This window comes from Hyperolius riggenbachi, chromosome 9 (assembly GCF_040937935.1).
Source record: "Hyperolius riggenbachi isolate aHypRig1 chromosome 9, aHypRig1.pri, whole genome shotgun sequence".
Taxonomy (NCBI): domain Eukaryota; kingdom Metazoa; phylum Chordata; class Amphibia; order Anura; family Hyperoliidae; genus Hyperolius; species Hyperolius riggenbachi.
Window position 1 is genome coordinate 79,652,118 of NC_090654.1, and position 72,089 is coordinate 79,724,206.

The following is a 72,089-nucleotide window of genomic DNA, read 5'->3' on the forward strand; positions in this document are numbered from 1 at the left end:
GTGTCCCTTCATATTAGGTAGCCAGAGGTACCCTCAGTATTAGGTAGCTAGAGGTTCCCCCAAGTATTGGGTAACTAGAGGAATCACAGTATTAAGTAGCTAGAGGTTCCCCTGACTGAAAGGAGATCTCGTCAGTGGAATGCAGAGAGCTGGGTGAGTAACCTATCATTTACACTCTCATCAGGACTCTGCATAGGGAAGGAGGGAGGGAGGCACCGGGAGAGGAAGGTGAGCCGCCTCTCTATCATCAGGCGCCTGTAGGCACTTGCCTACAGTGCCTTATGGTAAATCCAGCTCTATTCATGTGCTGTCCATACCTAACACTAACCTTATCTATTTTCCTACTGTTATCTTCCTCCAGTGGTCTTAAGAGGCCCATACACCTAATGATTTTCCCTCCGATATGCAGCAGATTCGATCAATGTGCACAAATCTGCTGTGAAATCGTTGTGCAAACGCTGACAGAACGATCGATTTCCGTCCAAAATCAATCGTCCCCGTCGATTCCCATCATTCCGTCCATGTGGAAGATTTTGCTCTATCGCCGGCGGGTCGGGAGTGCGTCGATAGCGGCGTTCGAATGCCCGACGACCGACGCAATACAGCAGCAATACATTACCTGCTCCGTTGGCGTGAGTCCCCGCTCTCTCCACTGTCCTCTTCTCCGCGCTGGGCTCGAGTCCAGCAGGCTTCACTGAACTTCCTGTCCCAGCAGGAAGTTTAAACAGTAGAGTGCCCTCTACTGTTTAAACTTCCCCCGGACAGGAAGTTCAGTGAAGCCTGCTGCACTCTGAGCCCAGCGCGGAGAAGAGGACAACGGAGAGAGCGGGACTCACGCCGGCCGGATCAGGTAATGTATGCGGGGGGGGGCGGCGGCAGCTTCACAGATTGTGATCGGTTTCATGCTGCAATCGATTCACAATCTGTTTGCAGTAAAGGCAGCCATACGATCCCTCTCTGATCAGATTCAATCAGAGAGGGATCTGTCTGTTGGTCGATCTGATGGCAAATCGACCAGTGTATGGCCACCTTTAAAGTGAACCCGAACCAAGTAAAATTATTTAAAATAAACACATGATGTACCTGCAAATGAATATTACATAAAGTGGACCAGGCCCGTTACTATAACGGGCTCTAGTCCCTAACAACCCCCCTCCCGCCCCTTTGACCTCTGCCACTTGTAAGCGCACATGCGCATGCAGCACGCGCGCACACCCCCGCCTGCATTCCCGCGTGCACACACACCCCTCCCCCGACCCCATCCTCCTCCTGTCCCAACGGCTACACATGCGCAGTAGCTAAAACACACAGGGACAGGGACAGGAGGATGACGCAGGGACAGAGGGGATTTATTATATAGGATACTTACCTTGCCATCAGTTCCTTTCAGAAGCTCACCAATTTCTTACAATGATTCAGTTGCTATCAGTTATATATCAGTTGTTGTTGAATTACAGGTAGTTCATGGTTAATGATATGGATATGGACTATAGGTTTGTTCTTAAGTTGAATTTTTATGTAAGTTAGAACACTGTGCCCCTCTGTGCCTCTAGCATCCACAGAGAAAGTCCAATGGACCAGGCGCCCACTAACCCCCCACAGCAAATTGAGCCCCCTGAGCAGACAGCCAGGCTGCCACCCCCTCTTCATCCTCGCAGTGATCCGGCACATGTTGTTGTGGAATGAAATGCGGCAGGTGATGGTGGAGAAGAGGCAGCCGGCAGGGATGAAGATGGGGAGCACAGGCAAAGAAGAGCAAAGGGACTGGAGAGTTGTAATGCTGTAACTAACCATGAAAAAGCAAATAGGGAAGACAAGTTTGGGGGGGGGGGGGGGTATTGCAGGGACCAGCAGTGTGGGGGGAGGGGTGGCAGCACTTTAGGGCCCAGAGGCAATTACCCTCTTTGCTTAATGGTAGTGCCGGCCCTGAGTGTCCCACACTGTCACCCTGTGCCTCTATTCTCCCATCCTGTGTCTCCTGTCCCCTGTGCTTCCACTGTGCCCCTCTGTACTGTTTATTCATCGCCAAAAATGTCCCACTCAGCTCCGACAAGCTCTCATTCCTCGTCTCCTTCAATGTAAAAGTGACATCATTGGGAAAGGTGTGCCATTTGTATTTGTGGGTTGTTTGTAGGTCGGGTCGTATGGGTTACTTGTACTTGCTTCGGTGGCTGCACATCAGAGAAGGATTAGGATGAAATGGGGTCATAGGCAAGATAGCAGTTTTTGCCCTCTGCTGAAGATCACCTAGCTTTTTTAAATAAGATTTGGTGGGGGTTAGCATCCACCAGGCCCTTTGTCTCTCTCCAGGCCCTAGGCAACTGAGGCAACCGGATAATCCGGTTCTGCTGCACATATAATATGAGTCACATGCAATGGCACAGTTACCTTTTCCTTTAGGACCCGTTTCCACTATAGCGAATCTGCATGCATTTGCATAGCCAATGATAGTAAATGGGCCTGTTTCCACTTGTCAGGAAATGTGTGCGGTTTGCTGTGCAGGAAAAATCTGCTCAGCAGAGCCATCAAAATTCGCTTACCTAAGGCGATTCGCATGCAATGTAATTAATAGGAAATTTGCATGCGTTTCCTATGCGTTCCATGCAAATTCGCATACGTTTTTGCATAAAATCAATGTAAAAGCACACAGTCACTGATATGGTTAAATTCGCAAACTTACAAAAATACACGAAAACGTACGCGAATTCGCATACAAATGCGTACGAATTCACATGCACATGCAAATTCGTTTTCGCGTTTTCCGCAACAAATTTGCACCGCACAAGTGGAAACGGGCCCTAAGTGTTCCTTTATATCAGTCTACAATACTTCTGTTTATCAGCATAAAGGAGCAGAGTTTAGACATCAGTTCTTCTGTGCTTATAGGTGCTCAATAAGTAAATATGGCTCTATCCAATACTGTGTATCCTTTTGAGGAACCATCCCTGTTTATGAAGCAAATCCCTGTGCTCTTCAGCGCTCCCTCTTTCAGGTGTTTTTTATATATCTGCATTAATAAATGTTTTATTCAACTAGTACAAGTGTTTATACTTCTTCATTGCCACTCTAAGTTATTGCATCGCCTATTCTGAAGTGTGTGTTTTGTAAGTGTAACTCCTCCGGGACTTGTAGTTCATGGGCTGTGCTGAAGAGGACGTGGATTGTAGAGACTTGTTCGCTTGTTACTGGGACTTTTGGGACTTGTATTTAATTCACAGCGAAGCAGAGGCTCGTTGTTCCGGATTTGTTGGAATCGGTTGTGACTAGTGTGTTGTGTAACCATTTGCTGACCAGTTCTATGTGCCCAATAAACGTCTGACAGGTTTAGCTATGTCTGCTGCTGTGTTCTTTCTCTCTGGATAGCCTGGAAAGGTCACCAGTAACATAGCTTCGTAGCTATGGGCCCCAGTGTAAGTTTCATATCAGGCCCTTAATTGGTCAATACAAAACAATTGATTTGGAGCACTAAAACCAGCAAAGAACAGACAAAGTTTTTGATTGGTGTAGGCTGGGGGAGGGGAACAATTTGTTAATGACTACCAGTATTCAAAGTACATTCAGTATAGAGGTGAGCTACTACAATGGTTTAAAGTGTACCTGAGATCAATTAACCACCTTGGTGATATCCCCGAGCTACAGTCAGGGCGGAAAACCGCAGCGGTACCCCCAATCTGCACTCGAGTAGCCACCTGAGGTTATATGCAGAGCAATGTGCGCAGTGGGCGTTTCAACTCACCTCCCGGGGGATAGAGATGGCCCGAACCTCCGATTTTCGGTTCGCGAACCGGATTCGCGAACCTCCCTCGAAAGTTTGGTTCGCGCAAACTTTTGCGAACCGCAATAGACTTCAATGGGGAGGCGTACTTGGAAAACTAGCAAAATTTATGCTGGCCACAAAAGTGATGGAAAAGATGTTTCAAGGGGTCTAACAGCTGAAGGGGGGCATGGCGGAGTGGGATACACGCTAAAAGTCCCAGGGAAAAATCTAGATTGGACGCAAAGCAGCATTTTAAGGGCAGAAATCACATTGATTGCTAAATTGCAGGCCTAAAGTGCTTTAAAACATCTTGCATATGTATACATCAATCAGGGAGTGTAATTAGAGTACTGCTTCCCACTGACACACCAAACTCACTGTGTAACGCACCGCAAACAGCTGTTTGCGTAGTGACGGCCATGCTGGACTGGTGCGCACCATGGCCAGAGTGTAGGCCGTGGCGGTTTTCAAGCCCATATGGTCGCCGGGCTGTGGTAGCTCAATGATAGAACTACAGTGACTGTCCAGCTGATCAAATTTGGTCTGTCCACAATGAAGCAACGACCATATTATCTTTGGTGTGCAGCCCCTCGAGACACTCATATAGCCGGCGGTCATTGCTTCATTGTGATACGCAAGCCCCTTCACCTCGTCAAGGTAATGATCACGAAGGGAAATAGGCACATGTACATGCCTTTAGTTTTGTTGTTGCAGCCGCAGTGCAGCCAGAAAAATTAGGCAGGCATGTAGACGCCCCAGAAAAATTATAGCGGCTGCAAAAATTCAGGAATCTGCCTGGAGTCCTGGACCCTGTTGGTGGTGGCAGAGAAGGCAGTCAACGGCCTGCGGGCAGAGGTGCTGTGTGGAGAGCGACTTAGTCATGGGGCAGGCAGTCACGTGGCGTGCAGGCAGAGATGCTGTGTGGGGGGACTGCCTCATTCATTTTGATAAAGGTAAGGCACTGAACACTTTTGTGACTTAGGCGACTTCTCTTCTCAGTGACAATTCCTCCAGCTGCACTGAAGGTCCTTTCTGACAGGACGCTTGAGGCAGGGCAAAACAGAAGTTGGATGGCAAATTGGGACAGCTCTGGCCAGCTCTGGCCACAGGTCAAGCCTGTGCACCCAGTAGTCCAAGGGTTCATCGCTGCTCACAGTGTCTACATCCACACTTAAGGTCAGGCAGTCGGCTACCTGCCGGTCCAGGCGTTAGTGGAGGGTGGATCCGGAAGCGCTAAGGCGAGGCGTTGAACTAAAGAATGTCCGCATGTCCGACATCACCATGAGATTGCTGGAGCGTCCTGTCCTTGCCTGCGTGGACATGGGAGGAGGATTACTGACAGTGGTACCTTTATTGCGTTGTGCTGTGACATCACCCTTAAACGCATTGTAAAGCATAGTTGCCAGCTTGTTCTGCATGTGCTGCATCCTTTCTGCCTTCTAGTGAGTTGGTAACAGGTCCGCCACTTTGTGCCTATACCAGGGGTCTAGTAGCGTGGCCACCCAGTACAGCTCATTCCCCTTGAGTTTTTTTTATACGGTGGTCCATCAACAGGCTGGACAGCATGAAAGACGCCATCTGCACAAAGTTGGATCCAGACGTACTCTCCATTTCCTCTTGCTCTTCCTCAGTGACGTCAGGTAAGTCCTCCTCCTCCCCCCAGCCAGGAACAATACCACGGGAACGTGGAGCAGCACAAGCCCCCTGCAACTCCTGCTGTGGTTTTTCTTCTGCCGCCGCCTCCTCCTCCTCAAAAGAAACACCTTCCTCATCATCTGAGTCTGACTCTTCTTCCCCACACGACTCTTCCTCCTCCTCCCCCCTCTGTGCTGCCGCAGGTGTTGAGGAAACATCTGATTCTGATGAAAATTGCTCCCACAACTGTTCCTGCCATAACTGTTCCTCTTCACGCTCCTCCACAGCTTGATACACCACTCTACGCCCGGCACGCTCCAGGAAGTAACCGTACGGGATCAAGTCACTGATGGTGCCTTCACTGCGACTCACCAGATTGGTCACCTCCTCAAACGCCCGCATGAGCCTGCATGCATTTCGCATCAGTGTCCAGTTCGGGGGCCAGAACATTCCCATCTCCCCAGATTGTGTCCTTCTACTGAAATTGTTGAGGTACTGGGTGACGGTTTTCTCCTGTTCTAGCAGGCGAGAGAACATGACCAGGGTCAAATTCCAATATCACATATCAAGCGTCTCACTGGCAACTTGTTTCTCTGCTGAATGTCCGCAAAGCGAGCCATGGCCATGTAAGAACGCCTGAATAGTTGCGTCACGCCAGCTGTCAGACGCTGGGCAAGGGGTTGACTGGCAGAAATTGGCTTCTTCCGCTCAAAGATTTCCTTCACGGACACCTGGCTGCTGTGGGCAAAGGAGCAGGGACCGCTCAAGGGCAGAGGCGGAGTGGAGGAAGGTGGCTGTGAAGGTGCAAGGGAGAAAGCGGCTGAAGATGCTGCACCTGAAGGAGGAAGAGAAGAAGGAGGGTGGCTTTTCTTTTGTGTGCTGCTTTTGCTCAGGTGCTCTTTCTATTGCAGTTTGTGCCTTTTCTCCATGTGCCTTCATAAGGGACTTGTCCCTACGTGAGTGTTGGTCTTTCCACGGCTCAATTTTTGGAGGCAAAGACAACAGATGGCATTGCTCCGATCTGAGGCAGACACATTAAAAAAAATTCCAAAACGCTGAGCCCCCCTGGGGTGATGGCACTATGGTGGCATCAGCAGCTGACGTTGAAGGTCATGTTGGCTGGCTTTCCATAGGTGGCGATACATGGCACAGGACATTGCCACCAGCTGTTTCTGATGACGAGCTCCCCCTGCTTCTTTCAGCAACTCGTCTCCTCCTACTCCTCTCTTACTCCCCCTCTGAACTGTCCCCCTGTTTATCTCCTCTATTGGGAACATACGTGGGATCCGTATCATCGTCATCATAATATTCATCCTGCCCAGCTTCGCTTGCTTCAGACACCTCCAAAACTGAACCAACAGCAGGTACTTCATGATCTTCACACGTTACGTCCATAGAGTCACCGCCTAACTCAGACATATGAGGTGGTGTAACTTGTTTAGCGCCTTCATCCGAAAGTTCATCTGGTTGTAACAATAATGGCTGTTAATCAGTTAATTTCCCACCAATTAACTCCTGCGAAGTGTCAAATGCAACGGATGTGGTGCTTGTAGTGGCGCTGGTGGCTGCGGAAGATGAGGTGTTCTGTGTTAAATAGTCAACCACGTCCTGACAATCTTGGGAGTTGATGGGACGTGCCTTCTTCTGAGCACTGTACTTTGGTCGAGGGCGGCACAAAATCACATCAACACGACCTCGCACAGATCTGCCGGGTGGCCTTCCTCTGGGTCTGCCTCTGCCTCTGCCTGTTTTGTCCGTTGTGTCCATATCGGGGGGTATGCACTGACTTGACTAATACAAGTTGTAGTTACACAGGTGCAGTTAACAGGTATGCACGGAGTGGCATATCACACTGCGTGTACTCACGTAGGTAGGTGGGTGCACTGAACACAACAGGTAGGTATATGCAGCGATGAGGTGGGTGCACTGAACACAACAGGTAGGTATATGCAGTGATGGGTATTACAATGTGCACCTGTCACACACAGACAGGTAGCGGACAGGCACAGTGACGCTGCGTGCGCTTAACTCACGTAGGTAGGTGGGTGGGTGCACTGTGAACAACAGGTAGGTAGGTATATGCAGTACTGGGTATTACAATGTGCACCTGTCACACACAGACAGGGAGCAGACAGGCACAGTGACACTGCATGTGCTCAACTCACTTAGGCAGGTGGGTGCGCTGTGAACAACAGGTAGGTAGGTATATGCAGTAATGGGTATTACAATGTGCACCTGTCACACACAGACAGGTAGCGGACAGGCACAGTGACACTGCGTGTGCTCATGTAGGTAGGTGGGTGCACTGTGAACAACAAGTAGGTATATGCAGTAATGGGTATTACAATGTGCACCTATCACACACACACAGACAGGTAGCGGACAGGCACAGTGACACTGCATGCGCTCACGTAGGTAGGTGGGTGCACTGTGAACAACAGGTAGGTAGGTATATGCAGTACTGGATATTACAATGTGTACCTGTCACACACAGACAGGTAGCGGTCAGGCACAGTGACACTGCGTGTGCTCAGCTCACGTAGGTAGGTAGGTGCACTGTGAACAACAGGTAGGTAGGTATATGCAGTAATGGGTATTACAATGTGCACCTATCACACACACAGGTAGTCACTGAATGTGCTGGGCCTGGCAGTGGCACATACACTGTATGGATTATCAAGGCTGTCTATGCAACACAAGTGTTAGTGGGACACACATACACAAAAAAAAAATAGATCACAAGAACAAGATTAGCTCTCAAAAGAGCTGTTGTAGGGTGCTATTTTAGCAATAAGAATCAGCAAGGAGCAAGCTTACAAGCCTACAAGAGCCTAACTAAGCTTTCCCTATGAGAGTCTGCAGCAGCTGTCCCTTCACCAATTACTGCAGGCACACGAGTCCACTACCTGACGCTGCCTGCCTTTTATAAGGGGGGGGAGGGCTCCAGGAGGGAGTGTAGCCTGATTGGCTACAATGTGCCTGCTGACTGTGACGTAGAGGGTCAAAGTTGACCCTAATGGTGCATTATGGGGGCGAACCAAACTTCTGGAAAAGTTTGTGGTTCTCCGCGATCGCGAACCACCGGAAGTTTGCCGGGAATTGTTCACCGGCGAACCGTTCGGGCCATCTCTACCGGGGGGATCCCGACGTCGGCCGCCATTTTTCTTCCGCTCCTCCGAGGCTCTGCTTCCCCCTGGTGAGATTGCCATCTGTCGTCATGACAACAGCCAAAAATCTAACTTTAGGGTTACAGCGCCACCCAGAGGACAGAGGAAAAACTGCAGCGCTGGAGCCCAGGGAGGTGAGTGAGTGCTGAGGCTGCTGCAGATCTCCCTGGCAGCATGATGGTTTCCTGGTTTTAGGCTCTCAAAGCATGCAAAAAATTGCATCGCTTTTAGACCCTAAAATCCGGAAAGAATCATACCGCCAAGGGGGTTAGGTAGCAGGCTCAGAACGTTGTGTAGGTGAAGAACGCTCCCAGCAACCCAAGCGCAAAGGGGGTGCACGTGTGTGGCCAAGCTGTGCATGTGTAGTGCAGTCCAACTGGACCCTACAACCAGGGAAGATTGCAGAAGAATGAAGCCACCCGGGGGATTGACTGAAAAGGAGTACTTGGGGTTGGAGGGATCATAAATTCTGTATAATAAGTATAAATTCTGCTAGTTAGTACATCTCAGGTTGCGTTTAATGAGGGCCCCTAGTGGGCCCCTCTTGTGCAGGGACCCCGATGCAGTTGTATCCTCTCCATACCTCTGTATCCTCAGGGGCCCTCCATCAACTGCTGTTTTTTGCCCTCCATTGGTTCTATGTAGGTAATGATCACCTTTATATGTGCTTTTAATAGTGGTAATAATAAAATATATAATAATAATATATAATAATAATTGTTAAATTCTTTCCCTCCTCTTGCTTACATCCTTATGCCACTGCGGCTGTTTTGGGTAGATTTTGAGATTTTTGAGAGGAGCCCAATGTTACATAGTGTGGTTGAAAAAAGACACCCGTCCATCAAGTTCAAACATAAAGAAAAATAAATAAATAAAAAACTCCATTCCTGAACCTGCACATATCCCAGTTGATCAAGGGGAAGGCGAAAAACCTTACAAGGCCTGGGCCAATTAGCCTTTAGAGGGAAAAATTCCTTCCTGACTCCAGATGGCAGTAAGATAATAGATAAATCCCTGGATCAACTCTCCTGGGAATTACTTAATAATTGTAGCTGTGGATGCCCTTCAGTACAAGGAAAGCATCCAAGCCCTCTTTAAATGCAGATTAGTTTGCCATAACTACTTGCTGAGGTAAGATATTCCAGACTTTAACCACTCTCACTGTGAAGGACCCCTTTCTAAATGGGTGGCAAAAACTTTTTTCCACCATACGCAGATCATGTCCCCTTGTCCGATGTACAACCGTTGGGACAAAAAGTTCATCTGCCAAGCTTTTGTATTGCCCTTTGATGTATTTATACATGTTGATCAGGTCATCTCTCAGCCACCTTTTTTCCAAGCTAAATACGCCTAGTTTGTCCAACCTTTCTTGGTAAGTGAGCTCTTCACATCCCTCTGATTAATTTAGTTGCCTGTTTTTGTGTCCGTTCTAGAAGGTCAATGTTCTTTCTGTAGTGTGGTGTCCAAAACTGTACCCTATACTCCAAATGTAGCCTCACAAGTGATTTATACAGAGGGAGTAGTATTTTATTTGCTTTAGCTACCCCTGTTTGGTATTGTATACGATTACCTAACTGGTTATCAACCAGTATTCCTACGTCTTTCTCCAAGTCTGATGTTCCCCACTGTATGCCATTTATATTATATGATGATTTACTGTTGGTACGTCCGAGGTGCATGACTTTACATCAACATTCAATTTCATCTGCCATGTGCCTGCCCATATGGCCATGTTGTCAAGATCTTGTTGTCATTATCCTTCTTAGTGTTGGTAATCCTGCATAATGTAAAACTTTCACTGGGATCCCTAGGTCCTTAACTCCTAGCTCCTTAGTTCCCTTGAATGGATGAATAGTTGTCTCCCAGCTAAATGTTCATACTCACATGATTGCAGGGCTATATCATGCCAAATCCCCAGGGGTCTGGCACAGTATATTTAAACTTTGGACCTTAATAATAACCAAACATTGTGCAATATGAAATATAAAAACCAACCTTTATTCAAAAACACACAAGTATTAGTAGATACAGTGGTTTGCAAAAGTATTTGGCCCCCTTAAAGTTTTCCACATTTTGTCACATTACTGCCTCAAACATGAATCAATTTTATTGGAATTCCACGTGAAAGACCAATACAAAGTGATGTAAACGTGAGAAGTGGAACGAAAATCCTACATCCTATTAGTCGTGCACTGAAAAAAGCTATACAACCAAATAAAGACCATTGAAAAAACCTTGTTTTGGAGGCACCTGTTAAAAAGGAGAGGTAGTCTTACCTCTTCTGAAGAATTGTCCAATCTTATTTTAAAAAAGGTTTTACACAAGCACTAAAAAGGACAATGCATTTCACAGGAACTTGCCCGCTTCTTCAGATCAATCTGATCACAGTGCCTGTCTGTGTGACATCCTGAAAGGAGTGCGACTGACTGGTTCCTGTACAGGAGACTTGGAAAACTGAGCGGGGATGGTTATCTCCCCACAGGCTCTGATGGTGGTTTGTGAGTATAATCTTAAACATCATGATCTAACATAAAATTCAAACATTCATCAATACTGCACAATTGGCCTCCTAGTCTCCTTCTTTAGATCATTCTGGTTTTCTGGTAAGTACAAGAATTATTGGAAAATATGGTGTGTGTTATCCCAAAGGATTCAACTGACTCCTTGGAAGACAGGAAAAAACACAGAGACACCGGGAGCCCCTTATTGTGTAGTATGTTAAGTGCTGATTACGTAGTCTTAAAGAGCAAAAGAATACTGTGAGTTGCACAACTAGTAGTAACCACAGTGTGAAGACAGGTGAGGAAATCCCATCCTCACTCGGACTTTTTAGTTATCAGAAATGTGGGTCGAGCTCCAGAAAGAAAGCAATAGTTCAGAAGTGAACACTAGACTAAACCCCCAAAGCAGCTGGGGGCTGTGACATAACAACTGGAAGGGAGAAGGCACTCATAAAATAGGTGGTAGGGGGGGATCGGTTGAAAAGGGCGCCCGAGCTGCCTGTATGAAAAGGGCGCCGCCATAGACATCAATGTTATTTCTGGAAATATGGGCTACAAGGTGTAGAAAAGGGCGCCCGAGTTTTGATATAGGCTACAAGTGGGCTCCCCTTTGTAGCCCATATTTTTCGGCTACAAGGTTTTCAGCTACAAGCGGGCTCCCCTTTGTAGCCCATATTTTTTTCGGCTACAGTAAGGTGCCCCTCTGTAGCCCATATTATTGACTTTTTTTTTGTAGCCGAAGTTTTTATATGGGCTACAAGCGCTGGAAGCCGAATTATTTCATTCCCCCACTATCCATGGCGGCCTGGAGGGGGAATAGTAATTAGCACATCCCGGAGTTTTTTTGTAGCCGAAGTTTTTATATGGGCTACACCAGGCGCCTTGTTTTTTTTGTAGCCGAAGTTTTTATATGGGCTACACCAAGCGTCTTTTTTGTAGCCGAAGTTTATATGGGCTACACCAGGCGCCTTTTTTGTAGCCGAAGTTGGTATATATATGGGCTCCACCAGGCGCCCTTTTTTACCGGCGCCCTTTTCATGTAGACCCGGTAGGGGATGACAGGTATATCTATTATGTGACTCAAATGAAAAAAATCAGACCTAAAACGATAACGCTCCACACTTACTATCTACAGTATCAAGGCACTGTTTTGTATTTGATCTGAGGAAGCGAACTGTGCTCCGCGAAACGAGTTATTGTTTCTGTCGTCTGATGAATAATAAATCTTTTGTTTGAAATTGGCATTGCACCTTCTTTTAGAGGTAAGCCATTTTGATTATTTATTATTTGTAGTCAGATAGTTTGGATATATCTGTCATACGCTACCACCTATTTTTGGGGCGCCTTCGCCCTCCCACTTGTTACCAAAATTATCATTGCTCAAATAAAAATTATTGGTCGGTATTTGGATTTTATTATTTTTTTTATCTTTCTATGCTGGAATGGTAGAATTTCCCGTTTTTAAAAAGCGTCCTCAACATAGCAGCATATACTGCAGTCACACCATAGCAGCATATAATGCAGTCAGGATATATCTTCCAATCTAGCATCTGCCCTCTTCCTCCTGACCTTAATACATTAGAGATGGATGCTACAAGAGCCTCGCTGCTGGGGTCCCCTGTCCAATCTGCCTCTTATTAAGAAGGCCCAAGCCCTGGTCGCATCACATCAAATTGATTTTCTTCAGCTGTCTGCAACACGTTGGTTTACATTCTACAGAGGCGGAACCGCATGAGGCACAGGCGCGGAAATGAACAAACCATCATCTGTTATCTTCAGAAAAAAATACATATAGAAAAAGAATTATCTAGTCAGGCCTACTTCAAAGGCTTGTGTTTGTCTTTGACACCATGGTACATTAAACTTTACCTTACGCTGGTTTGTATTATATAGGGATATTTGCTGTATTACCTCATGCTATGCTCTTGACATGGGCTCTGTTAGAGTTTCACACTCTGTTGATCATTAACATTTGAAGCACACAATTCTGAGTGTCAGTGTAGCATGACTTTTGGAACACAGATGTCAGCATATGATTGTGTTATTGCAGCAAGAGCCAAAGCACTTGAGGGGAATAGCTTTGAAGCTTCTAAGTGCCATTGTGTCATTTCTCAGTGTGACAATTTCTCAACACCCAGGAGGTTCCCCAACATTCTATCATTATTCTGGGATCCCCAAGTGTCCAGTGGCGTAGCTAAGGATCTTTAGGCCACAGTGCAAGTTTTACATTGGGCCCCCCAAAGCATTCTATACATAACAATTCATATGGCACAACAAAACCTGCCAAGGAAATCCACAGTATGAGAACTATAAGCAGACAAGAGTAACAGTTTCTTAAAGGATACCCAAAGTGAGATGTGACATGATGAGATGTGTATGTACAGTGCCTGGCACATGAATACCTATGCTGTGTTCCTTTTTTTATTTCTCTGCCTGAAAGAGTTAAATTTCAGGTATGTAAGTGGCTGACTCAGTCCTGACTCAGACAGGAAGTGACTAGTGTGACCCTCACTGATAATAAAATCCCCTTTTTATCTCTTTCTCGCTCTAAAAAGCCATTTTCTGGGCGATGTTCGGCGTGGAGCAAGGTGCGGTGGGCGGAGCCTGGTCGCACTGGTGCCGTCTGACGTCATGACGCGATTCGGCATTTAACCACGCCTTCCTCAGCTCTGGCCAAGCGCAGGAGAGGAGGGAGGACTTGCCGGCAGTCCCCTGATGCGCCTTTTAAACTGCTGCAACACTGTAAGTGCAATTGTAAGTGCTTTTATTGATATTAAACGAAGTTAATGCACAAGGAGGAGCACTCTTTTTGTCATTCACACAGGTAGTCACTGAATGTGCTGGGCCTGGCAGTGGCACACACACAGTATGAATTATCAAGGCTGTCTATGCAACACAAGTGTCAGTGGGACACACAGAAAAAAAAAAAGATCACAAGAACAGGATTAGCTCTCAAAAGAGCTGTTGTGGGGTGCTATTTTAGCAATAAGAATCAGCAAGGAGCAAGCTAACAAGCCTACAAGAGCCTAACTAATCTTTCCCTATGAAAGTCTGCAGCAGCAGCAGCTGTCCCTTCTCTATTTACTGCAGGAACACGAGTGAGTCCAAAGCCTGACGCTGCCTGCCTTTTATAAGGAGGGGGGGTGGCTCCAGGAGGGAGTGTAGTCTGATTGGCTACAATGTGCCTGCTGACTGTGATGTAGAGGGTCAAAGTTGATGCTAATGGTGCATTATGGGGGCGAACCGAACTTCCAGAAAAGTTTGCGGTTCTCCGCGAAACACGGAAGTTCGCCGGGAACCGTTCGCCGACGAACCGTTCGGGCCATCTCTATCCATTAATACTGAGTGTACCTCTGTCTACCTAATACTAAGTAGCTGGAGGTGCCCTGGCTGAAGGGAGATCTCATAAGTGGAATGCCGAGAGCTGGGTGAGTAACTTCTCATTTATGCTCCACTTGGGACTCTATAAAAGGAAGGGGGAAGCCACCTTTCCATCATCATGTGCCTGTAGGCACGAGCCTACAGTGCCTTATGGTAAATCCGGCCCCGGGTTTCCGAGTTATGTTGCCATGGCTAAAGTGACTCCAGGAACTACTGGGTTAAATGGCGGTGTGATGATATATTGGGGTGAGGATGATATGTACGGTAATATGCAGAATATCGCCACCGTATGGTATCACAGAGATGCGTATTTTTCATTTTTCTGGCTGTGTCTCATGGGTATGTCAGCCAGTCTGGCTTTGAAGGTATTGGCAGCTAGCTTCATGGACTGTTAATGTGATTGTGTGTGTGTGTCAATGGACCTCCATTTGCATTGAATTCCTCTGAAAGCAGGGAGCTTGGACATTAGCATACAGTTCCTCTGGACAGCCAGGAACAGGTAATTAGGTTCCCTTTTGTCTGGCATCCTGCAAATGTGGTGCATTGCTTTGATCTTTTGTATTAAGGTAAACAGCTGCCTGTTGGTCAAAACACTATCAGACTAAATGAGTCTGCTAAGTTCAAAGTGGACAGGAAAAGCCTTGAAATTCGCATGTCACAGCTAGCCCAGATGTGACAAGGGGCTCGGCAGACTGTGATGTCACAATCTGGGAAATTGCGTTAGATTGTGGGACTTGTACCCTCAGGCCCCAAATGGGCCTATAAGAACCTGCACAGGTCCTTTACAACTCGTAGCTCTCTGGAGGTCGCAACAACGCTAGGGCTTCCCCGACTACTGGTCGGAAAAACGGCGTTCTCCTGCCAACAATGCCCAGATCGATACGCTGGTAACGTTCTTTTTATCCTCTTTTATTTTATGCAACTGTCCTTGTGTGTAACTTTGTTTCTTAACTCTGTAATTTTTACTTTGTTTTTGTAATCTTTTGTATATATTATTTTCTGTACTGTTCCATTTTTTCTCTGGAATATTAAATCGTTATTTAATAACTTTGATTTCTACTGTACTAAACTAACACTCATAGCCTAGTAGAGGAGACTGAAGTATAACTGTGTATAAGTCCATGCCTAATTGTATGATTGAGCAACACTACCGTATAAGATTGTAATTGCATTGTGTGTATGGGGCACTTCTGCGCTCGACAGCAGAGTGGGAAGTTGCAGAGTGGCTAACAGTATCGTTCAGAATGACTGTTAGTGGTTTTGCTTCACTACAGTGTAAGATTGCGATTGTGCGTGTGTGTGTGGGGTGTTTGTAATACGTTGGCCTAAAGCGCGCAGCTGACCCAACGTACAACAACACCAGTGCGAGTAGCTCGACATCCGAGTGAGGATTGGGTCTAGCAGATTGCTAGTGGTGGCAGTGAGAAGTGTTCTGAGGGGTCACAGTCTTGTTTTAGCTTGAATAAGGCTGCTTCCCCTCTCGATCTGGTCAAACCCGCAGTCAGGAACCATATACGCAGGCGTGCCACGGGCCGGTTCCTGACAGACGGGGGGAAAGTATGTGCATGCACGCAAAAGTGCTGTCTCCGGCGCATCGGTTGTTGAGGAGGAGGAAAATTGGTATGGGCTTTTGAGCAGCTGGTGGGAAAGGCATGTGTGTATTTGTGTGTGTGTCCGGGCTCAGGCACATCATTTGTTGGGGAGGGAAGGTGGAGAATTGGAATTGGCTGCCAAAAAGCTTCCAGGACTGGGGCCCCCCTTCTCCTTGGCTATGGGCCCTATAGCAGCCACTTTGGTGTAACGAGCTGTGACCAGGGAGATGGGGTGGGTGGGTGTTATGCCACTGTCCTGTCTCTGTCACCTGATGAACGCCACTCACCTGGCGTCATGGGCAGACCGCCCCTGTCTGTGTCCTCCAAGAGTCAGTGTGTAATTTTTCTGGGGTCTCCAACCATCACTGTTATATGAAGGTAGAGGTTATCTTTTCAGTTTTTAAGTCTTCAACCGTTTGTTTTTTTTGGTTTCTTTTTGGGCTCTTTTAATATGCTGTTAAGTCTGAGCCTACAGAGACTGAGGCAAAATCCAATACTTTTATAAAAAAGACATCCATAAATTTATAGGTCACATTTAAAATGGCATTAAGTAAAAATAAATGAAATCTCCTCAATGCTAATTAGAGAAAAAAAGACAAGACCTGTCAATAAGGAGCAGCATTTGTAATGAAACCTACATGAGCCGTGGTAATATGCAGAGTCTGTATGCCGCCCTAACCCCCACAGGCTGAATTGTTTATTCTCTGCCTTCATGGATTTTTTTTCCTCTCTTGTAATAATTGAAAACTGTTGGATATAAATTGTTTTATATTACAGGCAGGAACAGAACTCACCAGTAATAATGCTTCGCTGCAGCGTTGGAGCCGAAGACTACAAAGTTTCCATCAAGTATTTTTCTTTAAAGGAAACCTGAAGTGCAGATGTAAAAAAAAAAAAGCTTCCCAGCTCCTTGTAGAGCCTACTGTTGCAGCCAGGGCCAGATTTACCATAAGGCACTGTAGGCACGTGCCCAGCGATGGGCAGCGCTCCTAGGCTGCAAATGAAATGAAACCTACAGAGATGTGCAGATCCCCCCTGGGGCTAAATACATACCTTGAATACTAATCAGATGCAAATTATGTACTAATCACTATTGTAAGAATTTGAATCCAAACTGAAGCCTAGTGGCGTAGCTATGGAGCTATGGGCCCCGGTGCAAATTTTACATTGGGCCCCCTGGCACTCTATACGCAACACTTGATGTGGCACAACAAAACCTGCCAAGGTCATCCACAGTATTAGAGGTGCAAGAAGGGGATGGGGACCAGTTTGTTAATGATTACTACTACTCAGAGCATCTATACTGTAGAAGTGATTATTACTAGCACAGGACCAATAACAGCTAATACTTTGGTTGAGGAAGAGCCCCATGGGGCCTCTCTGGCCCAAGGGCCCCGATGCGGTCGCTACCTCTGCAACCCCTATTGCTACGTCACTGCGGAAGCCCATGGATGCAGCTAGCCTAAAGTATACGTATGTTTTTTTGTACAGCAGAAGGTGATGGCGCTTCCAAACAGACGCTGCACCTGATTGACTTCCTGCACAAGTGTACATAGCTTGAATAACAGGCAGATTGCACATCTTGCATTCAAAATAGGTACAGTAAAAGGAGGGTTTTAGCATCAGCATAAATTGTGCACAAATTATTCCCTAATAGACTCTCCCACGACATCGCCGGGAGCTCTCTGCATCTGCGCAGTACTACTACGCGCAGGCGCAGAACTCTCCTGGCCACAGGAGAGAGACGGGGGAGCGTGCGCAGCTGCACTACGCATGCACCGACTGACCTCCGATGAGCAATCAGCTCGGAGGAGGCTGAAGGAAGCCCCAGGTATGTATTATTTTTTTTTTAATAATTCATCTCTGGTACACTTAAATGTTCAGTTGTTTACACAACTAAAAACAATAAAATAAAGTTGGTTGAATCAAATGATTTAAACCTCCAATAAATGAAAGGGCGGCAGCATTTAAAATGGTAGTTTTGGGTCTTTTGTTTTATTTGTAGATTGTAAATTACTGTATCTTTTATAATATAAGACGCTCCGGCATATAAGACGCACCTAGATTTAAAGGGCAAAAGTCAGGGGGAAAAAAATAAACTAAACCTAGGTGCGTCTATGGTGCATATCGAAATCCTGCTACACTACACTTCACTTAGCTCTGCTCCCCCCCCCCCCCTGACTACACTTCACTTCACTTACCTCTGTTACCACCACCAACTACACTACTGTACACTAAACTTCACTAACTTATCCATGCAGCCAACCCAAACTGCACTACACTTCACTAACTAACCCCTGCAGCATCTCACCTGATCCTGTCACCGCGATCCTCTCCTCCTCCCTCTGACTGCCGTCATCCGAGGGTCATCTAAGGGTCACAGCAGCCTTCATCCGAGGGTCCCAGCCATCCCTTCCAGCCGTCCCATCCAGGATCCCCACTCTTGAGTGTCCCATCTGCCGGCTCCTCTTCACGGCTCGTCTCGTATGCAGACTGCAGCCTTGCAGTATTCACGTGCTGCCAGCCCGCTGACATCTTCCATAGTTACGGCGTCCTCTTCTTAGTTACAGTGCCCCCTAAAGTGTGACCAGCAGAGCATGTGCGCCGGGGTCACGCATAATGTCAGGCGCACATACGCCACTCGTCACACACAGGGATGAGCAGAAACTACGCCAGTGCGAATTTACGCATCGTAGTTCGCATATACGCATCGTAGTTCATAGGAGAAGTTTCAAACCTACGCTTACGAATTTACGCGTAGCGAAGTACCGCTACGCGTAGATTACGCCCACTATGCATAGTTAACATGTTTACAAATTTACGCATTGGAAAGGGGAATGTACGCATAGAAGGGTTACCAGAGAAATTAATGCGTACAATTTTCTGCATACGGACATAAGTATCCGCATACACTACGCTTCGCACTACGCGTAATTGCGTACTTTAACGCGTATTCTACGAAATGCATACGAAGCGAATATTTGTTTTCGAAGCCGTAGTTTGGCGCAGCGTAGCGAAGTTGGCTGACTACGACCATCCCTGGTCACACAGTAGGGGGCACTGTAACTAAGAAAAGAACGCCGTAACTATGGAGAATGTCGGTGGGGCGGCAGCGCGTGATCACCGCAAGGCTGCAGTCTACATAAGAGACTGCAGTAAAGAGCGCCGGTGGCAGATCCTGCATGGGATGGCTGGGACACTCAGATGTCGGCTGCTGGGACCCTCGGATGACCCTCAGATGATGACAGTCAGATGAAGGAGAGGATTGCGTTGGCAGGATCCGGTAAGTGTGTTATGAGGCCAAAATACCGTACCTTTAGGCTTCTTGCACACCAAGACGTTGTGTTAGGTGCCACGTTAAGGTCGCATAACGTGCACCTAACACAACGTATGGTGCTGCAAAAGCCGACGGTAGAGTGAGCCGCGTTCGGCGGCTCGATTCCTATAATGTCTCCCAGAGTGGCGCTGATTGGCCAGCGGGACCACGTGATGCGGAGCGAGACACTCCGCATCACGTGGTCCCGCCGGCCAATCAGCTGCCGCCAGTGCAGTGAATATTAAGTAGCCATGTGCGCGGCTACTGTAGCTGGCTCTCCCCGCCTCCTCTCCGCCCCCCACTGCGCATGTGCAAACAGTCTAACGCGGCTATAGCCGCTCCAACGCCGTAGCATGCTGCACTTTGCACCGAACGTGCAGCATTACATGTAACGCAACGTGGGCTGTGTGAACAGCCCACTTGTGTTACATTGCTGTGCGTTGGGGGAGCGTTACAGGCGCACTAACGTGCGCCTGTAACGTCTTGGTGTGTAAGCAGCCTCAGAATATAAGACACACCTACTCCCCCCCAGTTTTGGGGAAGAAAAAGTGCGTCTTAGGGCCTGTACACACTGCTGCGCTTGCGTTGCGTTTTTAAAAACGCATGCGTTTTTAAAAACGCAAGGTCTTTTGAAAAAGAATGAAAATCGTGATGACTTGTACACACTGGTGCGATGCGTTTTTAAAAAAACGCAAACGCAGTGCCTGCTGCGCTTTTTTAAGCGCAGCGCATGAAAAACGCATTAAAAACGCATGCGCTTGCGTTTTTGCCTGCGTTTTTCAGAAGTCAGTATCCCAGAAGACTCTGCAATGTCCTGATTCCTGTTGAAATGTAAACTAGAAAAAAAACAAAGGATTCTTTAGCCAATCAGCAATTACAAGAAAAACGCAAACGCACAAAAAACGCAGGCAAAAGCGCATGCGTTTTTAAAACTACAGGCACTTTAAAAACGCATGCGCTTGCGTTTTTGCCTGCGTTTTTCAGTGTGTACAGGCCCTTATATTCCGAAAAATACGGTAAATATTAAGTTAGTTACAGATTGCCCTGCAAGCTCATAGTGAACCAGAACTCCCAGGAGTGTGTAAGGGGCTGAAAGGGATAAAAAAGCCTCCTTACTGAAATGCTATGAAAAACTTATTTTTTTGGGTATTCGTGATTATTCAGGTTGGACTCACTAACCAATCCAAAATGTTGTTGTACTGCATTTCCCATGACTATGATCTGATGTGACGGAGTGGCAGGTTGCATAGCCTGACCAGTTGCTAACACTCATTAAGTTCTGGTAAGCTGGATATCTATGGATATTCTCACCAGAAAATACTTGGAGATCTGTGAGTAAATCAGGTCCTGTGTATTCAACAGGAGCAGAAAAGGCTGTTTTTAGCTGTTATAAAGTGAACCTGAACTGTACAATTATTTAAAATGATGATGTACAGTAAATCAGAGGGACACCAAGAGCCCCAATAGTGTAATTCGTCTTGGGGACAACAAAATAAATGAGAAGTTAAAATTATACTTACAAACCAGGGTTACCAATAGGCAACCACTGTATAGGCAGGTGGGGAGAACAATCCTGACCCCACTCAGGAATAAAAAGTCGCTCTCTGTAGACAGGAAAATAGGGTAACAACCCTCCACCCAGGGTGTATTCAATGTAGTGTACAAGATACAGAGGCGCCAAAAGAATAAAAGGTAATTAAATGAACTTAAAAAACCAACTGGTTAAACAGAGGAGGCAGCGGTGGTCTTACCCCCTCCAAACAGACACAGGCAAAGACTGCGATTCAGACAGTCAACAATTTATTCGAAACTCCAAAAAACAATGCAACGCGTTTCACGGGCCATACATCCCGCTTCCTCAGGCAAAATACAGTAGGAGTCACAGCATCTGTATTATATACGCGAGCTCGGCGCCTCAGAGGCAGTCTTTGCCTGTGTCTGTTTGGAGGGGGTAAGACCACCGCTGCCTCCTCTGTTTAACCAGTTGGTTTTTTAAGTTCATTTAATTACCTTTTATTCCTTTGGCGCCTCTGTATCTTGTACACTACATGATGTACTGTACCTGCAAATAATTATTACATACTTACCTCGCTCTCAGAAGCTCCCCATTTTCTTCTAACAATTATCCCTTCCAGTTATGACAAGATTTTATCAGAACTGAAATATATCAGTAGCTGTCAGTTATACTGTATATCATTTGCTGTCAGTTATTACTGAATATACAACTGATGTGCAAGGTAAGGTCCATGTTTCCCCTATGGCTCATGTGGACGATATTGCCGTTTAACATTGTGCAGACCCGGAAGCTGTTACGGGGTCATCGCCATTTTATTTGATGAGTAGAATACGCTGGAGGTAAGTATGACAAGAGTATGTTTATTTTGGCTTTTCATTTTCAGTTTGGGTTTGCTTTTAAACTATTACGAGCTGGTAAAGAAGTAATATTGATCCTGTAATGGTTTTAAAGGGTAACCTAACTGGATGAAATGGCCCTTCTCAGTGTTTGCCTTTAGTTCATCGTTAAATATTCATGCTATCCACTAAACAACGAAGGCTGGAAGAAATACACGATGGTGTCACTTTAAGAGTGTCGCGGTCAGGTCATGAGGAGAGGCTCTAGGCTCGGGCCTGGTGAATGGATTCCTACGGCCGGCACCACAGATATACATCCAAGCAGAGTGGAATATTTCCTGAATGATTTATTAGCTGTAGTTGAACAGATTGAAGTTCTCCGTTAATGTAGAAATTCTCCCCCCCTTCTTGTCAGTTCCAGTCTCGTCAATTAAGTGTCTGATGCAAGTCTTCCTAGTTAATCCATTACTTGAGTCGTTTGAAAAACTATGAAAGCAAATTACGCACCTCGGCGTTCAGCGGGGACCGCGGATGGCTGTCAGTCTCAAATGGAAGCAGCAAAAACACGGAGCGGAGAATCATTAAACATTTAATGTTCAGAATCTGTCGGCGCGGTGATAGATGAGGACCTGTCAGCGCAGCCGTATGGAGTCGGTGAAGGTACAAAAAAAAGAGAGAGAGCGACGAATGCTCATTCATTTCTCCCTGTCAGTAAAGAAATCCAAAGGCAAGACAAAGTGCGATCCGCAGACTAAATATCATCATGTTCTTCCGAGGGCGGCGAGCGTCTGTGACGCTGTGTCAGACATGGCGACCGACGTGTAATTGGTTGATACGTTAATAAGACCTGTGACTTATCTCATCAGTGATACGGATTGTCTTGTGACGATGTGACATATTCCATTTGCTGTTTTATATTACACAGGATGCGGAGTTACAAGTGGCGCGTCCGCCGCTATCGCATCAGTCCCTCCGGCGGTGACATTTGTGACATGGCGGAGGAAGAGCGATACCAGGTCTTAAGCCCGGATTGATAACCGGAAAGGCCACAATGATATCGAGCATGGGAGGTCACCGCTGGCATCCAGAGATCAAATCCCGCTTGAATGCAGAATAATTCTTTTTCGATGGTGAGTTAAAGCGGACCTGAACTCAGAACTTCCTCTCTGCTCCAAAAGATAAGCAACAGCATCATAACCTTTAAAGAAAAACATTTCTTTGTTACAGCCGATACAAATCCTGCAATAAATCTGCACTGTTTCTACTTCCTGCCTTCATAGAAGCAGACATATTGTTAACATCGTGTGTTTTCAAATGAGCTTATCTGGCTTATCAGCCGTGGCAGTCAGGTGGCACAGCTGAGAGATCAAATTACAACTTGTGATAAATCACATATGAGGAGGGATTACACAGGCTAAACTCTCTTAATACATTCAGGGTGCACTTCTCAATGTTTTCCTTCTGTCCTGTGCAAGAGTTCAGGTCCACTTTAAAGGGAAATTTCACTCTTGGTGAGAAAAAAACAGTCTTTTACAAATATGTCAGCTTGCTTATTTTGTTTGTATAGGCCTATAAAACACTGCCATTCTGCAAGGTTTCTAATATTCGAGAAAATTTGCAGGCAGTGAATGGATTAGTGCAGAAGTTGAAAAGGAGTAACAATCACTTCTGCTCTATGGAAATAATTATTCCAGTAGCAAGGTCAATGTTTTTTGGCCAACCTGACCTAAGCAGGACAGCCCACTATGTATAAATTATATAAAGACAGAATCATCACAGAGAGGCAGTGCAGTATGCTTTTTCACCAATAGATGGTGCTCCAGACACTTGCCTCTGTGGCCTGTGCCCAAAAACTGCCTTGCTCCCAACAGAGTACTGATGTCATGTTTGCACAGAAATACAATCTAAGCGTATTGTCTATTATGGAAGAAAAGGAATGATCATTTTCATTAAATGCTTAAAATGATCAAGTTGGCATTAAATACCAAAAGGAATTGCTATAGCATGTATGAAAGTTTTGGAGCAGAAGTAGAATTTTTGTTGAAATGAATAATTTGGTTTTATTAAATTTAAGCAGAACTGCAAACAAGTATAGTAGAATGCAATAAATTATTCAAGATACCCACTTAAGGTTAACCCCTTCAGCAGGGGCATAGCTAGAAACTATGGGGCTCCATAGCAAACCTTTGGTTAGGGCCCCCCACAAACAATAATATGGCACCTTTGTGACCTATCCCTCCCACCATAAACACACACCAGTTTTAGGTAGTCAGGTGTGCCCTCAAGAATTAGACAATCCCCCAATATAGGTAGCTAGAGGTACCCCCAGTATTAGGTAGCCCCAGGTAGCTACCCAGTATAGGTAAGTAAAAGTACTCATCACTAAAGGTAGCCAGAGGTACCCCAAATTAGGTAGCCCCCCAGTATGGGTAGTCAGAGGGGGATCCAGTTATAGATAGCCCCACAGTATAGTAAGCCCCCAGTATACTGTAGATAACTATTCTCCTATGCTATGCTCACATTACTCTGCACCTCAGGGGCCCACTGCGGACCCCATTAACACCACTGGCCATTGGCACTGGGCCCCCCATGACTGTGGGCCACAAAGCAGCTGCTATGGCTGCTATGCCTACTGCACTGCACTTCAGCCTACAGCCTATTTTACCCTTAACGCCAAAAGCCATTTTCACCTGTCCGCACTCCACCCATTCATTTGGCCAATCCATAATTTCTTATCTTGTTTTTTTTTTTTTCGCCACAAATTAGGCTTTTTGTGGGCAATACTTGTTTTCAGTAATTACTTTATCTTCTATGCATTTTATAGGCAAGAACAAGGAAAAAAATGAAAAAATACACTATTTTTCCAATTCCATCCCCTATAGTTTTAAAATAAGCAATGCTACTATAAATAAAACCCACCTGTTCTATTTGGGCGATGGGCTGGGGGTTGTGTATGGTCAATTACAAGCCCTTATGTACTGAAATAACAGTAATATACCCTATACCCTCACATATACATATTAAAAAAGCTACATCTCTAAAGCAACTATTTATGGATTTATTTATTCTTTTACTGTTTTTTAACATGTGATTGTTTGGTAACTGGGGTGGGGGAAAGGGGCTTTGGAAGGAGTTAATTGTTTTACTTTTTCTAATAAAAATAAGTGCTGTGTAATACAACATGAAATAGCACTAGAAACATTACCCTATTTTTTAACTTTACTTCATGTCCCTTCACTCCAGGCACTGCAATTGGTTCGGGGAACCTTCCCCAATTGCCGATATGGAGATTCCACCAGGTAAGAGCGGCGGTCTTGCGGACATGCATGCGCACCCGCCGCTATAAGACTGGACACTTATACGGGGCCAGTTAGACTTCAGCTGTGTCTATCTGGACGACTATACTCATCCAGATAGACTGCAGTGGTTAAATATCCCGGTTTCAGCATCAGAAACAATTCCTGTAGCTATATATTGCTGTATATTGATATGTAGCCCCGCCCTCCCACTAAAGCTTAGCCTAGGCTTTTTATTATGTGGCATCTCCCCTCTAGAGAATCCTGGGAGACAGAGATCTTTTCTACTTACTTTAAAACTCTCAGTAAGTGAACATTCCGCAGAGATCACCTGCCAGTTCTAAAGATGTTGCTGCCTGTGATCAATTTCAGAAAGTAAATCAGGGAAAGAAAGGAAAGATTTTACAACGGGCTAACAATGACTAAAAAGTTTATAAATGAATATTGTAAAAAATATTTTGAATAAGGTTCCTCTTTAACCTGTTGAATACCAGAGGTTTAAGCTGAGTACACACGTACGATAACGATCGTTTGAAAACGAACGATAACGACAATCGGACCGATAATCGTGCGCTCCAAATTTTCCAACGATCGTTTTTTTGGACGATAACGACCGATATCGTTCAATCCGACCGATCCAACCCGGCGGATTTTTTCGAAAGATAATCGTTCAATCGTTGCAGTGTGTACAAAGATCGTTCGATAACGCATGTTCTTATTGCCTGTCATAACGTCACTTCCGTTTGCGCACGCATTTTTTAATCGTTCGTCGTTCAGTACTTTATACTTATATCGCTCACGTGTGTACACAATCGTTCATTACGAACGATCTTTTCAGTCTAATTTGAATATCGTGTAAACGTCACGAATCGTTCGTAACGAACGATCTTTATCGGACGTCTATACGAACCCTTACACTCCCCTGGTGATCAGGCTATTTTTTACAATTCAGCGCTTCACAACTTTAACAGTTTATTGCTCGGTCATACAACGTAGCACCCAAATGAATTTTACCCCCTTTTCTTCTCACAACTAAAGCTTTTCTTTGGTGCTATGTGATTGCTGCTGTTTTTTTTTTACTATTATTAATTAAAAAATAAAAAAAACTAACAAACAATTTCTTGTTTAATTCCCTCCACTCCTCCCGCCCCACAAATTGGCCCTCTACTACGTTACATTACACTACATGATGCATACATAGACATGAGACTATGGCAGGGCTTCGATTTTGAGCCCCTCCGAGGAACAGTTAAGCGACAAGGCAATTCTCTGTGCAGCCATGCATTAGATGCCAGCGCTATATAAATATTTATATTGTTATTTACCTAAATAAACAACCACATATAGGATGCCAAGGAAACAGTTGCTTAGGTGTGTGAAAACTGCTGATAAGCCGGTACCAAGTCTCGACCGGATTACTCAAAACGGTCCTGCAACAAACCACATCAAAGAAGAGACGGCACATCACTGGCTGCAATCGGACACAAATCCTTCATCAGGTGCATAACAGCGACTAAATGCAAGCATGCAAATATACGCTCACAGATGGGCAGCCCCATCCGAACTCGGAGATGTCCCAACCAACACATCATTTACCCTTAGTGTAGAAAAACCACAACATAGTGAACAAATTGCATAATCCTTGATTATACTGCGGACTAAATGCATGCTTGCATTTAGTCGCTGTTATGCACCTGATGAAGGATTTGTGTCCGTAACATGTAGTGCTCCTGTTCCGCAATACACAGCAGCATTTTTGCAGCCGGTGGTGTGCCGTTTCTTTTTTGATGTACCTAAATAAACAGCCTGCCAGCACCAATCGCAGGCTGGCAGGCTGATTGCTGAAGTGCCCTCTGCACAGTGACTGGTGCTTGCGCCTGTGCGAGTGCGAGCTCCCGTCAAATCTTGCTCTTCGCGAGATGACTCCATATGGCGGTGCAGAGGAACAGCAGAGCCGCTCTGCCGCCAGCGCCATATGGCGATACGCAGTCAGCGAGAGGTTAATTACTATAAAATATTAATAATCTGGTGATGAGTAAGATATTATCCCTACATTCTCTCTGACCCAGTAGTGGAGATTAATGAAATTAAAAATGTACTGTAGTTTATGGTAGATACCTCCAGTCTCCTGACCCCAAATAGGATTTTCCTGGCGTCCTAAAGTCTTACTTTTTTCAATTTAGAGATGAACTGCTTCCGGACTTTGGTAATTGAAAACTCTCGCCATGTTTTGGACCTGTTATCCCAGCCATTGTGTAGATTTCAATTACCTCACCGCATGCTCCCGCCGATCTCACTGCTCCCCCCTCGCTGCAGCCCCCTTGCTCTGCTGTCGGTACGACAGCAGAGCTCTGTAAGGTGGTCAGGAGGTGATTTCATTGGCTCCTGACCCTGTGATATCTGTGATTGGCTGTGATTGGCTCACAGTGATCACAGGGTCAGGACCCAATTAAATCGGTTCCTGACCAACTCACAAAACTCTGCTGTCATATCTACAGCAGAGCAAGTTGGCTGCAGCGACGAGAGAGTGGTGCGAATCATAAGAAAGACAAGTCCATGCGGCGTGACGATGGTGAGACCCGTTTCTTTTTACCAGAAAGTCTCTTGTGCTTAAAGAGACTCCGTAACAAAAATTGCATCCTGTTTTTTATCATCCTACAAGTTCCAAAAGCTATTCTAATGTGTTCTGGCTTACTGCAGCACTTTCTGCTATCACAGTCTCTGTAATAAATCAATGTATCTTTCCCCTGTCAGACTTGTCAGCCTGTGTCTGGAAGGCTGCCAAGTTCTTCAGTGTTGTGGTTCTGCTATGAACTCCCCCTTCCAGGCCCCTCTATGCACACTGCCTGTGTATTATTTAGATTAGGGCAGCTTCTCTCTTCTCTCTTATCTTTTACAAGCTGGATAAATCGTCCTCTGAGCTGGCTGGGCTTTCACATACTGAGGAATTACAGACACAAAGGCGAAGCTGTTTGCAAGAAGAAAAGAGCAGCCTGAAACTTCAGTGCATGAGAACAGGGGGAAAGAAACACACAAATGATCTCTTGAGATTCAAAAGGAAGGCTGTGTACAGCCTGCTTGTGTATGGATGTATTTTCTATGTGTGGACATACTGTACATCAACCTACTTCCTGTTTTGGTGGCCATTTTGTTTGTTTATAAACAAACTTTTTAAAACTGTTTTTAACCACTTTTAATGCGGCAGGGAATGGCGAAATTGTGACAGAGGGTAATAGGAAATGTCCCCTAACGCACTGGTATGTTTACTTTTGTGCGATTTTAACAATACAGATTCTCTTTAAAGGGAATATCCGAGGTAGAAAAAAAAAGTTCTACTTACCAAAGGCTTCCTCCAGCCCCTGGCAGCCGATATGTCCCTCGCTGCAGCTCCGCTCCGAGCTGGTGGCCCAAAGTCCCCTCCGTTGGAGATGCCGACCTCGCCAGGTGATCGTGATCATGATCGCGCTCACGTGGTCTGGAGCGTTCTGCGCCAGCTGTAGTACTTCTGCGCCTGTGCAGAACACTCCAATCAACAGGAGTGTGAGTGCGCCGCTGACCTGCGAGGGCAGTATCTGCAACGAAGGGGACCCCAGGACACCGGTTCTGCGGCAGGGAACATATCGGCTGCTAGGGCCCCGTGTGAGTAGAACTTGTTTTTGTCTTTCCAAAGACTTCTAGTATGGAAGTGGTTAAAATCTAAATTTAAAGTTTTCAATGTCTGCTGTATATGAGTGGGTGACACAAAAATGCACCACCTCCCACCACAACTGCAAGTCGGTTGGCAAGACTTGTGTGTCATCTCAGCGATGGGTTTCGGAGGACTGATTGCATTTGCTGATGGAGTGGATAAATTCTCTATACATTGCTGTTTTGTGCTAGGCCTCCAACGCCCTTCTCCTCGTGAATAGGCTCCCTGCGGCAACGCGCTCCACTCATATGAGATAATGATACCTTATGCCGTTTAGCGATAATTTTGGAACAAAAGCTCTAACCCCCAGCTGAGCGACTGCCTGAGCGCCACTGGAAACACATACAGAGCGTCAAAATGGGAGATTAGGGACCGTAATTCCTGCTAAGTGATTGTTTAGTGCACTTGAGGAAAAAAAGGTGGGGGAGGGATCCACCACAACTATACAAAAGCAATACACTCAGTTCTGCGAAAAATGCCCAATTAGAGAGTAGAATGTCGATTTCTAGTGTTTTATTGTACAAAGTGGCATTTTATACATTTATGTTGTTAATAAACTGAATGAGAAATCATCATTTAGAAAAATAAAACATTTTGGTTAAAGCTAATGTGATTCTTTAGGCCTTGCGGGTTTAGATAATTTGATGGCACTTTAAATTGCTATGTGTCGTTTCCAATGATAGGGATTGACAATCTGGCAAAACTACCACTGCAAATGAATAGTGTGCTGCAAAAAAAGACAAAATTCACTCTGCTGGCCGAGTCTATCTTTATATATCTGCCAAGATGGGTTCATTCCCTTCAATAGAGCAAATTCTGCATTTTAAAAGGCAACTGAAGCTAGACGGATATGGAGGCTGCCATGTTTATTTCCATTTAAGCAATACCAGTTGCCTGGCTGTCCTGTTGATCTTCAGCCTCTAATACTTATAGACCGAGAACCTAAACAAAAGCCATACACCCTGAACAAGCATGCAACAGATCAGGTGTTTGTGAGATTGTCAGATTTGACTAGATTAGCTGTATGCTTGTTTTTGGTGTGATTCAGACACTACTGCAGCCAAATAGATCAGCAGGGCTGCCAGACAACTGGTATTGTTTAACAGGAAATAAATATGGCAGCCCCCGTATTCTTCTCACTTCAGTTGTTCTTTAAAGCAATTCTGAGCTGAAAATTAAAAGTCAAATTACACATGTCATACTTACCTCCAGTGTAGTCATACTCGCCAATCTCTTTCTCCTCTCCCATGTCCTGCGCTACCTTGTCACTGCGCATAATAGTAAAATTGTTGCATGCTCCCTGTGCACAGCAACTTTACCATATTTTTGGGCATATGTCCCATTATGAGAAAAACATGGGTATGTACAATCTCAGTGCTACTTTTTGATTGACCAATCACTAACCAATATTACCACCTATGAGAGCCACGTATGAGAGCTCACCTACAACAATCTGCTGTTAGTATTCAAAAACTGTTGACCCTCATACTACATGGAGGTGGAAAAAAATTAAAGGTAAAGTATGTACCAGGCTTAAAGAGAGTCTGAAGCCTTTTAAAAAAATCCTCTTTTTATTAGACATTTATGTAAAGCAGTATCAGCCTAGCTAAAACACCACATTCCCACTGCAGAACAAGGTAATTAAACCCCCAAATAGCGGGACAAAATTCCACGACTTTCCAGGTTGTGGATTTTGCTGCCCAGGGAGGCAGAGCTTAGCACTGTAGCTCTGCCTCCAGTAGCGTCAACCTCCGCTCAGATCTCCACCTCTCCCTGCCCCTCTCAGTGAAAGAAGACAGTGAAGGGCGGCGAGAGGCAGCGATCAGCGGGGATTGAGGCGAGTAGAGGCAGAGCTACAGCACAAAGCTCTGCCTCTACCAGGAAGTGCTCCCCGAAATTTTCCCCAGGGATTTGGGGGGTTTAATTACCTCGTTCTGCCGTGGGAATGTAGCATTTTAGCTAGGCTGATACTGCTTTACATAAATGTCTAATAAAAAGAAGATCTTTAAAAGGCTTCAGACTTTCTTTAACCATTTCAGCCGTGCGGACGTGAGCTTCACATCCACAGCGGCAGCAGCTAGATCCGCAGGGACGGGCTAGTCACATCCCTGCTGTTTGGGGGGTCTGCAGGCTGCTAGCAGGGAGGATTGGCTGCAGGGGACGAAAGTCCCCTGTGCCAATCCGAGCATGTCCGCCGAGAATAAACACTGTTTTTGTTCAAAAACAGTGTTTATTCTGTAAATCTCCCGTCGTGATTTCCACCAGTTTCTGCTGCCTGATCATTAATTTTATGTTATGTTGTGTTCCCATACATAATCTCCGTGCCGGCAATGTGATTGGAGTCTTCCGATGGTAACCTATGTTACTTTCCTGGTTACAATGTAGTGATACATTGTATCCCAATTAGCGTACATTGTACGCTAATGGGATTTTTGCTCAGCAGGGACATCTTGTGGCCAAATAGTAAAACACACCTACTGACTTTGGGGAATAAAAATAAATAATTATCTATGTCAAGAGGGCATATAATTAATAAAAAATAAGCTTAAAATTGGTGATGGATGTAAAACTGAAAAAATGCACCTTTATTTCTAAATAAAATATTGTCACCATACATTACACTAGGGGTATAATTTTAACCAGGACAAATGGCCAAATAAAATGTGTGGATTTTAATTATAGTAGTATGAATTATTTTAAAACTGTAATGGCTGAAAACTGAAAAATAATGAATTTTTTTCCATTTTTTTCTTATTATTCCCATTATAATGCATTTAAAATAAAATAATTTGTAGCATAATTTACCACCCAAAGAAAGCCTAATTCGTGGCTGAAAAAACAAGGTATAGATCATTTCACTGTGATAAGTAGTGATAAAGTTATTGGGGAATGAAAGGGAGAAGTGCTGACAGGTGAAAATTCCTTTCGTTCATAAAGTGACAAATACCCACGGGCTGAAATGGTTAAGGGAGCATACACACATCCAAGTTTGAATGGCCACCATCTTCGCATGCGCCGAAAATTCTTTTTGTAAATTGGAAAAATTGGGTTCTGTCAACTGCGCATAATGCCTGGAAAGCACACTCTTGCACAGTGGCCATAATTTGTTATATATAATACAATAATCATAATTATATAAAAAGTGGATCTCCATCCAAAAACTAAAGATCCGTCAGTGCAGCTGTAAAGAAAAGTTATATTTACCTTCGGATTCTCATCCCACAAAGCCATCTCGAAGACCCCGCATCACTCCGCTTCCGACGCCTGGCCCCGCCTCCCCTCTCCTCAAAGAAAAAACGCCAAGCTATTTACTCCACTTCCGGGGCCAGGCAGCGGAAGTGGAGTGATGCAGGGGCTTCGGGACAGCTTTGCGGGGCGAGACTCCGCAGGTAAATATGACTGCAGTAAATAGCTTGGCGGTTTTTCTCCGAGGAGACAGGGGAGGCAATGCAGTAAACAGCTTGGCGTTTTCTTCTCTGAGGAGAGAGGGGAGGCGGGGCCAGGTGCTGGAAGTGGAGTGATGCAGGGGCTTCGGGATAACTTTGTGGGACGAGACTTTTTTTTTCTCCAAGGAGATAGGGGAGGCAATGCAGTAAACCGCTTGGCGTTTTCTTCTCTGAGGAGAGAGCGGAGGCGGGGCCATGCGCTGGAAGTGGAGTCATTCAGGGGCTTTGGAGTCGCTTCGTGGGACGAGACTCCGCAGGTAAATATAATTTTTTTTCACAGCTACGCTGATGTGTTTTTATTTTCTGGATGGAGATCCACTTTAAAGAATTTCATTTTTTACTTGATTCGTCCTGTTTTTAGGATTACAATTCCGCAACATTAATATGCAAATGTGCGCTGGGAGAAATTAATTAATAATAATTAATATCTTGTTTTAAAGTCTTGAATTAAAATGATCACAGATAAAATAAAAAAAAATGAAATTAAAAATGATGCTGATGCTTCAGTAAACAAAGATTAATTTTTATTTGTGGAAAATGTTAAAAAACAGTTTAATCACTTTAAAACAGTATAATAATTCCTCAAACATTTTACATTTGTTTATAGAAAGTATTAGAGGCCGAGGCATTGTGAAAAGAAAGATCTGCCATGTAAAATACATACGGTATATGTAGCATTGCTGGTGATCACTACAGCCACTGTTTGGGTCATATCAAGACGTGCAATTTTTTCATTTCATTTCATTTTTTTAGAATTTCCATATTCTCTTTAAAATACATTTTAATCATTTTAAAATTGAAAAAATACCCAAAAGTAGGTGAAAAAGTACTATTAAAATTATTTTGAGTATTTTCTTGCTAGCCGGTGGTTTAAAAAGCATTTTATGACAAGGGTCCATATGCAATTAACTTTTTCTCCTGAGTTTTTTCCAAGTTGATATTTTAAAATGTGTCAAATAAAATGCCTCTTAAAACATCAGAAAGCAAGAAAATACTTAAAATAATTTTGATGGCACTTTTTAACCTACTTTTTGTTACTTTTTCAATTGTAAAGTGTGGAAAAAATAGTCTAAATAGAAGATGAAAAATTATCACCAGGGAGAAAGCTCAGGAGAAAAAGTTAGTGGGGGCTGGTGAATAGTCAGTGAATGCACAATGTCTGACAGCACGCAGGCACAGTCCTGGGCACTTATAATTCACAAATAATGTGAAGAGGCCGTTTACAGACTAAGAACAAGTTGCAGCTTATTGTGCATTTTGTAAATTAGGCCCTTTGACTAATAATAGTAATAAGTTTCAGTGTAGGTCTCACACAATCATTTCTAATTTTATGAATCCAATCCAAACAATGGGTGACGATGAGCTAAAACATAGGCTTACCAGCTATTAACATTAACTGGTAAGCCTTAATGCTGAGTACACACAATACCATTTCTTGTCCGATCAATGAGAATATGATGACTATTTCCATCATGTCCAATCTGCCAAAGTTAATACATAAAAATCGATCCCATTATCGATCAGTAACAATTTGGACATGTAGACAACGTACAGAATACCCGTCGCATCATGTGTACCCAGCATAAGGTGCCCATACATCTGCCAAATTTGTGGCCCAATCGACCATTCGATTTGATATAAGAGATGAAGTGGGGTGCCTTGACACCTTTAGGAAAAAAGACACAGAGACCTCGGGAGTCAAAATAGCGTAGTATGTTATGATTGTAACAGGATAAATGCAAATGACACAAGAACTCCTCACAAAGGTGGGTTGCAAGATGGACAACCAACCACTTGAAGCAGGTGGAGACAACTTAACCAGACTCATCTCGAGGTATCCAACCTGGCCTGGATGCGGTCGCTCTCTGGTAAAAAAGACTAGCCTTCACAATGTTGTCCACCATGTGAGGCCAGTGAGGGCCCCTCCAATCTTATTGGGGTGGGGGGGGAGGGGGGTTTAGTATGCACAAAGGGGTAAAGAGGCACCCAAATGTAGATAAAACTGAGTTAAAAACACTACAAATGCAAAAGGTGAAGTAGCTTACCTCTGTAACAACAGTCTCAGAAAACTAAAAGTTTATGTATCATTCACAGGCAATGGGTTTCGTGGGTTTGCGCCCACTTCCTCAGGCCAATGCAAGTGTCTAAAGGATAAACAGCCAAAATCATTGAGCACCTGGGCACCTCTATACTCTTTTGTGCATCCGATTCAATAATTTTATTGAATTGGATGAAAATCTGTGTGACTTATATCTCTAAATATCCGCTGCACTCTCTGGTAACAGGGAGTACTGTAAATAGCGTTATACTGACTTCAAAATTCCATTGCACACGTTCCCCTTGGTGCAAGTAGCTAGCTTTTCTCTCTCCAGAAGATTCTCAGCGCTGAGCTGGTTTTCCACATCTGATGTGGAAAACCATGATGGGCCTTCCGAGTTTTGTTGAAAACTTCGGGGTGAAGTTATCCACAGTTGATCCATTGCGAGACACACATTGAGCTAGAGCCCCACCTAAACATTGAGGTGGTTATCATCTGGTGAGACTCTTGTGGGATATGTGGAAACATGAGTGTGAGCATGTTTAGCACTTGCACCAAGGGGAACATGTGTGATGGAAGTTTGAAGGCAATTTCATGCTATGTACAGTACCGTTTTACAGGTTATGCTACAGCGAAGGTCCGGAGAGTGCAGTGGATTTGTACAGAGATATAAGTCACATGGTGAAAAAGACCTCAGCTTACTCAGGACATTCAATGTTGACTGTGTTAGATGTTATTGCATTTATTGTTGAAATTATAGAGTAACATACTAGTGGGGCAGGAGACATTGCATTTTTTAACTTAAGAGAAATGGGTTGAATGTGTTGACCAGACATGCTGGAAATATCTCAGTCGAAAGTACTTGATCAGGTGCACAGCGGTAACTGCGTTTGATATCATGAAGACTTCCTGCCGCTGTTCCCCTGGGTGTAAAATGTGTCCTCCCCGGGTGCCCATGCATTGTAAATTCTCACCTGTCCCGCTGCCATGACACCCAGCCTCGTCCGCCATCACAGTGACACCAGGCGTGTATGTGTGACAATACCACGTGGTACCTACCCCACCTGGTACACGCTTGGGGGTAACAGCGGAGGAAGCAGCTGTAAACTATCGGGAAACGACCTGCGGTGTATGGGCAGATAACAGATCTCTCTCTAATCAGATTCCATCAGAGATAGTCTCTTGGTCGATTTTCCTATACATCGCTAGATGTACGAGCACCTTTAGAAATGAATGTGGGAGTGAAACTTTTTACTATTTTTTACTTTGGAACATTTGGATTTTTCTTGGCTGCGTGACTTAGTACCCATTGGGCATTTGGCAATGTTTTTCTGCTTTTATATCTATCTTAACAGCTTATTGGGCTTGATTCACTAAGACAAATAGCATGCCTTATCCAAGTTAACACGCCTTATCAGAGATAACACGCCTTATCAGCGTTAACACGCTTTATCAGAGATAACACACCTTATCAGAGATTACATGCCTTATCAAAGTTAACATGCATTATCAGAGTAGCATAGCGAGCACTATGAACGTATGACTGCTAATTGTCAATGACGAGAGCTCCACTCATCCTGCACTGAGCCCTGGCAGGTTCGTTGAGCTCACTATGCTACTCTGATAAGGCATGTTAACTTTAATAAGGTGTGTTATCTCTGATAAGACGTGTTATCTTTTATAAGGCATGTTATCTTGGATAAGGCATGCTAATTTTCTTAGTTAATCAAGCCCATTGTGTGCTATGGAGGGTGTTGGGAGCCCTCCAGCTTATATGCACACATATATGCATATACAGGTCCTTCTCAAAAAATTAGCATATTGTGATAAAGTTCATTATTTTCTGTAATGTACTGATAAACATTAGACTTTCATATATTTTAGATTCATTACACACAACTGAAGTAGTTCAAGCCTTTTATTGTTTTGATGTATTGATGATTTTGGCATACAGCTCATGAAAACCCAAAATTCCTATCTCAAAAAATTAGCAAATTTCATCCGACCAATAAAAGAAAAGTGTTTTTAAAATAAAAAAAGTCAACCTTCAATAATAAATGTTCAGTTATGCACTCAATACTTGGTCGGGAATCCTTTTGCAGAAATGACTGCTTCAATGCGGCGTGGCATGGAGGCAATCAGCCTGTGGCACTGCTCAGGTGTTATGGAGGCCCAGGATGCTTCGATAGCAGCCTTAAACTCATCCAGAGTGTTGGGTCTTGCGTCTCTCAACTTTCTCTTCACAATATCCCACAGATTCTCTATGGGGTTCAGGTCAGGAGAGTTGGCAGGCCAGTGGTTTTGGCACTGTGAGCAGGTGCCAGGTCGTGCTGAAAAATGAAATCTTCATCTCCATAAAGCTTTTCAGCAGATGGAAGCATGAAGTGCTCCAAAATCTCCTGATAGCTAGCTGCATTGACCCTGCCCTTGATAAAACACAGTGGACCAACACCAGCAGCTGACATGGCACCCCAGACCATCACTGACTGTGGGTACTTGACACTGGACTTCAGGCATTTTGGCATTTCCCTCTCCCCAGTCTTCCTCCAGACTCTGGCACCTTGATTTCCGAATGACATGCAAATCCGAAAAAATTCCTTTGGACCACTGAGCAACAGTCCAGTGCAGCTTTTCTGTAGCCCAGCTCAGGCGCTTCTGCCGCTATTTTTGGTTCAAAAGTGGCTTGACCTGGGGAATGCGGCACCTGTAGCCCATTTCCTGCACACGCCTGTACACGGTGGCTCTGGATGTTTCTACTCCAGACTCGGTCCACTGCTTCCGCAGGTCCCTCAAGGTCTGGAATCGGTCCTTCTCCACAATCTTCCTCAGGGTCCGGTCACCTCTTCTCGTTGTGCTGCATTTTCTGCCACAGACAGTACAGCACTCTGGGAACAGCCTATTCGTTCAGAAATTTCTTTCTGTGTCTTACCCTCTTGCTTGAGGGTGTCAATGATGACCTTCTGGACAGCAGTCAGGTCGGCAGTCTTACCCATGATTGCGGTTTTGAGTAATGAACCAGGCTGGGAGTTTTTAAAAGCCTCAGGAATCTTTTGCAGGTGTTTAGACTTAATTAGTTTATTCAGATGATTAGATTAATAGCTCATTTAGAGAACCTTTTCATGATATGCTAATTTTTTGAGATAGGAATTTTGGGTTTTCATGAGCTGTATGCCAAAATCATCAATATTAAAACAATAAAAGGCTTAAACTACTTCAGTTGTGTGTAATGAATCTAAAATATAAGAAACGTCTAATGTGTATTAGTACATTACAGAAAATAATGAACTTTATCACAATATGCTAATTTTTTTAGAAGGACGTGTGTGTGTGTGTGTGTGTGTGTGTGTGTGTCTGAAGTGGGGCTTTAAGGTTCACCAGTTGTCAATGCCTCCTGGACTACCCTCTACAGCTTATTGTCGTAGTTAGCGCAAACCTCTCTCCTCCCTGACACGTGAACACGCGGCATCTCTGCGCGCAGCGAGGGAATGGGCAGCCTCCCAACCAGCATAATGTCTGGTATTTTAACTGGCTGTAATTATATGGTTAGCACACCATAATTCTTTTCTTATGACACTCGAAAACAGAAGTGACATGTGAAAAAAAAAGAGAAAAAACCCTCGACGCGGAGAAGGGGGTAGATTACTGTAAAAGGATAAACAGATAGAACCTCGGCACCGCGGGAGAACGTTATTACATGACGGATAAAAGAGGAAAAAATCATTTCAGAAATCAGGAGGTGTTAAACTCGTCTCGGCCTGTTGCCGATATCGCCAGGCGCTTTGACGCTGTTCAGCGGAACACGACATTTGGATGAAATAAAAATGACCTCAATATGAAGTCTTAATTTATATTTATGAGCCATTCGGTGAATTATTTAACCTAAACTGAACGTGCTACAGATGTGGCAGGCACGCAGCTCAGTCTATCTCTGTTTTAATTTTTATGAACGTATTCTCAGTAGACGTAGGCCAGATCCAGCAGGCCTGGCCCCCATGTGCCGCATTTGTCTGAAGGCTTGGACTGCTAGAAAGCAGGGATGCTCATTTGGATTCCGCGGCATTGATATTTCCGCATTTCCAATCGGAAATTGGAAAAGAGAAATTGGAATAACGCTGAAATCCGATTTAACACAATTGGGTAAATGAAGGCCAATTACAGAACTCGGAAGCATTGGATCAATTAGAGAATGCAACATTTTTCCGCAGAAATCGGATTACCGCTGTAATTTTAGACCATTTTTCTGATTTCCAGATTTCCAATTTTTTTCCTCACAGAACTCGGAAGCATTGGACCAATCAGAGAATGCAGAATTTTTCCACAAAAATTACCACTGTCATTTTAGACCATTTTTCCGATTTCCAATTTTTTTTATTTTTTGCTTTCTCTAATGCAAAAAATGACAAATAAAATACTTCTTGGTAATTGGGAAAATCAGAAAAACGGAAAATCTGAAAGATATTCCACAGTTTTATTTTTCGTTTACTTTTTAAGTTTTAACTATTTTATTGTTTTTGCTTAATGACACATTCATTGAAGTATGCCAGAGCTAAAATGTATGAACTATTGATCCTTTTTATCTCTACCCTGCTCTCAGAAGCCATTTTCTGCTAGGAAAGTGTTTTATAGTTGGAATTTCTTATCAGTGAGGGTCACAATGTAGTCACTTCCTGTATGAGTCAGGACTTAATCAGTCACTTACATACCTGATCTTTAACTCTTTCAGGCAAAGAAAGAAAAAACGGAACACATCCTAGTTATTTGTGTGCTTGGCACTGTACATACCCATGTCTATCTCATCATGTCACATGTCACCTCGAGTATCCTTTAAAGTCGAGCAAGTCAAATCCAGCTCAGGAGATTTGAGCGCAGTCGGCGCCACCATAGACCGAAATAGGAATTACAGCTATAGCGGCGCACGCAGGGGTCGAGTCCTGCGTGAACGCGGGGGGACGGCGTCCACTTACTTTTTTGGAAAGTGAACGCCGTCCCCCCTAGCACCCTGGAGGGGAGCAGCGCAGCAGAGAGGAGCATTATGCGCAGCGTGGGGAAGGGCGGACGTTCCCCCCCCCATCACTCACCTTGGGGCTCCTCTCCCTGGCTCTCCCCTCCATAAAGATGCGGCGGCGGTGGCTGGCGGCGGTGACTGGCAGCGGCAGCGGTGGGCGAGACTTACCTCCTCCAGTGTTCCGGGTGGACGCTGTGCGTGCCGCTGCTCTGGTCTAGTGAAGACCAGAGCAGCGGCACGCACAGCGTCCACCCGGAACACTGGAGGAGGTAAGTCCCGCCCACCGATGCCGCTGCCAGTCACCGCCGCCGCATCTTTATGGAGGGGAGAGCCAGGGAGAGGAGCCCCAAGGTGAGGGATGGGGGGGGGAAACGTCCGCCCTTCCCCACGCTGCGCACAATGCTCCTCTCTGCTGCGCTGCTCCCCTCCATCCAGAGGGGGGGGGGGGGGGGGAGGAGGACAACTGGCTACATATACTGGGGGTGACTATACACCTGGCTACATATACTGGGGGCCACTATACACCTGGCTACATATACTGGGGGCCACTGTACACCTGGCTACATATACTGGGGCTACTATACACCTGGCTACATATACTGGGGGCCACTATACACCTGGCTACATATACTGGGGGCCACTATACACCTGGCTACATATACTGGGGGCCACTATACACCTGGCTACATATACTGGGGGCCACTATACACCTGGCTACATATACTGGGGGCCACTATACACCTGGCTACATATACTGGGGGCCACTATACACCTGGCTACATATACTGGGGGCCACTATACACCTGGCTACATATACTGGGGGCCACTATACACCTGGCTACATATACTGGGGGCCACTATACACCTGGCTACATATACTGGGGGCCACTATACGCCTGGCTACATATACTGGGGGCCACTATACGCCTGGCTACATATACTAGTGGCCACTAAACACCTGGCTACATATAGTGGGCACATATACCCCTGGCTACATATACTGGGCACATATACACCTGGCTACATATACTGGGGACACCTATACACCTGGCTATACTGGGGACACCTATACACCTGGCTATACTGGGGGCACCTATACACCTGGCTATACTGGGGACACCTGAACACCTGGTTAGATATACTGGGGACACCTATAGACCTGGCTACCTATTCTGGGGACATCTATACACTTGGCCACCTATTCTGGGAATATCTTTACACCTGACCACCTATTCTAAGGACATCTATACACCTGGCTACCTATTCTGGTGACATCTCTACATCTGGCCACCTATTCTGGGGACAACTATACACATGGCTACTTATACTGGGGACACATATAGACCTGGCTAGCTATACTGGGGGTACCTATTTTGGGAGAACTGCTGTCAGATCTGTATTTTTGGTGAACCGCTGATGCCAGATTACGTGTATTTTGGGAACCGCTGCCAGATTGTGTATGTTGGGGACCACTACTGCCAGATTACATGTATTTTGGGTGATCCACTACCAGGTTTCACGTATTTGGGGGAACTGCTTCCAGATTATGTGTATGTTGGGGGAACTGCTGCTGCCAGATTGTCTATTTTGGGGGAACCACTGCCATATTATCTGTATTTTGGAGGAACCTCTGCCAGATTGTGTATTTTTGGTGAAATGCTGTCAGATTACATCTACTTTTTGGGGATACTCTACGACAGAGCTCAAACTTCCCCTGGCAGACCTTTTATACCACTGCTAAGGCCATGTATATTTGGCCCCACCCATGACCACGCCCACGCTATGCTTAACCATGCCCATTTTTGGGCGCGCCGCGCTACGCGCAGCGCAGAGGTTTTTAGGGTGAGTCCACTCACTTATTTTTCCAGGACTAGACCCCTGGGCGCACAGTGAGTAACTTCGGCGCCGTCAGAAGACGGAACTGAAGTTACTTTTAAAACACTATAATTCGGCCGTCAGCAATAGCTGGAAGCCAAATCACCTCATTGCCCACCATCTACATAGACCTGGAGGTGGAATAGTAATTAATGCCACTAGGACTTGTGCAGGAGCAGGCTAAGTCGTATATCGGCTGTATCCTGGGCCCAAGTCTCCCGGCGGCGATTTCACTCATACGCGCTTAAAGCGCTAAGGAAGCCATTTCAGAACACACTATTCTGTTAGTTGGATTGTGCCACTGCTGTTCCGGGAATTCTTTGATAGAAATAAAGGGAACCTTGAGAATCCCCAATGAGGAGGTGGACTTGTCTAAAAGCTGTTGGTAAGAAGTTCTGAGTCATCAGATAAAAACACCCACAGCAAGTGACAGCTACATAGGAAGAAGGTCACTTTTGTCTGAGAGTGGGACAAATGTGCAAACTGTATATTTATGGTTTTTTTTTTGTGTCATAGTGATCCTTTAAGATGAGAGTAAACAGTGTGATATTACAAAAGAGCTTTTACAGAACCACTTCACATCCTTAGTCATCATAACCAGGTTCCTGGAAACAAGACTTCTAGTGAGTGGTGCCAGAACATAAACTCGTTAAACCAATGTCTTTCCTGGTGACCTTTTGCTGTGGCTGCCGGGGGCGTGTTAGTGGAATTTCATGTAATCAACTTGTTTTGATTACCCTGCCCAGCACCTGAGATCTTATTCTCTTTCGTATCATATATCTTTTTAGATTTTTCTTTCCTGTATCCTGAGTCATTCGACAGCAAGACCGATACTAGCAGCGCTAATTGGAAGGGCCGAAGATGAGCCACCATCTATCTGGCCTCCCGCGAGACCTGCAGGACCGAAATTATATGAGCAGAGACATAATGATTATCGTTTTCTGCAGGACTGGAAGGACCTGAAACCATGAACAATCTAAAGGAGCCATTTCTGGATGTGACAAGCAATAAACTGGTTGCCCGCATGTAATATTCTTAAACAAACTTTAAAGTGGCTTGATATACACTTGCCAACCTAAAAACCAACTTCACCTTGTTGAGATTTAAAAAATCTCTCTCTAGGTCATCACAAGGATTTTATCAAACGGCACTGCTTTTTCATTACATCTTCTCATTACCTTTAACTTCTCTTTTATCTCAACATTTTTTTAACTTCACTTTATCTCATGATTCAGTAGCATTGATATTGCACCTTCATAGAAAAATCACTGGGCACTGGCCCCATTCCATAGGGTATCACACAATGGCCTATATGCAATTAACTTTTTCTCCTAAATTTTCTCCAAGTAGATAATTTTTCATCTTCAATTTAAAATAACTTTCCAGCACTTTTCAACTTAAAAAGTACCAAAAAGTAGGCGAGAAAGTACTATTAAAATTATGTTGAGTATTTTCTTGCTTGCTGGTGGCTTAAAAGAAATTTTATTGGCAAGTTTAAAATCATCACCTAGGAGAAAACTGAGGAGAAAAAGTGAATTGTATTTGGGCCAATGTGTAAAACATACACAACGGCCCATATGCAATTCACTTTTTCTCCTGAAGTTTCACCTATGTGTGATTTTCACATCATGCTGTAAAATGTATTTTAAACCACCAGTAAGCAAGAAAAAACTAAAAACAACTTTGATAGTACTTTTTCACCAACTTTTAGGCACTTTTTCAATTGTAAAGTGATTAAAAGTTATTGGAAAGAGATGGAAATGATCTCCTAGGAGATGAATCAGAAGAAAAAGTTAATTGCATATGGGCCTATCTGTCCTAATATCCACCAATGCCTGCCAGCTATGTACAATAATCAGACACCTCTTCTACCTAGGGGTCTGTAGGAAGAGCGTAACCTCATGCCAGTGATGTAGGAATCGCCATAGCAGCCAACACTTAGCAAAGCCTCTTCTCATCATCCCTCTGTCCTAAATGTGCCCCCAATATGTTTCCCTCTTCTCAGTGCAATTCCCACCACACTTGAGCTCTTGTCTTGGATGTGTCTTGTATATTTTATATAGATTTCAGATGCTACTGAATTGTCAAGCCACAATTCATGAGGTATTACAAGCCGTTCTTCCTCCCAACACCTCAACCTAGCATTGTCCTCTTGGAAATTGCAAGGTTAAAATCCATGTTACCCATTAGTTCTGTTATGGCAGGACACATGGAAGTCGTTCTAAGAGTATCTTGGTTATTATGATATAAGGCCAAAGTTTGTCCAACAACTTCATTCCTGTGAGAGAACGCGGAAAAGCCGCCGCGTGTGCTGCTGAGGAAGCGGCTGATTCCGCGTCCAATGCGGCGGTTTGCATGCGGAAACGTGCGTCTGGTAACAGGGCAGAACGCGGAAAAGCTGCCGCATGTAACAACAGTAAGGCGGCTGGTTCCGCGTCCAGCGCGGTGGTTTGCAGCGTCTGTCTGGTGTGGCTGAGTCTGTTAGTGCACACAGGCTTAGGAATACGCGCGCGCTGAGAGGCAGAACTCTTATACTGATCAAGGAGAGGTCAGCTGATCACACCGATCAGCTGACTCCAGAACAGCTTACTATTGGTTGATCAATTAGGGGTGGTGCCGGAGAGCACTACTCCATATATAGTTACTGCTAGCCAGTCTCAAGTTGTCTGCCGTTGCGAACACTACGTGGAAGCACTCAGACCTTAGTCAGATCCAACAGTGTGTTTGAACCAGGTGGACCTGGGAATTCACACTGAGCCAGATTACTTGTACTATTATTCTGTTTATGCTTAGACTAGTTCCAGGGTGTAGAGACCACGGACCTCACACCCAGACTAGGGAACTTGTGTTATCTATCTATTATACTTCAGACTAGTTCCAGGGTGTAGAGACCATGGACCTCACACCCAGACTAGGGAACTTGTGTTCTCTATCTATTATACTTCAGACTAGTTCCAGGGTGTAGAGACCACGGACCTCATACCCAGACTAGGGAACTTGTGTTATCTATCTGTTATACTTCAGACTAGTTCCAGGGTGTAGAGACCACGGACCTCACACCCAGACTAGGGAACTGGTGTTATCCATCTGTTATACTTCAGACTAGTTCCAGGGTGTAGAGACCATGGACCTCACACCCAGACTAGGGAACTTGCGTTATCTATCTGTTATTCATCAGACTAGTTCCAGGGTGTAGAGACCAAAAACCTCACACCCAGACTAGGCATTGTTGATATGTGTTATGACTTTCTGCTTTCTTGACTATCCCTTTGATCTCTGATTCGGTACCTCGCATATCTGATATTCGGTTGCCAGACCCTGCTTGCCTTGGATACCGAATCAGCCTTCTGTTTTTGTACTTTATCTGTCTGTGTGTTGCTGACCGGGCGTGCCCGACCTCGAGAGCTATCTCTCCTCTTAAGAGATAGTCTCCAGATCAGATAGTGACGTCCACCTTCAGGTGTCATTCACTCTCTGGTCCTTCCTATCTTCAGCCTGACTCCACCCCTTTGAGAGTCTCAGGCTGCTGGAAGGTTCCTGTGCCCTCAAGAGCAGTATTCCTTTACTGCCTATGGTCACCTGCTCAGCAGGTGCATTACTCAAAGTACTACTGTTACACCAAACACTCACATACCTATAGGTGTCCAGAGATAAGCAATATATCTGTATTATCGGTGATTCTGCAGATCATCAATAATCGGGTATATATCTGCATTCTTGGTGATACTGCAGATCACCAATAATCAGATTATCTCTGCGTGCTGACACCAATCGTTACAATTCCATTCTCTAATTTCTATAGAAGGCTTTTTATGAGAAAAGAATGGGGTTTTTAGGTTGTATGAATCTATGAGTGGTTCCAAAGGGGAACATCTTCTTCTATGAATCTTTTAGTGATTTTACAAATTGTGAGAAATAATGTTTCTGTATGTAACCCATCAATCCTATATCTAACAGTCAGTATAGCAAGTTTAGCTAAACCTTGGGGATTTTTGGAGTAAAATTATTGATCTAGGATTGGAGGCTCTGCAGAAGTCCCTGACTATGACTGGAAAGAAGTTTTGACAAATCGATCATTTTAACTGCAATGCATGTATTGGTTTTAATCTCTGGACAAGTCCTACATCTTAATGATCCAAGTGGCACTTATGGGTTTCTTCCAGCTTTTCAAAGCAACTTTATATCCTATGCAGACCTAAACTCGGATATTGATAAGTGATAGCCTTAGACTTGAATGTGTTGAGTTTTAACCCCAATAAACAACCAAGTGTCTCTTTTAGGGTTGACCAAAACAGCTGAATTCCGAATTTGTCGAAATTCTGTGTTACACAGGCAAATACCGAATTTCGGTTTTCCGATTTTCGCGTTCCAAAGGCATTTTATATTGAAGTAAAGGGCGTCGATTTCCTCGATTAAAAACAAACCTTGGGTAAACTGGGTAAAATGACAATTTGCTGTGGTACACTGTACTGCATCCCAAGTTCTGAATGCACATTGTATACATTTCATGAAAATGGACAGCGTGGGGTCCCCCCTCCCAATCCTCTTTAACCTCCTGTCACCCAATCAGGCTGGGATAGTCTGATAGAGCCTGGACCGCGTTGGGCTCCACACCCTGAGCAATACGATGCGGGGGTATGGTATTTGGGGGCTCTGGAAGAGATGGGCACCCAAGACTCCCCTTTACCCCAGTGTCCTTGTCTAATCCATGGTCATCCCCACCTTAGGCTCTTTCCCACCTCCGGTGCCCAGGAAATGGCTGCCAGTGATTTGCTGGTCCCTGTAGGCCACACTAAAGTAGCAGAACTAGCCTTTTTGACTAGAGATGTCGCGAACCTCCGATTTTCGGTTCGTGAACCCCGTTCGTGAACCTTTGCGGAAGGTTCGGTTCGCGGAAAAGTTCGCGAACTGCAATAGACTTCAATGGGGATGCGAACTTTGAAAAATAGAAAAATTTATGCTGGCCACAAAAGTGATGGAAAACATGTTTCAAGGGGTCTAACACCTGGAGGGGGGCATGGCGGAGTGGGATACATGCCCAAAGACCCCGGGGAAAAATCTGGATGTGACGCAAAGCAGCGTTTTAAGGGCAGAAATGACATTGAATGCTAAATTGCAGGCCTAAAGTGCTTTCAAACATCTTGCATGTGTATACATCAATCAGGGAGTGTAATTAGAGTTCTGCTTCACACTGACGCACCAAACTCACTGTGTAATGCACCGCAAACAGCTGTTTGCGTAGTGACGGCCGTGCTGGACTGGTGCGCACCGAGGTGAGAGTGTAGGCCGTGGCGGTTTTCAAGCCCATATGATCGCCGGGCTGTGGTAGCTCAATGATATAACAACAGTGACTGTCCAGCTGATCAAATTTGGTCTGTCCACAATGAAGTAACGACCTTATTATCTTCTTGTATGTAGGTAGGCATAAGTAGGTGTCCCAGTAGTTAGCTAGGCATAGGCAGGAGTCCCAGTATAGGTAGGTAGGCATAGGTAGATGTCCCAGTAGTTAGCTAGGCATAGGTAGGAGACCCAGTATAGGTAGGTAGGCATAGGTAGGTGTCCCAGTAGTTAGCTAGGCATAGGTAGGAGTCCCAGTATAGGTAGGTAGGCATAGGTAGGAGTCCCAGTATAGGTAGGTAGGCATAGGTAGATGTCCCAGTAGTTAGCTAGGCATAGGTAGGAGACCCAGTATAGGTAGGTAGGCATAGGTAGGTGTCCCAGTAGTTAGCTAGCCATAGGTAGGAGTCCCAGTATAGGTAGGTAGGCATAGGTAGGAGTCCCAGTATAGGTAGGTAGGCATAGGTAGGAGTCCCAGTATAGGTAGGTAGGCATAGGTAGGTGCCTCAGTAGTTAGCTAGACATAGGTAGGAGACCCAGTAGTTAGCTAGGCATAGGTAGGAGACCCAGTAGTTAGCTAGGCATAGGTAGGAGACCCAGTATAGGTAGGTAGGCATAGGTAGGTGTCCCAGTAGTTAGCTAGGCATAGGTAGGAGTCCCAGTATAGGTAGGTAGGCATAGGTAGGAGTCCCAGTATAGGTAGGTAGGCATAGGTAGGTGTCCCAGTAGTTAGCTAGGCATAGGTAGGAGTCCCAGTATAGGTAGGTAGGCATAGGTAGGAGTCCCAGTATAGGTAGGTAGGCATAGGTAGGTGCCTCAGTAGTTAGCTAGACATAGGTAGGAGACCCAGTAGTTAGCTAGGCATAGGTAGGAGACCCAGTATAGGTAGGTAGGCATAGGTAGGTCCCCTAGTATAGGTAGGTAGGTGTCCCCGTATAGGTAAGTAGGTGCCCCAGTAGTTAGGTAGGCATAGGTAGGTGTCCCAGTATAGATAGTTAGGCAGGGCCTGGCTGGCACAGTAATAACAATTACCAAGGTCCAGCTGCAACAGATAGGGCTGTATAATGTCAGTGAGCAACACACACACAAAAAAAACACATCTGGAAAACATTATCTCTCAAAAGAGCTGTTGAGGGGTGCTATTTTAGCAATAACAATCAGCCAGGAGCAAGCCAAGACCAAGAGCCTAACTAATCTTTCCCTAGGAGAACAAGTCTGCAGCAGCTGTGTAAGGCCCTTCAGAGTACCTGCTCACAAATCAGCTCCAATGCCCCAATCTAACACCACACGCTTCACCCTATGTGGCGCGTCCCCGCTTGAACAGGAGGTGAGGAAGTAACACCTACCTGACTTCGGTTACACCCAGGCCTTAAGTGTGCAAAGTATTGGAGCTGAATGCAGGGTGAGCAGATAAACCTCCAGGCAGCTGTTTGCGTAGTGACGGCCGTGCTGGACTGGTGCGCACCGAGGTGAGAGTGTAGGCCGTGGCGGTTTTCAAGCCCATATGATCGCCGGGCTGTGGTAGCTCAATGATATAACAACAGTGACTGTCCAGCTGATCAAATTTGGTCTGTCCACAATGAAGTAACGACCTTATTATCTTCTTGTATGTAGGTAGGCATAAGTAGGTGTCCCAGTAGTTAGCTAGGCATAGGTAGGAGTCCCAGTATAGGTAGGTAGGCATAGGTAGATGTCCCAGTAGTTAGCTAGGCATAGGTAGGAGACCCAGTATAGGTAGGTAGGCATAGGTAGGTGTCCCAGTAGTTAGCTAGGCATAGGTAGGAGTCCCAGTATAGGTAGGTAGGCATAGGTAGGAGTCCCAGTATAGGTAGGTAGGCATAGGTAGATGTCCCAGTAGTTAGCTAGGCATAGGTAGGAGACCCAGTATAGGTAGGTAGGCATAGGTAGGTGTCCCAGTAGTTAGCTAGCCATAGGTAGGAGTCCCAGTATAGGTAGGTAAGCATAGGTAGGAGTCCCAGTATAGGTAGGCATAGGTAGGAGTCCCAGTATAGGTAGGTAGGCATAGGTAGGAGTCCCAGTATAGGTAGGTAGGCATAGGTAGGTGCCTCAGTAGTTAGCTAGACATAGGTAGGAGACCCAGTAGTTAGCTAGGCATAGGTAGGAGACCCAGTAGTTAGCTAGGCATAGGTAGGAGACCCAGTATAGGTAGGTAGGCATAGGTAGGTGTCCCAGTAGTTAGCTAGGCATAGGTAGGAGTCCCAGTATAGGTAGGTAACATAGGTAGGAGTCCCAGTATAGGTAGGTAGGCATAGGTAGGTGTCCCAGTAGTTAGCTAGGCATAGGTAGGAGTCCCAGTATAGGTAGGTAGGCATAGGTAGGAGTCCCAGTATAGGTAGGTAGGCATAGGTAGGTGCCTCAGTAGTTAGCTAGACATAGGTAGGAGACCCAGTAGTTAGCTAGGCATAGGTAGGAGACCCAGTATAGGTAGGTAGGCATAGGTAGGAGTCCCAGTATAGGTAGGTAGGCATAGGCAGGCATTAATCAGCTGACAGTGAGGTCAGCTGAAACAGATGACCACAGCAAGCCAACTGACCCACCCAATACTGACCAGCAAACCTTTCTGACAGTATTAGTCATAGCACAGTGGTCAAACTCACCACCTCTGATGTGGGAGACCAGGGTTCAATCCCAGGCAGGGTCAGAAATTATTATTTCATATTTAAATAAAACCCCTGCTAAGTGTCAGCTGACTACCTCAGTCGTCGCCTCAGAGCATACTGCGGCCGAGAGGAGCGGATCCTTACAAGCTGTCCCTAGTCTGTCTCTAGCAGGCACACGAGTGAGTGTAATGGCCGGCAAACCTGCCTTATATAAGGGGGGTGGGGCTCCAGGGCTTAGTGTAGCCTGAATGGCTACAATGTGCCTGCTGACTGTGATGCAGAGGGTCAAAGTTGACCCTCATAGTGCATTATGGGGCGAATCGAAGTTCGCTTAGTCCAGGTGAACTCGAACCCCCAAAGTTCGCCTGGATCCGTTCGCCGGCGAACCGTTCACTACATCTCTATTTTTGACATGCATGGGGGGGGGGGGTTTCTCATTTCCAGCCATTTTATTCATGTTGTGGTTGCCAAAAATTAAACAAATTTTCACATGGCGGTACTCAAAGCTGAGTAGTTTCCAATTTTTGTAATTTTACTCGGATTTGCAAAATACTGATGTGAAAATCTGAACTTGGAACGTTCAGGTTCTGAGAGCTCATGCATAGTCCCTTTTAGCTAAATTAATGCATTATATATATATATATATATATATATATATATATATATATATATATATTATGTATTTATATAGCGCTGACATATTACGCAGCGCTGTACTGAGTATATTGTATTGTTACTAACTGTCCCTCAGAGAGGCTCAGAATCTAGTCCCTACCGTAGTCATATGTCTATGTATGTATTGTGTAGTGTATGTATCATAGTCTAGGGCCAATTTAGGTGGAAGCCAATTAACTTATCTGTATGTTTTTTGAGATGTGGGAGGAAACTGAAGTGACCAGAGAAAACCCACACAGACACGGGAAGAACGTACAAACTCCTTGCCGATGGTGACCTGGCTGGGATTCAAGCCAGGGACTAGTCAGCACAGCAAGGCGAGAGCACCAATCCACTATGCCACCATGCTGCCCATTATCTTAAAGCGGATCTGAGATGAAAAACTAACTATAATAAGTAACTTGTCTATATATTTTATCTAAAGTTGAGATAGTTTAGAACAATGAGAGCGGCCATGTTCTGTTTGTCATCATTACACAGGTAATCTGCAACTGCATCTCCAACCCTCAGCTCACTCCCTCCTCCTCTTCCTCCTCCCCTCTGCCTCTGAAATCACTGGCTAATAGCCTCCTCCTCCTTCTGCCCAGACAGAGCTCCCATAAGCCCTTGCTACATGGGTCTGAGTGCCTTGGCGTTTTGGAGAAGCTGTGGGTGAGGCTTGTTTAGTTTATAGGGAGTTAGAGTATTAAAACAAAAAGAAAAAAGTATTTGGCTTGAGGGATGCCCTATAAACTATATGAAAGGAACACAATTATGCAATGTGTAAAAGTTCATCTTGGATCCACGTTAAGTCATTTGGGTTGATAGTGATCAGAATTTGGTTGGGGTAACAGTGCCATGGTGGCATACAACATTTTTTCTGAGTAATTGGCCCTTTTTAAAACTACACTAAAATCAAAGATAGACTCTTGACCAGAATATAAGGTTTTTATTTTGTAATAAAAGGCTGAGTAGCACTCACAGTCAGGAAATTCATAATTACCAAAGCTTTTAATAGCTAACTTTGTTTCTTGAGACTTGATGGGCACTCCACATCTGCCAATTGATCCTCTAATAATTTAGGCACCAGAAGAGAGGTCAACTAACTATTGATTTTGGCATCTGCCTGACTTTCAGGGGAGATATAAAGTCTTTGGCAAACTTGTTTGAAGACAATAATAATGTTATCCGTGTGTTGCATTGAGGCCCTTGTTCCTTGAATCTTAAATGCTTGAGTGCCTCAAGAATTTGATTAAATTTCCTGGTAAACACACAGAACCCTGGCTATTGCTAAAAGAGTTCAAAATTCAGTTTAGAATCTTCATAGTGTTCTTTCTAAATGTGAGTCTAATAGTAGGTTTAATTATATTCTAATTTTAATGTTAACGTTAGAGCCTGGGCATTTTTGTTTCCTTACAAGGTGTTTAGTTTATAAGTTAATTTTAAAATTTTGCCCACGTGTCAACTCGTGTTAATTGTGGCTATTTTAATTAAAAGTCCCCTGATCACAAATTTTTTGGCTGCGCATGAGATATTGGATAGAATGATTCCCCCTGATTTCTCAGGAAATAATCCACGATCACACAATCAGGATAGGGACCCACTAGCTATGCTTTGGCAGCGCTTGCCAATTGCTGGTGAGGTGATTGACTAAGTGCTTTGCCAGCGGATGCTGATGGGATTGGTCCCACAAGCAATGTTGCAATCTTGGAGCGATCGCAAAATGCAGTTTAGTAGCCATCTGGGAGCAATCGCATCAGGGGCTACAGTAGCCAATTCGTGATCACTCTGGGAAATTGCAGCACTTTCGTGAATAGGTTGCTAGCTTCCTGAGTGGGAAGAGCCGGAATTCAAACCATGGTTTCATGTATCAGAGGCTGAGCCCTTGACCAGTGCCCCATCCAGCTGCTAAATAGAGATGAGGATGAGGACTGAATACAGGTTATTTCTGTTAGCCCTGAAATGCTTATGGTATACTACACATCCCACAATCCCTACAGTAAATCAAGTGACTACATGTCATCATAGATACTGGTCATGGGATTCTTCCCTTTAGTCAATGGATGTTGAGGGTGGTAGGGAGCAGGGCCTAATACCAGAAAATGCCAGTTTTCTGGGTTGAACTGAGTTTATTTATACGGTGCTGGACAATACCTCTGAGGATGCTATGCAGCAAAACCATCAGGTGGGAGACTAGCAGCGCCAGATCTAGTTTATCACACGCAATCTACTAACGGGGTACCCTTGGACACGGGTCTCTGGATGTAAATGATTGTTTTTACCTCTTTTATTTTATTAGATTTTATGCATTCAAGAACACTAACGGTTTACACTCAGAGGAGTTTATTTGCTTTGTTTACTGGATAGATGTTTATGGACCTCATGAGGATACGTTGATGTGCTGAACAGGAGTAGTATAACTGGTCTCATGACAGTCTTGGCAACAATAAAGAAGTGATTGTGAGTGACCTCTTTCCTGACACTGGCTACCTGAAATCAAAAAAGGATACGTGACTTGAACAATTTTTACAACTGTATCATTTGCATTGGCAACAATTGGTAAACCAGTAATTGTTATGGCAGCGGAAATACAGATGTGGTCAAGTATGTAGTCGCTTTTACTGTAATAAGATGTAGTGGCTTTTACTGTTTATTGCACTGTTTTTTTAAGTATTTGAACAAATACAAAAAGGACTTGTAGACTCCAACAGCATTGTTTATGTGATTTTTTCATTGTTGTTTTATGAGCGTTAAAGAGGCACTATTCGCAATAACATGCCCCCCCAAAGAAAACACATATGTAAGTAGATAAATACTTCCTCTACTTACATAACAGATGTATTGCACTGTCCTCGGTTTCCTTCATATCATTTTATATTATAAATAAAGGGTCATTCTCTTCATGGCAGGGGCCATCTTGCTTCCTCCGGTATATCCCTGCCCCCCCCCCCCCCGCACCCCCCTCCTCCCTGCACTTATTCTCAGCACAGCGGGGAGGAAAAATGCAGCTGGAAAAGACTCACCTAATAATAGATCCAAGCGCTGCAGTTCCCCCCCCCCCTATACTCTCTGCACTACCTCCGGCGGCAGTGCAGAGAGTATGGGGGGAACTGCAGCGCCTGGAAACATTATTCCTGGAGTCTGTGCGCCGCCTTTATCCTTCCCCAAAGTTCTGTGCGGGGAAGAAGGAGAATGCGGCGGCGGCGGGCGGCAGAAGGGCAGGAGGGGGGGCGCGGACATCACACTGGAGGAGGGGGGCAGAGGACAGTGCCAGGAGATAGCCTCTGGCCCCCTCCGTGCGCTCTTACAGCGACTACAACCAGCGCAGACAAGGGGAGAGCAGGCGGCCAATCGCAGCACAGAGAGGTGATTGACAGAGGCTTTAGCCAATCAGCCTGCCTGTCATTTCTGTTCTGCGGCCTTGCGGCCTGCAGGCATGGGGAGAGAAAAACCTCCTAGGAAAAAAAGTAAGTATGATTTTAACTATTTGCATTGCCTTATTAGCATCCTTTTTGTCTATGTAATAGCCTAAAATAGAAAATTGATTTCACATATAATGCCTAACAGTTACTCTTTAAGTTTGTTGTTGCTTTAATACTAATACTCATGTAATACCTGTATGGGTCTGCCAACATTTACAGAAATATTTCAGATAGTTCAGAACAGGGGCGTAACTAGAAATAATTGGTTCCCCTGCAAAACTTTGAGCCGATGCAGTAATTGGAACAATTGTACAGAGAGCAGAAAGGTTTCTCTCCTTGCCCTTAGTTGTTTGCCTCTCAGGACGGGGCCCCCTGTGGCTTCTGGGCCCCCCTAAAGCTGCATCCTTTGCAGGGTCTATTGTTACGCTTCTGGTTCAGAAACCAATTAATTATAATACTCATTTCTAACATCTAGATAGAGACAAGCATAGCTTTTTAGCAAATACCAAAAGAAACATGAAATCATAATTAACTGCAATATGGTAATAATCTAAAAGTAGAAACACATAAACAATCAATACACAAACACAGGGACTAGAGAATATTTCCATAATGATAACTAAATTGTAAGTGCTAGTGCTCTGATCTGGGTTGGAATACAACTGATTATTCAAGTATAGATGGCAGTGGTGATGATGGTGTTGGTTAGGATGGTGGTTGGGATGTTGATGGTGAACTGGTGATGATCAGGATAATGATGATGATGATGGTGGTTGTGGTGGTGGTAGTTTTGGTGGTGAGGGGCAAAGCTGTAGGAGCTCAAGTAAAGAAAGGTACACCAAATATCTGCTGCTGTGAATCCTCATCGTGCAAGCCAATGGAGGAGTTACAAATTAAGTGTACTGCTGCATCAGAAGCAAAGAGATCCAAAGAGGCTACAATGGAATATCAGTCTGTGTAATGTTGAGAAAGCCTTCACTGGGGGGAACCTAAACAAAGAATCTCATCTTTGAAAATAGAATAACCCAACGTTCATAGGTATCTATAGTTTCTGCTTGTAGATGGTGAGACACTTGGTTGAGGTGCTGAGATCCTCTTAGAACTCTACAAAGATGGGAAGTGGGCTGAGACCCACCTTAACTAAGCAATCCACTCCTTTTTTTGAATTCTAGAGGTTGATGTTTAACTTCCTTGAAATATTAGAAAACTATAGCTGACCTTAAATTTAAATGGACTTAAAGAGACACTGAAGCGAAAAAAAATATATGATATAATGAATTGGTTGTGTACTATGAATAATTACTAGAAGATTAGCAGCAAAGAAAATATTCTCATATTTTTATTTTCAGGTATATAGTGTTTTTTCTAATATTGCATCACTCTATAATATGTCCAGATTACACAACACTCAGCATTCAAAATGAGTCTTTCAGAGCAGTCTGTGAAGTAATAAACTCTCCTCTGCTAGAGGAAAAGTAAACAGTTCAATTACAGTTGAGATAATAAAAGTCAGATAACAGCCCTCTCCACGACCAAGTTGGTCGGAAAGCTTAATAGCTTTTTTGCATAGAGATAACAACTGGAGTTTCTCAACTCTTCCTGCACTAGAAACAATTAGACTGATGTATCTGATCTTAATGTTTTTTTTCTTAGCTGTACTACACATACAAATCATAATATCATCATTTTTTTTTCGCTTCAGTGTCTCTTTAAGATTAAGGATTTAACATCAAATTACAAAAATGGTAACAACAATATCAGTCATGGACTTTTGTTCTGAAAATCATTGACTATATTTTTATTGTCACTAAAGGGCTAACATAACCCTTTGAAATAAGTAAGACGTGAACCTTCACATTTAGATGTCTTTCTTCTGAAGAGTATGTGCATTGTACATAAAGAGATCTTCAAACATCTAATCTCCGTTTTATAAGTGTCTACTTTAGTTAGAGAATAAGACACTTCAAAAATGTTTTAGCAGCCACCAGAATTTCCATAGCAGCCAAATGGTTATCTGAAGATATAGACTGGAATTCAATAATTTCAAAAATAAATTATATATGTCTAGAAGAATACTTGACTAGCCAACTTCTAGATGGCATTAACTCCTTCAAGGAAATATTGTATGACTGGTTAAATTCCCCCCTTGGGTTCCCACTTATGGTCTCAACTTCCTCAGAAAAACAGACACTAGACATCCTTGATTCTGTGTAGGATACTTAATTGCTCTCTATCGGGATTACTCTGATGCCCAAGTTTTCTCATAAATCTATTTAGAGTTCTACCTCATTGCCTCTATACCTCTGTTTTTTATTACTTATTGGTACAAGATACTCTGTTTTAATTTACTGTATTTTTCCAGATAATTCTGTTTACTGTTTTGATGTAAATTCTCAGATGTATTCCATTGTTCTTGAAATTTCTTTAGATGTTGTTTCAATCAAAATTTTTGAAAGCCAAAGAACAGTGTTGACTATCATATGGTACAAGACTGCAGCCTAAGCGTGGGTTGTTGGAGCTGTTGCAGTACCTGTTACAGTAGCAGACCTCACTTCTGTGCTGTCCGCAATTTTCCCAGACACGGGATGTGTTTCCCATGTAAGCCTATGGTTGAAACAGATGTGCCCTGGGTTTCTGCCAGATCACAGTGGACCATCGTAGCGGACACTACACTGTCCACTCCTGCTGCCCATTTATGGTCGGGCTGCAGGTGGGAACGCAATCTTACCCCAGTCCAGGACAGGTTTGCTGGATCAGTTATGGCATTGTCACTAGGGATGCTCAGAGATCTCTGGAGGACTTCAGATTGTTTTATGATTATTTCAAATAATAGCCTATCCATTTACCCACAGCCAGTCAGATTGGCTGTAAGTTTTGTAAGATGTCAAGAAAAGCCGATAAAATGTACAGCCATAACTTGTAATTATCCAGCAGAAATGCTGCCTCAGCACCTCGGTGTATAAAACCCTGCTATTAAAATGTAGATGTTATATGGGTTTAAAGTAAACCTGTCTTGGGAAAAATATGGAGAAGGCCTTTAGTGAACTTCTGAAAATGCTAATTGTCTGACTGTCATGCTGATCCTCTGGCTGTAATTCCTTTGGCCTTTTTTTTTTTAATAACAGCATTGTCCATCTTTTATATACACAGCACATTGTCATTAGTCTGGCTAACATTTCAGTCAAGTTGTGTCTTCACTAAGTATTAACAACAGTTTTTCATTGGCTGCTGAGCACAAATATTGAGCTCTGGCCAATAAGAAAATGTTACTTGAAGCAAAGTTGTCCATACTCCTTCATTGTATTAAAAATCCATATCTTTATTCGATCTGACAATCTGAGCTGATGCATTTCCGACCCTCCTGGGTCCTTTGTCGTAGCTACGACTAAGGACCCAGAAGGGTGGGAAACGAGTCAGCTCCCGTGCTGCCATGTACCACTGTTGATCATGTACCAATGATGATCGAATAAAGATGTGGATTTTTAATACGATGAAGGAATGCGGACAACCTTGCTTCATATGGTTATTAGGAGTGGTGTTCCTGTATCCTGCACCCTTCTCCACACAGCACAGCGATATGTGTTGAGGTGGAGCAGCTTCTTTTTCTTTTTACAAGAAAAGGTTAGTGCCTTACGTAAAATGCAAAGTAAAATATTTTCCTCTGGAAATTGAATGTTGGGAAGGCAGCCAATAAGTATCATGGGAGTGGGTGTGTAATAATCAGTAAGGTAAAATAAGGTGGTATATTACCTCTCAAGATGACTCACATAGGTTTGGAAAAGGGAGTCTTTATTCAAAAAAATTGTTTCAGTATTAAGGCACTCACACCCCACATGGCTCATAGAACAGGTTCATTTGTTTGTATTTATTTATTTATTCATTGTATTTATAAAGCGCCAACATATTACGCAGCACTGTATTGACCTGAGGAAGCGGGCTTAGACCTGTGAAACGCTTTGTCTACAGTATAACAGTTTTATTAATAGACTCCATTTTCCAAACCTGTGCGAGTCATCTTGAGAGGTAAGATACCACCTTATTTTAAGGACTGATTATTACCCACTCCCATTATACTTATTATTATACCTTCCCAACATCTAATTTCCCATTGCAACTCAAACATCTCCATGTGAGGTGTAAATCCTTTGTATTTGTGGCCAGTCTGCAAGAAGGATGGACCAGAGGAGGAGAGTGACCGCCCAGATCACTAAGGATCCAGGACACCGAGGGGGAACGGTGTTTTTCCGCATGCGCATACGGTGGTTGCAGCACTGCAACCCATCATTGTGAGTATTCACTACCCACAACATTCTGCTATATATTCTGCACCTAACGATACTGCACCATTAGGCTCCTGTTCTCCTTTCAATTCACAGGACTTTCTCTCCTTTTGTTGAAGAGGAACCCCTATCACCTGACGTACACACTTAAAATAATTTTCTGTTTTTATATTCTAGAAAACATTTTCCCACTTACCAAGTGGCTTCCTGAGTACAAATGAGGTGAAGGAATTCCTACACATTTATATGTATGGATAATTTGGAGATTTACAGTAAGTCTGGCCCCAAAGACTGTCTTAATTATAAAAGGTGAGAGGTCCCTGTACATAAGGCAAGCCCATCTCATTATCTTAGCACTAAGGTTTATACATTATATATGTATGTGGCAACCTCCACTGGTGTACAGGTAGGGCCATTTCTGATCTATTTGGTGCCCCAGGAAAGATAATCAGTGTCACCCTCCCTCCAGGCTCCACCATACACGCACACTCTATGGAGAGAGAAGGGCAAGTGGGATTTAGAGCAGCATCAGTCAACGATTACACTACTGAGGACACTGGAATATATCACAAGGACTATGGTAAGTTGGAATATAGTGTGCTGTGCACTGTAAACAACCAGGAACAGAATTTTATTAACACTGAGGGTGCAGTAATGTAGAAGGTGCTCCAGGTCTTCGCCTTGTTAGACTTTGGCCAGAAACGGCCATGTGCCTAGAGTACCAAAATGTCTAGAAATGGCCCTGGCACTAGTGCTGAAATGGCTGGACAGAGTTAAAAGTCTATTGGCAAGTATTATGTTTCGAATGTGAGGTGACTTGCTGCCTGGAAAAGAGCTGTGTGATCTCTCAGGCCATGGATCAGCAATAATATGCCTAATCGATGGAGTGAACCATTGCTGGCTCTATGCACACTGCAGGCCGGGAGGCCTCCGGGTCAGCCTAGATTAACGCGTTCTGTAAAACACCATTCAGCAAACACCAGCCCCTCCGTCTCTTTACAGAACATTCACAAAGATAATAGGGAAATCTCTCAGCCAAGCATGGAGTTAATCCTGCTGCTCATTCACACATGGCTAAATAAATGTCATTTCGCTCTACGGATGCTGAAAAAACAACCTGGCAATAGTATCAGGGGATTTTTTTTTCCTTTAAGCAGTTGTTTGGCTTTTAAGCCTTAATCTCAGAGCAAAAGGGTTGAAAAGGGCTTTTGATTACCACTGTCACGTCAACTGATCACATGACACAACTCTGACGCAGCTCCTACAAAGAGTTCCAGCATATTTCTCCTGTGGCTCTAAAGGACAACTCCAGAGACAAATTCCTCAATGCTCATGCTACGAAGTATGCCATGGGAGAGATTGTTCTCATTAAGTAGTGCCTTTAAAATTACTTTACCAGGCCCATACTGCAGCATAGACTACACTGCAATCTTTTCAGACAGCCTTGTCTGAGCCCCGCCCACTAGCAGTGTGATGATTCTGAACCAAGCAGCTCTGCCCACATCTACTACTGTTAAAGGGAACATGAGGCAAGAGGTATATGGAGGCTGCCTTATTTATTTGCTCCTAAGCACTACCAGTTGCCTGGCTAACCTGCTAATCCCCTGTCTCTAATACATTTAGTCATAGACCCTGAACAAGCATGCAGCAGATCCTGTGTTTCAGACATTCCTGTCAAATCTGACAAGATTAGCGGCATGCTTGTTTCTGGTGTGATTCAGATATTACTGAAGCCAAATAGACCAGCAGGGTTGCCAGGCAACTGGTATTGTTTAAAAGCGCTGCATAATATGTTGGCGCTATGTAAATACAATAAATAATAAAAGGAAACAAATATGGCAGCCTCCATATACGTCTCGCTTTCAGGTTCCATTTAACTCAGCTGGGATGTCTTAAAGGGACACTTAAGTAAAAAAAAAATGAGTTTTACTCACCTGGGGCTTCCAATAGCCCCCTGCAGCTGTCCGGTGCCCTCGCCGTCTCCCTCCGATCCTCCTGGCCCAGCCAGCAGCCACTTCCTGTTTCGGTGACAGGAGCTGACAGGCTGGGGACGCGAGTGATTCTTTGCGTTCCTGGCCACAATAGCGCCATCTATGCTGCTATAGCATATATCATATACCATATAGCAGCATAGAGGGTGCTAATGTGTCTGGGAATGCGAAGAATCACTCGTGTCCCCAGCCTGTCAGCTCCTGTCACCGAAACAGGAAGTGGCTGCCGGTGGGGCCAGGAGGATCGGGGGGAGATGGCGAGGGCACCGGACAGCTGCAGGGTGCTATTGGAAGCCCTAGGTGAGTAAAACTCAAAGCAATGCACTGTGGTACTCTGGTCAGGTTAGTGTATTTCAGTGCTAAGTAGTAACTCACAGAAGAAGTAGGGAAATGGCACAGATGAAGAGGTAGAGATAGAGCATAAAAAGCATATTTTTTCATTTTACATCAATTAACAACTTTTATAAGGCATTCTCAAAAGTGTCATCATACATGTTATCATGGACTAGAGTAATAGTGTCAGTAATTCAGGTTCACGTTATTCTGTAAGCAGGATGCACAGATACACAGAGGTAGGGTCCTGCCAAAGGCTTACAATCTAAAGAGAGGAGGGGTAAGTAACATGATAGGAGGCTTCAGTCCCCACATGGTGATCAGCTGGCTGCAGGACTCCTGCAAACTAATTAGGAAGTGAGGGAGCGATCGCTGGGACAAGGTAATGTACATTAACAATAAATAGCGTTTTGAAAATGTTGCACCGTTCCGCCGATAAATGTATCATAAAACGCAATTTTACCGTTTTAATTACCTAATAACCGCATCACGCCCATGGGCGTGACCAGGACGGCAGCCCCAGGACCGCCTAACGCCAATCGGCGTAAAGTCCTGGGGCTGCAGTTTGCAGGAGATCGCGCGCAGGCTGCGTGCGCATCTCCTGCTTGGTAGGCAATTGCCGCTCGGAAACTGTTTACCCATCTAACTACCCGTACAGAGCTGCGATCTACAGCAGCGCTGTACTGGGGACAGCCGTATGACACGGCTGTCCCCTCTGTGTGCTCAGAGGTGATCAGCTATCATAGGCTGAAGCCTATGACAGCTGATCACGGGGATTGGCTGGCGGGGGAGGGAGGGAGGGGAGTATAAAAATATAAAGAAAATACACATTTTTATTAAAATAATAAACATGTAAATATTGATTAAAAAACAAACAAACACTGGAGGAAGCGATCAGACCCCACCAACAGAGAGCTCTGTTGGTGGGGAGAAAAGGGGCGGGGGGAATTACTTGTGTGCTGTGTCGTGCGGTCCTGCAGCTTGGGCTTAAAGCTGCAGTGGCCATTTTAACAAAATATGGCCGGGTCTTTAGGGGGTAAAGCCTGTGGTCCTGAAGTGGTTATTGTATTAAACATGAATGTATTTACATTAAAATAGTAAATAGCGTTTTTTGACATACTCTCACAAAGAACCCTCCCCTGGTGGTGCCTAACCACTTCCCTGCTGGTGCCTAATCCTAACCACTCAATGGTGCCTAACCCTAACCACTCCCCCTGCACAAACACCCTAACACACACAAAAACAATAATATATTTGATAACGTAAAATCTGTACATATAAACAAAACAATATGCCAAAAACTGTAACGTTGCAAGCTTCTAAAACAACAACATATTTCAAAAACTTTAATGTTGTGTATGGGACATACACAGCCTATTCTCATAAGATGCAGTAGGTTTGTGTGTAGTCAAATAGAATGGGTTATACACAGGCAAGTCTCGTAAGGTGGAGTTGTTTCATGTGCAGTTAGATAGAATGGGACATACACAGGCAAGTCTTGTAAGGTGGAGTTGGTTCATGTGCAGTCAGATAGAATGGGACATACACGGGCAAGTCTCGTAAGGTGGAGTTGTTTCATGTGCAGTTAGATAGAATGGGACATACACAGGCAAGTCTCGTAAGATGGAGTTAGTTCATGTGCAGTCAAATAGAATGGGCCATACACAGGCAAGTCTCGTAAGATGGAGTTGGTTCATGTGCAGTCAGATAGAATGGGACATACACAGGCAAGTCTCGTAAGGTGGAGTTGGTTCATGTGCAGTCAAATAGAATGGGACATACACAGGCAAGTCTCGTAAGATGGAGTTGGTTCATGTGCAGTCAAATAGAATGGGACATACACAGGCAAGTCCCGTAAGATGGAGCTGTTTCATGTGCAGTCAGATAGGATGGGACATACACAGCCTATTCTCATAAGATGCAGTAGGTTTGTGTACAGTCAAATAGAATGGGCCATACACAAGCAAGTCTCGTAAGATGGAGTTGGTTCATGTGCAGTCAGATAGAATGGGACATACACAGGCAAGTCTCGTAAAATGGAGTTGGTTCATGTGCAGTCAGATAGAATGGGACATACACAGGCAAGTCTCGTAAGGTGGAGTTGGTTCATGTGCAGTTAGATAGAATGGGACATACACAGGCAAGTCTCGTAAGATGGAGTTGGTTCATGTGCAGTCAAATAGAATGGGCCATACACGGGCAAGTCTCGTAAGATGGAGTTGGTTCATGTGCAGTCAGATAGAATGGGACATACACAGGCAAGTCTCGTAAGGTGGAGTTGGTTCATGTGCAGTTAGATAGAATGGGACATACACAGGCAAGTCTCGTAAGGTGGAGTTGGTTCATGTGCAGTTAGGTGCAGTTAGATAGAATAGGACATACACAGGCAAGTCTCGTAAGATGGAGTTGGTTCATGTGCAGTTAGATAGAATGGGACATACACAGCCTATTCTCATAAGATGCAGTAGGTTTGTGTACAGTCAAATAGAATGGGACATACACAGGCAAGTCTCGTAAGGTGGAGTTGGTTCATGTGCAGTCAGATAGAATGGGACATACACAGGCAAGTCTCGTAAGGTGGAGTTGGTTCATGTGCAGTTAGGTGCAGTTAGATAGAATAGGACATACACAGGCAAGTCTCGTAAGGTGGAGTTGGTTCATGTGCAGTCAGATAGAATGGGACATACACGGGCAAGTCTCGTAAGGTGGAGTTGTTTCATGTGCAGTTAGATAGAATGGGACATACACAGGCAAGTCTCGTAAGGTGGAGTTGGTTCATATGCAATCAGATGGAATGGGACATACACAGCCTATTCTCACAAGATGCAGTTGGTTCATGTGCAGTCAGATGGAACTTGTGAGGATAGAGATCACGATGGTCAGGAGATGTGAAGAGTTGTTGAGTCATGAAATGCCGTATTGCAGTCCGTCAATCAAATGTAGTCATTTCCTCATTCTAGTAAATCGATTTTTCACCCTTATAATGCTACCCTTTGAACGCGAACCATGAATAATGAACCTGGCCAATGCTATCTGATGATCTATAGAGTGACGATCAGGCTAATTGATCATTCATTAACATGGTGAACATTAGCTATTATATGATGATTACCACAGAAAAATAGTCATTACAGATAAGTGGTGATGCCTCATAAAAGTGGTGACCATCTAAGCTGATAATAGAAATGACGATCTGAAATAATAGAATAAAATAGATGGGGCTTGATTCACAAAGCGGTGCTAACCTACTTAGCACGTCTAAAGTCTTTAGACGCGCTAACCAGGGTGCTAAGTAGGTTAGCACCGGATTTCTCAATCAGATCGCGCGCTAACTTTGCGCGCGCAAAGTTTTACGCGCGCTAAGTCCCATAGGCTTTAATGGGCACTTCGCGCGGTGCGCCCTGCGCTCTGTGCAGTACGCGCGTAAAGTTTTATGCGCGAAAAGCTTGTTTAGACGTGCTAAGGGGTTTTTCACAGGCGTGCTAACAGTTAGCACCGCTTTGTGAATCAAGCCCATTGAGTTAGCCCCAAGGTGCTCTCTTTGGAAGGGCTTATTGATGCTGTCTCCTGCACCAGGACTACATTTCCCACAATCCCTAGAAATGACAGTTTGCTGCCGATAACCAGCTGACAACACTTCGTTCAGCGTTTAGGTCTGCTGGCCATCTGGTGACAACGGTCATAATTCACAGTAACTAACTACCGCTGTCAGCTTAACACAGAAAAACCCTCCATATTGATTTGTTTCACCAACTTCTGCAAGAAAATAAGACAAACAAAGCAAAAAAAATTGTTTCATTTAACTTAACACTGTTTTTTTTTACATGTTATCTCAAAATTCTCCTTACTCTCTGTCTCAGGTACTAGAGGCCTAATGTGACTCTGCAGAGCCCCTAGGTGCCTTCTTCCCAAGTTTGCTGAACTGTGCACATCCACCAGCTTCTTCCATATAGCAGAGTGAAGACATAATGGAGCTTCCAGGGTCGTATTTGTGGAAAGGCCACAAGGCCCAGGCATTGGGCAGCAGTTGGCCAAGGGGCGGCTGGACATGAAAGAGGGATTGCTACATATGGAAGAAGAAGCTGCAAATGGAATGCAAAGGTTGCAAATAAGGAGCAGCACATGGAAATGGGGAGCTGCTGTCCAAGGGACCTGTATAGAACTGAAGAAGGCTATTGTGCATGAATGTTAGACATAGAAGATGGGACTGCACAAGGAATAGGAGGGGTGCTGCACATGGAAGGGAAGCTGCAAAAAGGTTGGTTTAGGGGCGGAAAAAAAGTATAAATATGGCCTTGATTGTAGCCGCACCATGCAGCCTATCTACAACACTTGGCTCTGCGGGAGCTGCAAAGAGACTGGACAACGCAGATGGCTATGATGCAGAGAGTAAGGAGACCTGTCTCACCGCTGGAAATTTGTACAAAACTCCACTGTGGCTACTCTGCAAATCACAGCAGGAGCTCCTCTCCTCTTAGCCCCCAGGCACCCTTGTGACTGCGGAGGTTACGGGGGCTATTGTTACGCCCCTGACTGGTACCCAGTTATGCAATTTAACATCAACTCCTGTTCTGTTAATGACTGTAACATTTTGCAATTCCCCTTCCCCAACGTTACCCTTTCTCAGGATGTGTGGGGAAATATCAGGGGAAATATTAAGGACACAGACAGCAAAGAAGACCCAACAGAGGTCCATCACTAAAGCTGGTGTTCCAGGTTAAGAAAAGATGGCATGATTTAACCCTCTTGCTGCCTCGATGTCGGCTGGTCTGCTGGGCATGAACTGAGCCAGAGCAGTGCCAATAAATGGAGAGAGAGTAATTATATGTTTTATCACGGCACTAATGTGCAGCGTTTGGCGCGGCGGTTTTCGCTGAAGTGGCAGATGCACACGGCTTTTTATGCTAATTGCAAACTTTCCCAGGCAATTTAACCTTCTAAGTGGCTGCTGTCTGCTTACAGGAAGATTGCAGCACGGGAGACAATAAACTTTATAGCAAAGAGCGGGATCGGCTGCTGGTAAAAACGAAATTGTTAGTACCTCCATCATGGGTGACGAATGAGGATTTTGGTTGGGTAGAAAGGATATATTGTGAGTCTGTTGCTCTATGGGCCAAGACTTATATAGTTAGTTTGGTTGAAAAAAGACATCTGTCCATCAAGTCCATCCAGAGAAAGAAAAATAATAGAAAGAAAGAAAGAAAGAAAGAAAGAAAGAAAGAAAGAAAGAAAGAAAGAAAGAAAGAAAGAAAGAAAGAAAGAAAGAAAGAAAGAAACAAACAAAGAAAGAAACAAACAAACAAATAAAGAAAGTAAGAAAACACCATCCTGAGCCTGCACATATCCCAGTTGATCCAGGGGAAGGCGGAAAACCATACAAGGCCTGAGCCAATTAGCCTTCAAAGGGAGAAATTCTTTCTCGACTCCAGATGGCAGTCAGATAAATCCCTGGATCACCTCTCCCTGGAATAACCTAGAAATTATAGCCATGGATGCCCTTCAATGCAAGGAAAGCATCCAAGCCCTCTTTAAAGGACTTCTTGATTGCTATTCCTTCTTGTCAGCAAGTGCAAGCTAACTAAAATGGGCTCATAGGCATCCATTGGCGTACCAATCACACAGAGCGCACAAGTGTGAGGTATTGTGTTAAAGGACATACTCAGTGACTCATGGTTGTCCAGTCCCCACCTATCTTGGCACTGAGTGGTGAGAGCATTAACAGTGATGAGCGAATATGCTGATGTTCTTTTCACATTCAATTTCGTGAAACTAATGTTAAATTCCACTTTCAAGTGAAAATGCCATTGAAAATATTTTTTGTAATAAGTTCATGTTTTTTTGCGAATTTTCACGCTAAAAAAGAATTGGTTTTGTGCCTTTTGTGAATTTGCGCAAAATTCACAGGCAACATTATGTATTAACGCTAAGCTATAGCTGGTAACTGTTCTTGACTTGTAGGTCTTGATTAAAAAAAACTGTGATAAATCATATCACGCCCGTTTTTGCGCACGATTGCGAATTTGTACGCTCAATCGCAAATTTCCACGCAAAAAATGACTGCCTTTTTATGTTAAAATTCACACTTGCACACACAAATTCGCGATTGCGCGCAAACACGCGTGAAAACGGCCATGATAGGAGTTATCACAATTTAGTGAATCAAGCCCGTAGAGTGAAAGCAACCTTTGTCAAACATGTTCTGTCCCTGGCTCTTGTGGGCAATATTACAGTTTAACCTTCCTGGCGGTAACCCCGAACGTAGTTCGGGGCAAGCCGCGCAGGAGGATTTCTCAGGTCCTGCTGGGCCGATTTGCATAATTTTTTTTGCAACACGCAGCTAGCACTTTGCTAGCTGCGTGTGCACTCCGATCGCCACCGCTCCGCGCCAATTAGCCGCCACTCGCCGCACCACTTCGTCCCCCCCCGACCCCGTGCGCTGCCTGGCCAATCAGTGCCAGGCAGCGCTGAGGGGTGGATCGGGACTCCCAATGACGTCGGTGACGTCATCCCGTCCGTTGCCATGGCAATGGGGGAAGCCCTCCAGGAAATCCCGTTCTTTGAACGGGATTTCCTGATCGAAGCGGGTGGGGGATGCCGCTGCACAGCGGCTATCATATAGCGAGAATTTTTTTTTAAAAAAAACTGCTGTGCTGCCCCCTGGCGGTTTTTAATAGACCGCCAGGAGGGTTAACAGTGTGCTGACCCGGAAGCTGTTATGTGATAATGGCTCTTTTCAAAATGGAGGATGGAGAATTCCATTGATCAGAGTGGACAAACAGGACGCGGGAGAGGAGAAAGAGATTGATGACTACACGGGAGATAAGTATGATGTGTGTGTGTTTATTTTGACTTTTAATTTTCAGTTAAGGTTTGCTTTACAATTGAGGAAGCATTGTTTTAACTTCCCTGACTTTTGTACATCTTTGTTGCTTTTCATTTGTGGGTTAATTGGCACGCAGCCAGTGCGGCGGATACTGGTCAGTGGTGAACAGATGTCTCCAGGGAATGCAGTCATTTGCTGCTTTATCCCCTACGCACGTCTTCTCGTCTTCTTTCCAGGGGTCTATTAGTGCTGTGTGTAGCCTCTGCTGTGCCCTCCTGGGCTTTGCACAAATGTACACTCTGTTACACTGGCCTCTCTCTCTTTCTATCTCTCTCTGCAGGCTGCCATGGCAACCATCTCCGGCGGTGGTTTCTGGGTATCACTTGTGAAAACCTGAACAATATACCCACTGTAACGATACAAGGTGGGCTGTGAAAGGCATGCGTGGGCATTTAACGCAACAACAAACACGGGATATTTCTGTAACTCTCTAAAGAAAACACAGAAGTAGGGAAAGCTTTTTATCATTTCCGATACAAGTCCTGGGAAAGAAAAGGCATTTTTTTGCATCAATTGGTCAGACCACGTGGAAGTGTGGTTTCATTTGTATTTGGAGACTGATGGATCCACCTGCTGGATTTGTTTCTCTGTCAGATACCTCAATGGTGATATCTCTACAACTTTCAACAATTTGTTTCAACATTCTCTGCCACATTTGTTTAACGGGGGGGCGCTTTGTTATTGCTGTGATAGGTGTACAGAGCTGGAAACTTAGGCGTAAATAGATCTTTCCACCAGAGCAGGGGCGTAACTAGACTTAATAAGCCCCCCCTGCAAAAATGATAGCATGGGGTCCCCTTGCTCCTTGAACCCCATGCGGGTCACATGATCGGGAGTTGGCGAATGGCAACAGAGTGTTCTGCTGTGAACTGAAGAAGGTCTGGAAGCAGGAAAAAAAATTACAAATGCTCCCACTACTTCTTACTCTGCATGGTGGGAGGAGGTGGCGGGACAGTTATTGTGAGCAAAGTGGGAGGTTTTTTTTCTAATTGGCTGCACTTGCGGTTGAGGAGAGGGAGGAGGAGGGGCCCCAAAGCCTCCAGGTCCCCCTGTGACAGCAGGGGTCGCAGGGGTGATTGTTATGCCCATGCACCCGAGTTCTAAATTCCACCAAAAACTTTAAACCAGGTTTGGGTCAAGCAACTGTTTTAAGAGAACAGGTTAAGAACCAATCACCCTCCACGCTGCTTTTTTGTTCTCTGTCACGTTAAGGCCACTTGCACACTACATGCGATTCCGATTTTTTTATATGATCCGATTTTTGATTAAAAAAATGCAGCAGCATGCAGTACTTTGGATTGTAGTGATGGGTGTAGCTGCCATGTATGTGGTGTTACATTATGTTTTATTTTATTTCTATTTTTAATTGCTATGTATATTTTTGGTATTATTTTAGCATTCCTATCAATACCCTATGCCTATTGATTTCTTAGTAGGGACAAAGTACCAATAGGGAGAATACCTGTTGTACTTAACCTCTTGAGGACCAGAGGTTTATACCCACTAGTGACAAGGCCAGGTGTGACAAATTTAGCTGCATGCTTGTTGCTGGTGTCATTCAGACACTACTGCAGCCATATATATCAGTAGGGCTGCCAGGCAACTGGTATTGTTTAAAAGGAAATAAATATGGCAGCCTCCATATTCTTCTCACTTCAGTTGTCCTTTAAGAGCCTGGAGAACTGGCTGGCTAAATGAATTCTAAGCCATTTATTAAATGGGGGAAAGACAAAAACCGTAGCAAATAAACAAAAAAGACACAGTATGAAATAAAAGGGATCAAGTAAGAAAAAATTCTTAGGTGTTATTTTTGCCTTTGTTCTAGCATGGGTTACTAGGTGTTCAGGTCCAGTTTGGTTTGTAGAGTCCCTGGCTCTCTGACTGTCAATATTAACAACAAGACGACCTGTGCAGCTTTGTGTGTCGAGACTCTGATAGGACCTTTTAAGGGATAGAACAACAGATAGTTTGCCGTCCAGTGTGAGCTAGGGATTTGCTAACCTGCTTGATTACCTTTGGTATCCAGCTTATCCCTATTCTATTAAAGGGGCACTATGGCGAAATTTTTTTTAAAATTTAAATATGTGCAAACTTATACAAATAAGAAGTACGCTTTTTCCAGAGTAAAATGAGCCATAAATTACTTTTTTCCTATGTTGCTGTCACTTACAGTAGGTAGTAGAAATCTGACAGAAGCGACAGGTTTTGGACTAGTCCATGTCTTCATGGGAAATTCTCAGGGATTTATTTATTTTCAAAAGCACTAAGTAAATGACAGTTACTCCGTCCAACTGCCCAAAAAAACTGTGTAGCGAGCAGGGAGGCTGGCCAGCATCTTTGTTTAAATCCTTTCTTAGGGAATATCTTTATAAGGAATAAAAGCCTTGCTGAGAATCCCCTATGAAGAGATGGACTAGTCCAAAACCTGTCGCTTCTGTCAGAGTTCTACTACCTACAGTAAGTGACAGCAACATAGGAGAAAAGTAATTTATGGCTCATTTTACTCTGGAAAAAACATATTTCTTATTTGTCTATGTTTGCACGTATTTTAAATTTTACAATTTTTCGCCATAGTGCCCCTTTTTGCTCCCTTTTCCCTTGCAGTATAAAAATGTGGGTGAGAAATTATGAACTGGTTTCAAGCACAGATTTCAGTGTATATGCTTGGAATTTGGGTTCTCTAGAACACAAAACATTGTTTGGCTTTAGAAGGTCATATACTCAAGGGATTTATATTACACTTAACGTAAGTTTTTATTTTCTGAATCCAGTTTTGTTCATGGTTAGTGCAGAGTTTATTATACATGCTGCTTGAATTATCTCTTTAAAGCGGTCTAACACCCACCATTTCACTTTGCTTTAAAAGATTGCTTACAGCTTAGAAACTATTATGCCAGATTTTTTTTTAAGCAGAAATTCACTGAATGGGTTAAACATGACATTTTAGTGTTGCATTTAACTAGAAATCCAAGTCCGTGCTGAGGTTTAGATACAAATGTATCATGTTTGCAATGTAAATAAACAAAAGCCTCTCTGAGAGAGCACAGAGGGCTTCCCAGACAGGCTTTTCAGAGGTTTATTTGCATTCCAAACATGATACATTTGTATCTAAACATCAGCACAGATGCGGATTTCTAGCTAAATGCAACACTAAAATGTCATGTTTAACCCATTCAGTGAATTTCTGCTTTAAAAAAATCTGGCATAATAGTTTCTAAGCTGTAAGCAATCTTTTAAAGCAAAGTTGAAATGCAAAGTTGAACCGCTTTAACCACCATTTATGTTCAACCAGAGGACGCTTCCAAGATATCTGTCCACCCGACAGCTTGACCCCCTGTCTTTAAAGGTGAATACTGGAAGTCCAGTTTTTATTGCCTAGGAGACAAATTCCCAACCCGTGTGCCATGACAGATTCATGTGTCACGGCAGCATCAGGTATGTGTTGCCGCTCGCCACTTTGCTTTTCCCCACCTCCGCTCTGACTGTAATTAGAGCAGGGCTACACATTCCCAACCCGTGTGCCATGACACATTCATGTGTCACGGCAGCATGGGGTATGTGTCACCGCATGCCGCCCTACTTCTCCCCACCTCCGCTCTGACTGTAATTCGAGCAGGGCTACAAGAAAATGACCACCAATGTGCACAAATGCGGACAACGATGACCATTTTCTTGTAGCTCTGCTTTAACTACGGTCAGAGCAGAGGGGAAAAGAGGAACATCAGTGCTGGAACAAGTGGAGCTGGTGAGTCAGAAGCCACTGCCAGCACTTGCCACTGAGCGCTTCTACACCTGACTACCTATACTTGAGGCACCTATGCCTGGCTACCTATACAGGGTCCTCATACACCTGACTTCCTATACTAGGAGTACTTATGCCTAGCTACTTATACTGTGGGTACCACTACCTACACATCACTTCCTATACTGGGAGCACATTTGCTTGGCTACCTGCCTATACTAATGCACCTACACCTGTCTTCCTATACTGGGGGCACCTATAGCTGGCTACCTACACTGGGGGAACCTACACCTATCTACCTACACTGAGGGCACCTACACCTGGCTACATATACTGAGGGCACCTATGCCTCGCTGCCTATACTGAAGGCACCTATGCCTCGCTGCCTATACTGAAGGCACCTATACCTGGCTACCTACCTACTTATACTGAGTCTGAGGGCATTTTTTTTTTTGGGGGGGGGGATGCCACAGCTATAATGTGTGGTGCAAATTGTTGGTTCTGTGCTGCGCAATCATTGCAAATGGGGGGGGGGGGGCTTAACTGTCCCACTGATTGTTTTTATCAATATTTCTGAAATGAAATGTTCTAGCCTACATTTTTAAGTGTAATCAAGATAATATATAAGCTGTCTGTACCACCAGCTTGCAAACTAACAGGATGTAAACCTGACGAAGGCTGCAAGGCCGAAAGCTTGTTTATTCTTAATCATTTGTAGTTAGCCAATAAATGGTATCATCCTGATTTAAAACTTCTTGCTTTCAAGATAATTCATCCATTTTGTGTTTTTTATCAGTATTTTTCTACTGTACATGTGTGATGTGTCACAGAGATTTGAGCATTTGACGTGATGTGTCACAACTTTAAAAAGGTTGGGAATCCCTGGCCTAGGGTGATGAAATGTGACTGCTTCATCGGATATGGAATATTTCATGTTCAAATCTCTGCTCACCGGGATTGATTTGCGGAACATTCTGCAGAGATACTGCAATTTAATAGTCAAGTTAAAGCAGAACACTGACTGTTAATTGTGCATGTTTGTTCTGTCCCAGTGCAAAATATTGGGGAAAAGGACATGCCCCAGTTACACCACCAGTTTTGGGGACCATGCATGGGCATAACTACAAATCATGCCCCCCCCAGTAAAAATTTGAAGGGGGTCCCTCAATTTTCACAGCCTTTTACTTATCATCCCTTTATGACCCTCACAGCCTGAGGGCTCATCTTGCAAGAATCATACAACAAGTGTGGCCATCGTAACCTTCACACCTATAACAAGTGCAGCGACAAAAACACCTAATCTGAAGAATGGACCCCTTTACCCCCCCCTCTTACAGCTCTGAGACCCCCTGCAGTGACAGGGAGTGCTCCCCTTCTGTAGTTACCCCTGGGACCATGAAGGATTCATAAGCAAAAGTACATTTTTCATACCTCCACACACGCAGACAATTGTCCCATGAGAATCTAAAAACGATGTGCTTTAACATAAAAGATGCAATAATTTGTCTATAATAAAGTCTACATGCAAAATAGATAGTACTAATAGAGTCTACATGCAAAGGATAAACAGGTTTAGTAGCTTAATAATACATTTGTTTAATTTTGTTTTACAAACCTGTATGTACAACATCAAAGATGCACAACTGAGGATCATAGTTCATATACCATTAAATACCATCAACCCCATAACAATATAAAACATTTTTGTCCTTATTCAACCATTTGTCCACAGATGTGAACCAATTTATAAATTTTGTCTCTGCTATTAGTCTCTCTT